Raw genomic sequence first — 70,152 nt, 5'->3', positions numbered from 1 at the left:
GGCAGCATGGCAGGCCCTGACGGGAGTGAGAAACCCTCCAGTTCCCTCAGCTCCCTTCAGATCCAGGAAACAAAAGGGGGTTTCTTCCTTTTATAGCTTCCCAGGGAAATGGGGTGCTCCACACCACGTGACCCAGCCTGTGTGCTGGAAGCCGGGCGGCTAGTGATAAAAGTCTAGCTATAAGTCAAGGCTGTCTTGGGTCTAAGGAGTGGGGAGGAGGAGTACTCGGAGAGCGGCAAGGTCACACTCACACAGCACCACACTTGCTTATCAACTCCGCAGAGGGAGGGGCTGCAGCGGGGTAGCGGCTAGAGGGTCTGTGACCTAACATGTCTGTCTATGTTTCTGAGAGTGCTTTCCTGACACGGAAGGTCCTAGCTCTGCCTGGGCATTACCAAGAACTCAGGTGTGTGGAACTGGCTGGACAGGCTGAAGGGACTCAAGGGTGTAAGTACAATAGCAAGAGAAATAGTATGGAGATCCAGGCAACCTGGAAAGAGATTGTAGGTTCAGCTCGAGGCCAAGGCCACCCAGGCTTCCAGGCTCCCAGGCTCCCAAGAAGCTGGGGAGAAATGGGGAGGTGGAGGCACAGAAACTTGGGAATCCCAGGGCAGCAAGCCAGCCAGTCTTACTCACAGCAAAGGAGCCTCTGGCTGGGAGGTCTGCAGACCACAGGCCCCAGGTGTCAGCAGGAGCCCTAAGAAGCCACATGGGGAAGCATTTCTGATAGCATCTCCCACCTCATTGTGGGGAGCAGGGGGTGGAGTGGGGACAGAAGGACGGACTACCCTGCCTTGTAGAAGAAGGAGCCCTTTGCCCTGGAGTGTGGGAGGGCAAACAGGATTAATAAGAACAATAGGGGGATGTCAACAGTTTGAGAAAGAGGTGAGAGGGGAACAGAGAAAGAGAACATAAAAGGACAAAATGATGTGTGTGTGTAACTTACATGCTAAGGTTAACTCTCCTGAGTGCTAACGAGCTCCCAGATGTCTAGGAGGGGAAGATAGTAAAAAAAAAAAAAAAAATCAGAAATCGCCAGGCGGTGTTGGCGTACGCCTTTAATCCCAGGACTCAGGAGGCAGAGGCAGGTGGATCTCTGTGAGTTCGAGGACAGCCTGGTCTACAGAGCAAAATTCAGGACAGGCACCAAAACTACACGGAGAAACCCTGTCCAGAAAAACAAAACAAAACAAAACAAAAATCAGAAATCCCGACTGGACAGTGTCCCGAAAGCACCATTTATGTATCTCCTGATTCCGCAAACTGAAGCTCAGGATCTTCTTATTCAGGAAAACACATCTCCCCGAGACTGACGGCTCTCGGTGATCAGCAGGTACACTTTGGGGTTCAGAGGACTCACAGCCGGCAGGGAGAGATTCCTGTCAGTGGCACAGATACTTGCAGGCGGAACACCTTTCTGCCCACTTCAGGAACCCATTCTAAAGGTTACACATGCACACGGAGTGGGGCACGCCACCCTCTCACTTGTGGTGAGAGTTGTACCAGCTAAGGTGGGGAACCTCCCAAGGGCCACTGCTACTCGGCTGTCTGGGTACACTGGTGCATGACCCCTCCCCCACCATCACGTGGCCCAAGAAAAGAGCCCACAGGTCCTTCTTCAGGCTGTGCTGATGCATAAAAATGTCGGTGTGCTGCTGGTGGCCGCATTTGGCCTAAGGAGGGGAATGCCAACACAAGCAACTGTTTCTAGTGTTGGCAAAAAAGAAATAAGACACATAACCCAGGTGAAGGGTAGACCCCAGAAGAGGAGACAAGGGGTGGAGGCACAGGGATGCGCATCTGCCAATGCACCTTGCCCTGGACCTCTGGCTTTGTAATAAGGTGGACATTCTTATACACACAGTAAAAATGGTAGGTTAAAAAAAAAATCCCTTGAGCTTGGCAGATGGAAAAGTGGTGCACACCTGTAATCTGGTTCTCAGGAGGTGATGACAGGGTTTCTCTATGTAGCTTTGTGCCTTTCCTGGATCTCGCTCTGTAGACCAGGCTGGCCTCGAACTCACAGAGATCCGCCTGCCTCTGCCTCCTGAGTGCTGGGACTAAAGGCGTGCGCCACCACCGCCTGGCTAGTTTAAAGTTTTAAAGGATTTCTGTGCCTGTCCATGGACCAGGTCTCTCTCTGTCTTCTCTCACACACACCTACCTCTCAAAACAGCCGCAGTAACAAAACCCTTAGAAATAGAAAACAAGATAAAAACACCCGGCTGTGTGTCCCGTTGGTAGGAGCCTCACAGAAAGGATACATAGACAAAGGTAGCCCCGCCTCCTCCTCCGAATGCTGTTCTCTGAAGGCCCAGCTTGTGTGATACCATCAGGACGAGATGACCTGCAAAGAGACAGACGCTGGAGTTCAGTCGCAGCTTTCTTGTTTGTGGTGACAAAATCTTGTGATTTTGAAGCATCACAAAGCAAGCAAACACGTGGATGTTAAGAATGATGTCTTCCTCCGCCCCAGCATTTTGTGGAAAGAGACACAGGTTAAAAAGATGATAAATAAAAACTTTGAAACCTTGAATTTGAAGTGACGAGCGAGTGAATGTTTCTGGGAACAATCTGTTCACGTTTTCTGGCCATTTCTCCTTTAGGAGAGGGTGCCTGTTTCCTTGTGCTACAGTTCTGGTAGGGGTTGTCCTCTAAAGGTTCGTATGCTCAGAGCTTTATCCAAATCTGGCGGTTTGAGGGGTGGGACCTTTAAGAGGTGGGGTCTCATGAAAGCTCTTGGGGCTCACCCTGGAGGGGAGTGGATTGATGCTATCTGGGGAGTGGGTGGATTCTCCTGGAATAGGATTAGTTCACAGCAGTGGGGGGTCTGAAAGAAAATTCAGCTTTCTTGGCTGACTGCCTCGTTTCCTCTCTTACCATGCAACCTCCATGGCGTGTGTGTGTGTGTGTGTGTGTGTGTGTGTGTGTGTGTGTGCACATGTGCCACAACACATAGAGGTCAAGTGCCTGTGGAGGTCAAGGGTCTGTCCCTGCCTTCCACCTTGTTTGGAATAGGGTCTCTTGTTCACCACCACACACTCCAGGGATTTCTCCATCTCCACTTCCCGGTTCCCATAAGAGCACTGAGAATACAGCGCTACTGTGAGCAGCTGTGTGTGGGCTCTGGGAATCCAAACTCAGGTCCTCACTCTTGTGTGACACTTTACCCGATGAGCGCTTTACCCTGTCTTTTCTTTGTATGTGACAAAGTGTCGGGGCATGTGGCACTGAGCATCCTCAGGGTGGGCTTCAGATATTCTTGTAAGAGGCAAGAACTGCAGGAAAAGGTAAGACTCTAGGGCAGGAAGCAGAGGGACCATGCGGGAGTTCCCAGAGCTGATCAGTATCACAGAAAGTGCTGGTGACCTGTGCAGCACTGCACACACCCATGTGGTTGCAGTACAGAGCACACGTGCGCGCTCGCGTGCGCGTGCACACACACACACACACACACACACACACACACACACACACACACACACTGCAAGCCCTGCAATTGCTTAGAATGTCACCTGACTTCAGATCTGACAATCCACACCCAGCTATTGTCTGGAGAGCCTGGGAAGTTCATGTCCACACCAAGGCCTGGGGTGTAAGAACCACTGTGGTGGTATTTGCTCTGCCCATGACCTTGGGCTATAGGGCCGGAAGGAGGCGGTGCTTCCTGCTCTTGTCTGTGACCTCTGTGAAGGGAAGGGAGAAGGGTCACATGCCCCTTCTTCCTGCTCCTGCCTGCGAGGTGGATTTGCTCCAGGTCACATCAGAGGACGACTTCTGATCTGTCTACTCTGTTCTGTATTCGTGAGTGTATTTCTTCAATTTATATCTTAATAAATCCCTGTTACCCGTTTAATAGACTCACATGGATTGATTGTCATAAACCACAGCCGGTGTCCAACACCTAACAGACAAGGCTACTCGTGGATATTCATCTGAGCAAGTGCTCCTCAGCGAGGCAAAGGATGAATTGCTAGGCCGTAGTGACACATGACAGGGAACGACACAAAAGTACATACCATGTGTGTTGGCTAGGCTTTTTTCTTGCTATTCTTTTCTTTTTTGTTAACTAAACAAACACATGCTAGGGCCATCTGGGAAGAAGAAATTTCAACCGAGAAAATGCCTCCATCAAATTGGCCCTTAGGCATGTCTGTGGGGATGTTTTGTCTTGGTTAATGATTGATTTGGGAGGGTCCGGTCCACTGGTGCTTTCCTTGAGACAGAGTGTCCTGGTTTATGTAAGAAAGCAGGCTGAGCAAGTGATGGGAGCAAGCCAGTTAGCAGCACCCCTCCCTCCATGGCCTCTGCTTCAGTTCCTGCCTCCAGGTTCCTGCCTTAAGCTCCGGCCCTGACTTCGCTCCATGTTGGACTGTGAACTAGAAGTTGTACACTGAAACAAATCCTTTCCTCCCCAAGTTGATTCTGGTCAGCAAAAGAAAGCAAACCAAGACAACGTGGATTTCCCCTCTGGCCAGGGCCAGGGCAGACAGCACTTAGCTACAACCTTTTTGGTTGTGAGCCTAGACTTTAATGGCTGAGGCATCTCTCTCCAGTCCAAATACAGACTTTTCAAATTTCCTATTGGTTGCCTTAGGAAAGGAGGAAAACTGTGAGTGAGCAGGAGGGAATTTGGTGTGTGTGTGTGTGTGTGTGTGTGTGTGTGTGTGTGTGTGTGTGATGGCAACATCCGATTTGCAGAGGGCCTTGGGTGTCATGTAGCTGATAGAGCTTGCTGTGGAATGTCTCACCCATTTTACTAAATGAGATTTTTACCTCTGATATCACAGAGCACTGCTGAATGGCCAATGGCACACATGCTGAGGTCTGGGGGGGGGGGGGGGGCGGAGACTATGCAGATGTCCACAGCTTCTTTTGAAGCCTTTCAAGAAGGCCAAATGGGAGGGAGGGTTGGAGGGACAGGGAGACACCTTGCAGGCTAACAGAGCATGTGCTGTTGAGCATGTGGGTGCTGGTTGTTCAATTCTTCCAACTTTGTTCTGGCCACAAAGTTTTCCATGATGAAACACCTATGTTGGAGGATGGACCGTTCAACCTGAAGAGGCACCACTGGTCATGGGCACACTTCTAATCCCAGCACAGGGGAGGTGGAGACAGGAGGATCCCCGAAGCCTGCTGGCTACCAGGCCAGCCTATTTGGCGAGCTGAAGAGGCAGCATGGCAACTTGGAGTAACCATTGTGAGAGAGCATCACATGTTAGATGCTTAATCCAGGAGAGGTTTACTCTCATTATCTCATGAAGTTCAAAACTAAAGGTAGGTTTTGCTGTCCTGTACTGAAGCCAGGGTCTTGTGAATAGCAAGCAAGAATGATGCCCCCAAGCCACGTGCTGAGGCTAGAAGGTTTCTGGGTTTGTTTGTTTTTGAGCTAAGCTCTCTGTAACCCAGGCTGGCCTAGAACTCATGATGTAGCCCAGGCTGGTCTTAACCTTATGGCAATCCTCCTGCTTTAGCCTTCCAAGTGCTGGAATTACAGATGTGTGACACCATACTCAACCAAGGTTAGAAGTTTTTAAGTCAAGGTGTCAGCAGGGCCACACACTCTCTGAGGGTCTAGAGAGTCTTCCTCACCCTTCCAAGCCTAGCTGCAGGCTTGGCTCATGGCCACAAGACATCCTCACCGTGTATCTCTTCTTCGGGCTCCTGGTGGGGCATGTCACTAGGAAGGTTTAGGAAACAACGGTTTCTTTATGCTGTGGGTGTTAGCCGCTGCAATAGGGCCGTCTTCTGTGACTCCTCCAAGCTCGGTCTCTAACTGGTCGAAGGGATCCTGGCAGCACTTACCAAAGCAGCAAGCCTCAGCTGGCCCTTCACCCCTCACCCCAGCCATCTGCTCTCCTCTGTCTAGCTCTGGGGTTCCTGGGCTCTGTGCAGCTAATGGCACCCAGAATGGGACCCTGGCGCTGTCCCTGGTTCTGACATGAGTGTTGGGAGGCCACTCCAATTTGCTAGTCCTTTGCATAAAAAAAAGAGGCATGGGGAGCTGGAGAGTTGGTTCAACAGTTGAAAGCACTTGCTGATTTTGTAGGGAACCGGGGTTTGATTCCCTCACCCGCATGGTGGCTCACAATCATCTGTAACTCCAATCTCAGGGAATCTGATGTCCTCTTCTAACCTCCGTGGTAAACTTGTAATCCCAGCATGGGGGAGATGGATACAAGGCCCACTGGCTGCCAGACCAGGCTATTTGGTGAGCTGAAGCGAGTGAGAGACCTTGCCTCAAAAATCAGTGTACTCTCTCTCCCTCCCTCTCTCTCTTTCCTTGACTGGCTTAGAACTCGATATGCAGACCCAGCTGGCCTGGAGCTCACAGAGATCTGCCTGCCTCTTCCTTCTGAGTGCTGGGACTAAAGGTGTGTCCCACCATGCCCAGTCCAAGATGGACAGTTTCTGATGAACCACATCCACGTTGACTGCTGACCTCCACAAACATGTACACACGTGTGTACCCCCTCCACACGAACATACACACACAGCTGCAGATACACACCAAAAATAAATAAGTAAATAAACAAACACACAGTCCTTTGCATGGTATTCAGCAGATTGTCTCAGGTAGGGTCAAGTCCCACTGTCCTTGCTAACCCATGGCCTTAGGAACAGCAGTATGGGCCAGGGTAGGTTGGAAGAGGGTAGTCAAAGCCCACTTCCTGAGGGGGGCTGCCCAGGCTACAGGGGCCAGGTCACACCTTGGCCATTCATTTTCCATTTTTTTTTTTTTCAAAAGCCCTTTCTTCTGCTCATCATGGCTACCATTGTTCTTGCCTGCAAAAATCCTGATAGGGAAAACCAACAGACCGCAAGCATCAGGAGGAAGTCAGAGTAGCCTGGAAACCAGGTTGGGAATCTCGTCTCCCTGGCAACCAAGTCCAGCCTGGGGAGAGCAGGTCTCAGGCTCTCCATTTTCCGTGCTCCCGAGGGGCCAGCCCTCCCCTCCTCACACATTATTTTCTCTCCAGTCTAGCTTCCTCCTCTACCCTGCCCCCACCCCCAGCTCATGCATAAGCTAGGTCTTACGCACCTGTGCTTTTCAGTGTGGCGGGCAGAATCGCTTTCAAATGTAGGGGCTTAAAACAGCACATTCATTTTTCTCTTGGTGCCTCTGGCAGGAATTCGGTGCTTTGCTGGGGGCTCTGGACTGTGATCTCACATGAGGCTGGGGCTTCTGGCCCATCTGAAAGGTTGACCGGGTGGAGTCCACTCCCAGACTCATTCATGGGGCATTGGCAGGCTCAACCCTTGTCACCTGGGCTACTTCATGATATACCAGGATTGGAACCATGGACCTGCTGAGGGGAACCAAGACAGGAGCCATAGTCTTTGTGGTTTAGTCTTGCAGGTGCTGTCTTTGTAAAAAGCAAGTTCATTTAGCTTGGGCTGAGGGAGGGGCGGGGGAGCGAGATCACAGGTTTAGGATGCCTTGGGGGTGGTGTCTCAGGGAGCTACCCCGAAAGCTCATTTCACCACCTCCCCTTCAAACTGAGATTTGGGACCACAGGGACCTCCTACATCTCTGAACAGAAGTTTGTCAGAGGTTTTCATCTTGGGAATGGGCTGGCTGTGCTCCGGAGAGTCTCCCATGCCACCATGGGCCCCTCACAGCCACCCCATGCCTGTATGGAACCCCAGAGTCAACTGAAAAGGGGGGCAGAAGCCAGCTTTATGTTAGGACACCCAGAAATACTGTCCTGTCCCCTGCCTCATGAGGGGTAGCATGGAATAAGAAATGGATGAGCCAAATATGGTTAAAGATGGCCAGACCAGGATGCTATGCCCTGCCTCAACTTATCCTATGGCCCCTGTGGCTTTCTACAGTACACAGCCTGAGCTACCTTCTGATTCTCCCCATCTCGTTGTTTACTCTCAGGGAAATCTGCATCCTAGGTACCATGCACACCACAGCCCAGGGCTGCCTTCCTCTTGGCCTGGCTACCCCAGTCTGCCTTTTTTCCCCAGCACAGGAGCCCCGCAGACATGACATCAGTCTTCTCTTGCTGTCACAGGGCAGCATCGTGCTGGCATAGAGGTCCTGAGTGAGGACCAGTTGATGGAAGGTGGTGAGGGCAAGGCTATACTTGCTGGGTGCTCCCATGCCTTAAAACAGCCCTTAGCAATCCCATCCCTGCCAGTTGTTTTTTGCGAGCAGGGCAAGGCCAGAATGGACTACAGGGAGCTCTGATCACCATCCATCACCAGTGTCCTACACTACTCAGGGTTCTCCAGAGATCGAATGGATGTGTAATTATGCAGGGTTATTTTAAGGAGGGGTGCCCATGATAGTGGGGATTGACAGTTCTAACCCCTGCAGGTAGGCCAACAGGCAAGAGCCTACACATAACCATGCCCAAAGCTAGGACTGGCCGGATTCCCTCTTGTTTACTTAATCAAGACTTACCCATTTTAATGTTAATCTGTGCTCTAGCGAGATGGGCCAGTGAGTAAAGGTTCTTGCTGCTAAGCCTTAGTTCAATCTCTAAGACCCACATGATGGAAGGGGAGAATTGACTCCAATATGCTCTCCTTGACCTCTGACCCCTGCCCTGCTGAGTAGCAATTTTCTCCTAGATAAGCCTCCATCATGGATGAAAGCTGGTTAAGACACAAGACTCAGGATGCTGTAAAGGGAGAGGAAACCATCTATCCTGTAGGGAAGCTCTTTAAATTCAGGAAATAAACAACACAAAGGCTTCAGTAAGTCCCTGAAACCAACTAAACTCACTAGGACCCTTGCCTAGCAAATGTATATAAGCAGTGAGGACTATGGAGACCTACTCTCAGACCAACCAAGCCACCTGAAAGAGACAGAGCAGCTGAGCTGCCTGGAAGAGACATTCTCCAACCTGTGGATCTGCATGCAGGCTGTGCAGTGTGCTCTCGGTTCCCAGCTTTCCTGAGCTTATTGTCTATGTTAGGATGGGCTTTTGGTGATCCAGCTGTCCTTGAGTCATTTCTGTCCTGTAAGGGATGCCCATATTTCTCTAAGAAACCCTGAAATGAGTAAAACTCATTTGCTCAACAGGTTGGACTTTGGTGGTATCTTTCCTTTGCTCTGTTGTGGTTCCCTATCTGGGGTGAGTTGATATTTGTTTATGTCTCTCCTGTAATAATGTACACAACACACCCACAGCCACGGCACACCCCCAAACAAACAAAGAAACAAATAAATAAATGTAATAAATGTTAATCTGTCTGGGTCAGGTGGCACTCATCTAGGCTATATAGTGACTTGAGACTAGCCTGGGCTGCATAGTGAGACCCTAAGGAATAAATGAAAGAAGAGAAAAGAAAAATGCTGGCTAAATGTTAATCTCATCCGAAAACATCCTCACAGACACACCTAGAATAATGTTTGACTCACCATCTGAGTACCATGGGCCAGCCAGATGTCACATAAGATTAGTTACATACTCTCCAACAGGAATTTTCTCACTTACATACTAAGGTAACACACTGCCGTTCTCAGGGCACAATCCATGCCCCCTATACTCTGGACCCAAAACCATGAAGGTTCTGGTATCTGGTCTTCCACCTCACCTCCCTGTAGATTCCCAGGCTCTCTGTCTGCCTACCCAACCCCACCCCATCCTGCCTTCCTTCCAGCCCTGCATCCTTGGTGTCTTTCCACTTCCAGCCTTTGCACGTGTTGCCTGCCCCACGTGTGGTCCCTTCATTGAGAGCTGCCTGTGGTTGCCCTGGAAACCTTCCTCTGCATCCTTAGCATCTAAAGGAGTCTAAAGTTCATTGCTCACTTAGCTGCTTCTTAACAATGCAGGGTCTTGGATACCCCACTCCAGAGCTCCCTTCTACCTGGCACATACTGATGCCCAGGTCTCCAGCTCTCTAGAAGGCACATGGCAGATGTCTTTGTTTTTATAAGATGACTTAGATTTCTTTTCTTTCTTTCTTTTTTTTTTTTTTAAAGATTTACTTATTTATTTATTATGTACAGTTATCCTGCCTGTATGTCTGCCTGCAGGCCAGAAGAGAGCACAGGATCTCATTACAGATGGTTGTAAACCACCCTATGGTTGCTGGGAATTGAACCTGGGTCCTCTGGAAGAGCAGCCAGTGCTCTTAACCGCTGAGCCATCTCTCCAGTCCCAGATTTCTCTTCTTATAAGTCAGTTCTCTGCTCACTCTTATATCTGTGCTTCCCTCTATCATCATGTTCCTTCTTGAAGTAGCTTCTTTACATGCTTATTTAATGAAGGGTGGTTAGTGGTAAAATTCTCTGAATTTTATCTGAAAAATATATTTATTTCAACTACAACATAGTATTCTAATTGTGGGGGAGCATGATTATAATTCCAGCCCTTGGAAAAGACAGAGGTAGAGGGGTCAGAAGTTCAAGGCCAGTCAGGGCTATATAGTAAGTTCAAAGTCAAACTGAATTACATGAGAGCCTATCTTTAAAAATAACACCCCAAATCACCCCAAACAAATACAGAATAATCAACCAAAAATTTGAAGTCCGTGTACTAGCTTTCTTGTTGATGTGACAGAAAGATCTACACAAGCAACTCAAAGGAGGGAAGATATACTATGGCTCCCTGTCTCAGAGGTATCTGCCTACATTGCTTGGCACCATGGCTTTGGGCAGGAAGGACATCATGGCAGGAACATTTGCTAGAGAGGCTGTTCTAACTTCTTGGCAGACAAGAAGCAAAAAGACAGGAAGGGCCAGAGGCAACTCCACAGGACCTGCCACCGGTCCTCATTTCTCCATCCCCACCCCCTCAAAGTTTCCAGAAAGGCTCCCTATAGTTCCACCAGCTGGGGACTGGCACGTGGAGGGAGGTAACCTTTATAACCAAACAACAGTATAGTGGTACCCACCTGGAACCTCAGAACTCCAGAGGCTGAGGTAGGAGATACTGAGTTAGAGGTCAGTTTGAGCTACTGAGCATGAAAGAAAGCAAAACCAAAAGAAGTATTACATTTGATTAATAATAGTTGTGTTTATTTTATGGGAGCCAGGGAACCTTTAGACACACAGTACACTGTAGAATAATTAAACGAAGCCAATCAACTTTTCGTTCTCTCAAGTTTTCAGTGAAGACATGTGAAACACTTTGTCTTACTAATAAAAAACCACATTGCGTTAACTATGGCCCTGGACTGTGTAACAGATCTTAATGGCCTACCCTCCTGTCTAAGGGAAACTGTGTCTCTTGGTGCCCAGCTTCTGGTCTTCCCATTCTATCTCTGCTCCTCCAATGAGATCATGCACACATTCCCTTCCCCAACATCCTGCCCAGCACTTCAGTCTTGTAATCATCATCCTAATTAATGTCAGGTCACATTTCATGGCCTAAATTAGCGTTTCCCTGGTAACCAGTGATACTCAGTGTTTTTCTACAAACCTGTATGCCTTCTTGAGAAGTGTCTAGTTAGAGTCTTTGTTGATTTTAAGTCAGGTTATTTGTTTTCTTGATACTAAACTGTTTTCTAAACTTTTGGTTATCTCAAAAATTTGTTTTGCACTTAATTTTCAAAAACTGTGCATAAAATTCTGAGTTAGGCCGGGCAGTGGTGGCACACGCCTTTAATCCCAGCACTCAGGAGGCAGAGGCAGAAGATCTCTGTGAGTTGGAGGCCAGTCTGATCTACAAAGCAAGTTCCAGGACAGACTCCAAAGCTACACAGAGAAACCCTGTCTCAAAAAAACACATCTGATACTATTTCACTTTCTTTGGTTCTGATTGCTCTGCCATCAGATTCATTAGGATTATCTCCTTCATGTTTTAGATTTTCCTGTCTTTGGTGGTCTGCAATTTTGCTAAACTGTCATCTGTTATTTTACTTATTATACATTAGAATCTTTACCAACACTTACCTTCCACCAGTTCTGACTTATTTTAAGTAGACTGTCTCCAAACACCGACCTAGAGATTTCACTTAGACTCTTCTTGGCTCTCTGCACACATCCTTTTGTAGTTCTTTCTGCTTCTCAACGTCTTATGTCTTGTGTTACATTCCTGATCACTTCTGGGCAGGAGCTCTACCACTGAGCTATAGCCTCAGCCTCTCCTGATGATTTCTTCAGATTTGTCTTCCAGTTCATAAATTCCCTCTTCATCTGTGTCTAATTTGCTGGCTAACTCTGTTGAGTTTTTTTTTTTTTTTTTTTTTTTTAAACAACAGCTTTATTGAGATATAACATAAAATTCACCTTTTGTTTTGTTTTGTTTTGTTTTGTTTTTTTCGAGACAAGGTTTCTCTGTGTAGCTTTGTGCCTTTCCTGGAACTCGCTTTGGAAACCAGGCTGGCCTCAAACTCACAGAGATCCGCCTGGCTCTGCCTCCTGAGTGCTAGGATTAAAGGCATGCACTACCACCGCCCGGCTAAAATTCACTTTTTATTGGATACATTTCAGTGACTTTTAGTTTATTAACAAAGTTGTGTATCCATCACCATGATCTAGTTGTAGGGCATTTCATCACTACAAAATGAAATTTAATCACTTATTAATAGTGTCCTAAACTGGTCACCCTCCCTCCCTCCCTCCCTCCCTCCCTCCCTCATACTGAGCTAATCTTTCTGTCTTTGTTGGATTTTTAAATTTGGGGCATGTAATGTAAATAAAACGGTCTTTGTTTTTAATTTTTTGTTTGTTTGTTTGCTTGGTTTGTTGTTATTGTTCCTTCTTTCTTGGTGATTGGCTTCTTTTACTGAGAATTCTTCCAAGGTTTCCATTGATCTTTTGTCATTGAAGTGAAGTTTCAAGTTTTTCTGTCTTTCAGATAAACTTGCTGTTCAGCTTGTGGTTACATGTTCCTTCTTTTAGTATGTCTTAATAAGTACATCATCTTTGTGTTCTAGCATATGTTTGCTGTTGGTGCTTATCTCTGTGTGACTCTTTGGTTTACTAGTAAATCTAGGCAGGCCATCAGTTTTTGCAAGCAGTGGTCATGATGCGCAGGGTTCATGGACCATTCACTCGCCTGCTGGCAGCCTGCTCCCTGCATTTCCATAGAAAACACTTACCTAGAAGGCTCACCTGGCCTCTACTCTGCAAGAATCCATAAGAAGGCTCATCCTCCGAGCCTGCGTGCAGGCTCAGGCTCCGCCCACTCCTGTCTCTGTCCAGCAAGTTGGCTCTGGGCTCCTTTATGGTATTGACTGGTTTGAAGGGAAGAGAACTGTGTATGAACTAATTCTTACCCTCTGCACTCTCTTCATCTAGATCCTGTCTTCAAAGTGTCTAGTCCCTCTCTTCCTTTGTGAACCACTCAAGTGCTCAGGCTGTTTGATCCCACTATTGGCCGAGTCACCTCGTGATTGGTGTGGCACTGGGCAGGAGGCTCTATCGTTGTGTGTTCTCCTCACCTGTAACTCAACACTCAGGCAGCGAGGAGATGTGCACCTATACTGAAGTAATGCATGTGCCATTTAGAATAAGGAGAACAGACACTATGCTCTCAAATTGACAGCCAGGTTGCCATATCTAGTAAGGATTTGATATTAATGACAGTCGTTTGTCTGGTGTGAGGTTCATGGGCAGAGGGGGCAGAAACCAAGGTCTGCCTAGGGCTTTGAACTCGAAACACCTTTACTCCTGGATGAAAAGGAGCGATGGTAGCTGTGGCTTACTCAGAGCCCAGGAGAGATGGAAGGACAGGTGGAAGCGAGTGCAAGGTGTGAATCTGGCCAACCCTCCCTGTACTCAGATCAGGACCGTCACCTTCTGGGTGTGGGTGTGGTTGGTGACAAAAGTCCCTGGGGCTGGTTTGCCGGTGGGCATCATGGGCGCTCTTAGGAGTAGACCTGGCTGGAACAATCGGAAGCGAGGTGGAGGTTGGGGAGGGAGGAGCCCCAAGGCTGGGCGTCTGAACCCCACGACCGCTACCTCCCTCCTTCGCTGCGTCTTTGTGCATTTCGCTTCCTTTAGCAGCCAAAGCTCTTCCGAGAATCTGCAAAGGGACCACGGCCAAGTGGAGGGGGAGGATCCTCCCACGCCGGGTAGGGAGGTGGATAGGGGTGGGGGGCAGCTGCGGCGGGAGCGGGAGGCCTAGAGGGGGCGTTGCGCGCACGAGCGAAGGGCGCAGAGGCCGGGTAGGGCGACCTGCTGCGTGGCCTCCAGCCCCGGGCGCCCCCCGCCCCGCGCGTCTCCCAGGCGCGCGAGCCCCGCCCCAGCTCCGCCCCGCCCCTCGCGCGGGGTCCGCGTCTGCGGCTGCGTTCCCCGAAAGACGAAGCTGCGCCCCGGTTCCGGTCCGCAGGGAGACCGAAGGGCATCGCTCCCCGCGCCGCGCCCGCTGCTGAGCCCGGAGTGCGGACACCCCAGGGATGTGAGTGCGCCCCCGACCCTGAGGCCCGCACTTCACGCCCCGATTCGCGGTGAGCGCCGAGGCGCGCGCGCGGGGACCAGGGGAGGGGACTCGGCGCGGGGTTCCCGGCCCCCCAGCCCAGGGGTGGGGACGAGGACGGGGACGCGGCGTGCACCCCTCCCCCGCCGGCAGGTAAGGTGCGCTCCCTCCTCCCGCCTTTCCTGTCCGGACGCACCTACAGCTCCCTGGGGAGAGAAGACACCCTCCTCACGCAGGTGCAGGGTGAAGGCTGCGGGGACCTCGGGCGGCCACCTCATTGGAGAGGGCAGATTTCTCTTCCCTGGAGGGGAGGCGGTGATGGTGGATGCTCCGGGTGATGGGTTGGGGGTGGGGCATCTCAGGCTCCTGGAAGGACCCCCCCCCACCCCCGCGCGCGCTTTTGATTTCTGGGGAATGGTCGCGTCCTCAGGCCGGAAAAGGGAAGGGTCCTTGGCGTTGGGTCCTTTGACCGAGGCTATTCCCCTCCAGGCCTGCGCCCCAGAGGACCCCTGCCTGCAGCCCCCGCGCCTCTCTCAGGCCCTCTCAGAGCATGCTGCCTGCAGCCATGAAGAGCCTCGGCCTGGCGCTGCTGGCACTGCTGCTGTGCCCCTCGCCGGGTGAGTCGGGGGCCCGCGGGGAGGGGTCATGTCGCGGGGACCACCACTCTTATATCTCAGCTCCAGCCACCGGGGCTCTCCCCGCACCCGAGGGCATCAAGCGCCTTTTCAACGGGCTTCTGGTACTGCATAGAGGTCCCTCGTTCTCAGAGGTCCACCGGGCTTCCTATTAAGTAGGGTGGGCCTTTCCTATCTTGGAAACCACCCATCTTTGGGGGTGCTGTGTGCAGAAGGAAGAGGATGAGGGAGGGAGGATGTGCAGGTACAGCCACAGGGTCAGGCTGGAGGCCCACTCGGGGCTTGTAGGAGTGGAACTCATCTATGGGCATGGTTCTGCCATGGTAGCTGCAGCAGGTTGGGGAAGAGGGGGTGCAGGGTCTGGCTGCCCTGGCCTGGGTTCCTCTGGTCATCCCCCTCTCCGTGCCCTGCCTAGCCCATGGCCTGTGGTGCCAGGACTGCACCCTGGCCAATTCCAGCCATTGCGCCCCGAAGCAGTGCCAGCCGACCGACACCGTTTGTGCCAGCGTGCGGATCACCGACCCCAGCAGCAGTAAGTCTGGACCTGGTAAGGGCACTACTCTACTGAAAGGTAGCTCTGGAGAGAGGTCAGAGATATCCTCTGAGTTCCTCTTGTCTGGAACAAGAGCATGAGTCTGAGACAAGACAACACTGGCATGTTCCTCCCTGGCTCCAAGTCAGAAACTGATCTGGAGGATCCTGGGTTCCGGGGGGTGGGGTGGGTGAGTGGGAGGAACAGAGCTCAGGTGGAGATGGACCTTAGCCTCATGCCTTCTTTTTTCCCCCCAGGCAGGAAGGATCATTCTGTGAACAAGATGTGTGCTTCCTCCTGCGACTTCGTTAAGCGGCACTTTTTCTCAGACTATCTGATGGGGTTCATTAACTCTGGGATCTTAAAAGTCGACGTGGACTGCTGCGAGAAAGATCTGTGCAACGGGGCAGCAGCAGCGGGGCGCAGCCCCTGGGCCCTGGCTGGGGGGCTCCTGCTGAGCCTGGGGCCCGCTCTCCTCTGGGCTGGGCCCTGAGGCCCCTCCCTCACCCCTCCCTCCCTCCTGCAGGGCTTTGGAGCTTGTCCCCTGAGGCTCCTGCTGCCCCTCCCCAGCCTGGCCTGGCTAGGGCTGAGACAGCAAGGTCTTGGTATCAAGGTCTGTGGCTCTCCACCTCCCTAGATGTGAGCCTTCTCCATTTCTCCAGCAGCTCCATATCCCAGGCAGCTGGACATCTCCAGGAGACCAGACATCCTGGCAGGAAGCTGGGGTGGGGGGGGGAGGGGGAGGGCAGGGGACTGGGACCCTCCAGGTCCCCAAGGGGAGGGAGGCTAAGCCCGGGGCAGCCCAACAGCCTGGCCTGAGGGGCATTAACTACAGAGAAATAAAGTCACTTCTGAGTCTTGTGCCCGGGTCTGAGCCTGGGTGTTGGATGTGGGGCAGGGTCTTGGTAGGGGGCAAGGGCCAGCCCAGGCCCTGAGACACCTGATAGGTGGGGATATGGTCAGGGGTTCAGGGTGGGACACCTGGAGATGCCCTGAGTAGGGCTACTGGGGGAGGGGACACTTAAGGAAGGTGAGGTGAGAGCTGAAATGGACAGGATCACAATGTGGGGCTGCGGGGGAGGTGTGAGAATTTTGCGAACTCACCATGGGTGTGAGAGGTGCTTTTAGATGCATTCCACAGTGCACATGGCCAGCCTGCGTGTGTGCCTCGCTGCCCGTGCCAACAGACCACGGTCAGTGTCTGTTCCGCTTACAGTCACATGCTCGCACCCACAGGTGCCTGCACACACAGGCACTGAAATACCCCCACCAGCGTCCCCATCCCCTCGTGTGTGTCCAGATGCACGGTCACACCCTGCCTGAGATTTGCCCACATTTGCCCAGTTGCAGACATGTGTGCCTGTTCAGCTCTCTTTTGCTTCTAACCTGCTCTGAATCCCCAGGTGTTCGGATTTGGGTGACTGAAAGCCCCGGGGTAGTTGAGGGCTCTGGGGTTGCTTCAGATGAAAGTGGAACCCTCACTTCCTGGGCTCTGCCCCTTCACTGGACATCTGCATCCCCTGCCCCACTCTGAGCTGGGGACCCACATGGATGGAGTCCTGAGGCCCGGGAATGCTTTATCCCCATGCAAAGTGGTAAAGACGGGAGAGATGGGGGAGACTTGTACAGGTGGATGAGCGGTCCTGGTCCTTCTATCCCAGCAACTGGTCTTCAGTGTCCCCCCCCCCCCCCCGTGAGTCCAGCCCTGCTTTCTGATACCTGCCAGATGTTCCACAGATAGTTTGTGTGGCCAGCTCACCCTGGGACACTTAGTGGACACCCCAGGCATTCTCTGGGGCCCGAATTTTGGCCAGTGCTCCCCCCTCCCATGCCACCTGTAGCTGACCCAAACCCATGGTCATGGCGGGTCCTGGACCCGCCCAGAAAGGGAGCCTAGTTCCTGTAGGATCTAGCCTTGACATTGCTTCTGGTTACTGTGGAGGCGTGACAGAAGTAGGGGTTCAGGTGGGTAACTGGGGGGGGGAGCTTCCCGTCGCCACTCGTTGCTGATGTCTGAAATCTGTGGAAATGGTCAAGGCCTTGTCCCCGGAAGAAGGTTGGTTCCTTTTGCATTTGAACTTGGCAGCAACGGGGCCGTTCTGCCTCTCACCTCCTTCGAAAGTGCTGCCCCTGCTTATGCCCGGTGCCTGGGTTGCCCGGACCGCTGGTGCAGGGGAAGGATGATATGGAGGGAGCGGGAAGCCTGCAAGTGGTGGGTGCTTGGGAGAAGTCCTTGGAGCTTCTGGAAGGCCAAGCTGCCAGCTGGAGACGAGCTTGGAGCCCACATTCGTTCAGGCAAATCTTCATGTGCCAAATGCGTCATCTGAACGGTCGTTAAGAACAACCAAGAGCAAGATTTTGGTCTCGTCGAAGAAATCCATGGAATTAGAAGGGGAACTTTCTTGTTGTACCCCGAGGGGCTTCTGAGGGAGGGGCAGCAGGCACAGAGGTTTGGGCCCCTTCAGCAACCTTACCTGAGCTGGCCATGCCCTCATCTCAAGGAGAGTTCCAGTGGCCAGCTTTGGTGTGGTATGGGGGTGCCTTCCACAGTGGTAAGAGGTCCAGGCTCTCAGGGCAGGGCTGAGTGTTGCCTGTATCCCTGGCCTTTATTTATTTATTTTTTAATTGCATTTAGCTGTGTTGTAGTGTGAGTGCGTGCCATGGTGCACACGTGAAGGGTAGAGAACAACCCGGAGTTGGTTCTCTCTCTATCATGTAGGTTCCGGGGATGAAACGCAGCATCAGGCTTGATTGCAAAGCACCTTTACGGGCTGAGCCATCTCATCCCCCTTCCTGGCCCTTTTTGCTAAGAAGCTCTCAGCAAACGCCTTCCAAGGAGTTATAGGTGACATGTGGTTTTCAGGCTCTCATGTGTCCTGGTAATGGACAGCTCTGGTTTAGTTAGCCACCCCTTAGTAGGGAAAAGCGATTGTTTTCAGAGTTCTGTCGCTGGCTTCGGAGGGTCTGTCCTTGTCCTCGTGCACAGTGGTTCTCAACCTGTGGGTCATGACCCCTTTGGGGTCGAATGAGCCTTTCACAAGGGTTGCATATCCTTCATGCCAGATATTTATATTATGATTCACAACAGTAGCAAAATTAAGGTCATGAGGTAGCAACAAAGTAATTTTACAGTTGGGGGCCGCCACAACATGAGGAACTGTATTAAAGGGCCACAGTATTAGGAAGATTGAGAACCACTGTGTTTTGGGCTGAGGTGATCAGATGTGAAGGGTTGATTTTGAGGAAGGGAGAGGCAGGCAGAGAAGAAATCTTAGGCAGAAATAGGTCCTCTGACAAGGCGATATCTCTGTCCTGCCAAGCTGTTACGTCCTTTCTGGATGTGTTTTCTGTCCATCCAGTGGATGCCTTGCTGACATTCCATCTGACAGCCTGTCGGCCATAGCTGAATGTCCTCGAGGTTCAATAGCCACAGTGTCCCTTGAGGAGCTCCCGGCGCCTTCCTGCTGACCCCCCATGCTGGCCTTGTCCTCTTTCTGGCATACATGACTCTTTGTAGGTCTGGCAGTTTGGTGGCTACTTCCTTCTGTCTTGCTACTATGTGTGCGCTCGGGCTGGACTCATTGAGGTCTATCTGATTCTTATACAGTCTGGGGCTTCCTGACTCAGAACCGCCCCCTGTCCTCCTGTGAACCCCCACTATGTGTTCTTGGAGGTTGACAGATTTGGTAGCTACACTCAGGCATCCATCCACCTGAGCTTCGTTGTGGCAGGAGGGAGTTCTTCCAAGTGGCCACTGTCTTTCAGCATCACTTACAAAGCAGCCTGATTTCCACACTGAATTAAAACATGACCTTTGCTGGGCGGTGGCGGCGCACGACTATAATCCCAGCACTCGGGAGGCAGAGCCAGGTGGATCTCTGTGAGTTGGAGGCCAGCCTGGGCTACAGAACGAGATCCAGGACAGGCACCAAAACTACACGGAGAAACTGTGTCTCGAAAAACAAAAACAAAAAATGACCTTCACGACATGATGCATTCTCACCTAGACAGGATGCTCAAGATTTGCCACCCTGTGGGTTCTGCCACTGGCCTTTGCTGTGGCTTTTCGATTTGGGGAAGCGTTTCAATAGCTACTGAGGCAAGTGACTCTCAGGACTCCCCTGGGAACACTGCCACTTCTTCCCTTGATCCAGACATAGGTGAAGTCTCCCAGAGTCTCCTCTATTAGAATCTGTTTAGAGTTCACTCTCTGGGGTCTGAAACTGGGGTGCAGGTGCGGTCCTTCTCACTCAGATACTTTAGGGCCTCCAGAATGGCATCACTCTGTAGGACTGTGGGGCTCTCTTCCCATGGCCTGCTTATCTCCTTAGGTGTATATTGCTGGGAAATCTATAGTATAAAGGGGCTTTGCTTTTCTTCTAAATCTAATTAGTCATATTTGTTTGGGAAGCTGATGTTTTTGGCTTTCTGGGTGATGTTTTTTTCGTAAGTGGCCCACACTATAAGAGCAAGCAAATGATGGCTACTGGCAGGTCAGTGGTGAGGGCCTGAGTCCCCTAGCCCTGGTGCTTCCAGAAACTTAACCCCTCTTTGCCTCTGAGAGGTGAAAAGACAACCCTAGGAGGAGTTTCTCAGACATTTCAATAGGGAGCATATAGTCAAGTGGAGGGGGGGTCCACTCAGGACATCCCTGTCATGGAGGCATTCTCAAGGTCCCAGATCTGAGGGGTGATGATGGTGTGATGGTGGACCACAGGCAGCCCCAGAAAGGATGGGTTGGGGGAGTCGACGCATACAAGCATGAAGATCCTCTTGGCTGATGACCATTGGGCTGACCCAAGTTTCCACAGATACTTAAGTGACAGATGTGACAGTCTGCCCTCCTCCCACTCCATTAGGCACCACGCTGGGAAGACAATATGAATGGCTGCATTGAATAAGACAAGTGTAGGCTGCCTTGGTGAATAGCCAGGTCTCGAAGCAAAACAACAGGAATATTACCGCCACACTCCTCAGCTAGCTGAGTGGTGGTCCCTGAACACACAATGTCTGCTCTAGTGCAGACCCCAGAGTCTGCCTCACGGCTTGGGCAGAGGGTTTGACAGGGCTTTGCTGGTGAGTTGAAGGTGGAGTCCAGCAGAGACAGATGCTGTACCAGCTCCATGGGCCCTCACCCTGGGGTGGCAGCTCTGAGTCACTTCTCCGGAGGTCAACCCTGCTCACAGCCTCTGAGCAGCGGCGAGCTGTGCTTGGAGCTGCGGGGCTGGGAGGTGTCATTTCTAAATCCTGCGGTGGGAAGGTGGGGTCCAGGTATGCAGAAGGGTCTTTACGTTGAGAGGATACAGACCACACCACAACTGAAGGGGAGGGAAGGAAACACCCCACTTCTAAAGTCACCACCGACCTCATCAAGGTACAGAACCACAGTGGTCTGCAAATGAAGACATCCAGCCTCCATTCCAGCCTTTGTTTCCTGTTCAGTTTCTGTGTCCGCGGCACAGACACTTTGTGGTGGGGCTGAATGGTGACAGCAGCCCAGAGGTCTTTTCCCAGAAGGCCTTTCCACTAGCTAAGGACTACGCTCCCAGAAGCAGTCGTTACTCACCTTAGACTATTTATTCACATTTTGATTAGATTTTTAAAGTCAAGAATGGCTGATGTATTTCACAGAAAAGCTCTTCCCTATCTGTTGGCACAGCCACACGTGTCCCTGGCTTAACGAGCAGATAATTCAGCGAGTTCCATTGCCAGGTTTCCTGACGGCAAGCCACCATAGCCGTGGTGTCATATTTTAAAGCACTGCCACATTTAAACAGGCAATGTTTGGTCAGGATGTTTGTGTCACAGATTTGCCCATGGTTCGCTGACATCTTCATCACAAATGTCCCCTGCCTCTCACACTCTGGAGCAGTCTGGCTTCTTGGAAGACAGTGGAGTCCTCCGACCCTATGGGCAACTGTCTGTCAGCATCAGTGGGTATCCTGTGCCCTCCCTGCTCTCTGTGTCCCTGTGGGTACAGGGACCCCCTCCCATGGCACCCAGCACACAGCCATCTACTTTTGCGTCTGATGTGCCCAGTTCATCTTATTGCTCCCGCTTCACGCATGAGAAGTGGTTTTGAGAGAGATAGGATACCAAGGGTAAGATGGGATCAATGGCAGAGCATTTGCCCAGCATATATAGTCCTTGGGTTCAATTTTCAGCTTCGCTTAAAAACAGAAGTGTGAGCTGGACAGATGGCTCAGCCGGTAAGAGCTGCTATTGTGGAGAACTTGGGTTCAGTTCCCAGCACCCACATGGTGGCTCACAACCATCCATAACTCCAGTTCCAGGGGACCGATCTCCCTCCTCTGACTTCTGTGGGCACCAGGCACATGCATGATGCATGTACATACATGCAGGCAAAACATGAACACACATAATATAAATCTTAGGAAAAAAGGAAGGAAGGAAGGAAGGAAGGAAGGAAGGAAGGAAGGAAGGAAGGAAGGCTTTTTTTCGAGACAGAGTTTCTCTGTGTAGCTTTGTGCCTTCCTGGATCTCGCTCTGTAGACCAAGCTGGCCTCGAACTCACAGAGATCCACCTGCCTCTGCCTCCCGAGAGCTGGGATCAAAGGCGTGCGCCACCACCGCCTGGCTTCTTCACTCATTTTCATGCCAGACTGCCTCCATTCAGATTTTTCCTCCCTACTCCTTGCTCTCTGACCCTCTCTGAGTGTTGCACCCTCACAGCCTGATCCTGAGGTGTGAAGTGGAACATCCTGGTTAAGGGCTGTTGTGCATGTGGAATTGGGGCTGGGTCTAGTCTCTGGCTCCGCTCCTTCTGTTCCAGGCTGGCAGAATGCTGGTCCAGGATCAGGGGCTGGAAAGTAGTTAGAAACTATGGGCTCAAAGGAGGTTTTCACCCTTCTCCCACTCAATTCCCTCCAGGATTCTGCACCACCCATACTCCATAATCAGCAGGGTGGGGAGGCATCAGAAGAGATGGAAAGAGCAGGCCAAGTGTGCTGTTTAAGAACTGTTTTATTATTTGCTGAGTACTGAGCGCTAGGCGATAGGGTCTGGGATGGAGCCGGAGACAAGAGATGGTGGATGCTCCCATGAGTTCTTGTGTGCATGAGTGTGTACACTCAGTATACAGGTAGCCAGGGTGTATAGGTTTCGTTTTCAGCAGAAGTTAACCTAAGTGGGAGGCACACCTATGTTTTATATTCTACAAGGCTCAAAGACTGAACTCAGTGATTATTGAGTGTTAACATGTGGCAATCCAGAGCTAAATCATCTTGGGCTATTCTTAGTCCCTTTGAAAGTCATTCATTGCTCATCCCTACGTCTAACGTAACAGCTTTGTGACTATGCTAAAAAACAAAAACACAGCCTTTAAAGTGTATTCTTAGCAAGCCAGCCACTAGCTTTTACCAATCCCCAAACTAAGACTGTCGCCAGAGAATCTGGAACTTCAACAGAGACCTCCCAACTTTGCTCTGCTATGGTATGCCTACCCATTGTTTCCAACTGTGATTTTTTTTTCCTTTTCATGTTTCTGTGATGTGTATATGTGCATGTAAGTATGCATGTTCACATGTATGTGGGCACAGATGTGTGTGGGTCTGCATGTGCATATTTGTGCATGTCTGTGGAGGCCCAAGGCTGATGATAATTTTTTTTTTTTTTTTAGTTTTTTGAGACAGGATTTTTCTGGAACTCACTTTGTAGACCAGGCTGGCCTTGAACTCATAGAGATCTGTCTGCCCCTTCCTCCCAAGTGCTAGAATTAAAGGCATGCACCACTACACTTGGCTAGTCAAAGTACTTCTTGATGACCTTCCACCTTATTCACTGAGGTAAGATCTCTCACTGAAACCAAAGCTCACCTATATGGCTAATCCATCTAGGCAGCTTGCTCTGGGGATCTATCTCTGCCTTCACAGGACTGGAATTGCCGGTGGGTCAATGCTTTCCATGTTCCATGGATTCTGAGGATCCAAACTGTAATCCTCATAACTGTGGCTTGAGTGGCAAGCATTCTAACTACTGACCCATTACCCCAACCCCTTAGCCAATGCGTTTAAAAGCATTTTGATGTGTAGCTTTCTTTGTTCTGTTACTTTGAAAATTCCATGAGACAGTTACCACTTTGGAACATAGAGCTTGAGGAAACCTGGATCTGTGTTCCTGAACCATGGCCATTCATGGTTTTGGCTCCAGAATAAAACTATCACTTATCCCCTTTAAGGTGAGAGCTGGGTTTTTGCATTGACTGTTACGGTACTCGAACTTGGGACCTCAAGGACAATCTACTTTCAATCAAGGATTCGCCCAGATCTGCACCAGGTCACAGCAGGAGCCTTGTGTCCACCACCCAGCATGGCCTCTTCAGACGCATGGTGTGAGTTCTTTCTGGGGCTCCGACCTCCCTTGGTTTGGTGGAAGGTCAATGTGTTGTTTATCAGAATCTGACTGTTAGGATCCTGTTGAATATTTTTTGGGAGGTAGCTCTCAAAGCATTTGTCTTAAGGTGTCCATTTTGTCTACTTTCTCTAGGCACATTTTGGCTTCCCGTTATTTGGTTTGTTTTTGTTGGTTTCAGACCACTGAGGACACTTTGGTTTGCTAATTTGTTATCAGTCAGTCTCATCTCTGACTCCTCCTCCAACATCTAATTTAAGGGAGAGGGAACCTTTGGAGAAAAAATCCCCAAACATTATTTGGTACTCCAGCTGGGTCTTCTGCTTGATAACTGCTAATTCAGATTGCACGGGTTTGGGAAGGAAAAGAGGGGCGTCTGTCTAAAGAGAACTTGACTTTGTGTTCCCTCCACGGGGAACATTTAATACCTCTGAATTGTTGTGGGTGCGTGCTAAGCTAAATGAGATGTCCTAGGTAATAGGATTACAGATCACAAACAGGCAGCCTGCTCTGGCTGGATTTTAAACACATCTAAAGAAAGAAAAAGAAAAAAAAACAAAAACAAAAAAACAAAAAAACTGAGACAACTGGTAATTCACAAATTAATAGTAAGAGTCCTAAGTTAGAAAGATGTTAAAGATAAAGAGAACATTAGCGAGCACATTTTAGAGATTATGTCAGAACTAAAGGTAAATGCTGAAGACTGTTCTCAGCCCTGGTGCTCGGCCACCCTCTCTGACCTCCCCTCCCCTTTGTCTCTGAGCAGAACATTCGGTATCAGAAGAAGTGACTGCTGTGCTTTTTTTTTTTTTTTTTTTTTTTTTTTTTGGATAAAACCCAGAAGTTTCAAAAGGAGATCCGACACCAGACGAAACATTCCCGTTTGTGAAGATGACCATCTCTGCTGGTTAACTGGTAAACAGAGAATAGTGGTCATTCAATCCTGTGTGACACACTTCATCACCTTTGACCTTTTTCCTCTTGCTAGGCCTTCCGCACAGCTTAGGAACACGAAGCTGAAAGCTTCGTCACACTAAGAAGCACACTCTGTGCTGTATGTGTTTATGGCAGTTGTTTTCATTCATTCATTTATTTAGTTTGAAAAATGGTCATTAAGTTAATTAAATTAATTATTTAACAAGACTTAAACAATGATCCACTATGTAGCCCTAGCTGTCCTGGAACTCGCTCTGTAGAACAGGCTAGTCTCAAATTCACAGAGATCCACCAGCCTCTGCCTCCCTGGTGCTGGGATTAAAAGCGTGTGCCATCGTGCCCAGCTACAGTGGAAAGTTTTTTGTTTGCTTGTTCTTTTGTTTTTGTTTTTTTTTTTCTTTTTTCCCCCCTTTTATTTTATTTTACAATACCATTCAGTTCTACATATCAGCCACAGATTCCCTTGTTCTCCCCCTTCCTGCCCCCTCCCCTTCCCTCCAGCCCATCCCCCATTCCCACCTCCTTCAGGGCAAAGCCTCCCCCGAGTAAGTCCCAGATTTCAAACAGCTAACTCATGCAATGAGCACAGGACCTGGTACCACTGCCTAGTTGCCTCCCAAACAGACCAATCCAATCAACTGTCTCACCTATTCAGAGGGCCTGATCCAGTTGGGGGCCCCTCAGCCTTTGGTTCATAGTTCATGTGTTTCTATTCGTTTGGCTATTTGTCCTGTGCTTTATCCAACCTTGGCTTCAACAATTCTCATTCATATAAACCCCCCTCTTTCTCACTAATTAGACTCCTGGCGCTCCATCCGGGGCCTAGCCGTGGATCTCTGCATCCAGATTCCTCAGTCCTTGGATGGGGTTTCTGGCACAACTATTAGGGTGTTTCGCCTTCCCATCACCAGAGTAGGTCAGTCCCGGCTGTCTCTCGACCATTGCCAGCAGTCTTTTGAGGGGGTATCTTTGTGGATTTCTGTGGGCCTCTCTAGTACTTTGTTTCTTCCTTTTCTCATGTGGTCTTCATTTACCATGGTCTCCTATTCCTTCTTCTCCCTCTCTGTTCTTGATCCAGCTGTGATCTCCTGCTCCCACAGACTCTCTTTTCCTTGACCCCTGCCCTTCATTACTCCCACTCATGTCCAGGTTGTTCATGTAGATCTCAGCCATTTCTCCGTCATTGGGCCATTCTTGTGTCTTTCTTGGGGTCCTGTTTTGCAGGTAGCCTCCCTGGTGATGTGAGTAGCAGTCCAGTCATCCTTGTTCCACCTCTAGTATCCTCCTTCCTCCAGCATGGACTTCCTGTTTCTCTTCTTGTGATATGGCCTTCTTATTGATTGGTGTTGTCATGATCCTTCCTGCAGCTGCCGTCCTTCCCCTCAGAAAAGAGCTTGTTCTTTTGTTTGTTTGCTGTTGTTGTTTTGAGAGGCCCAGAGTAGCAGCAGTTTTTCATACAAATGGAAGCCAGATGGGTTAATTTTAATCCATAGTATTGGTCCAGGTATACTGATGATGGATGTGTCAAAGAGGTGAGAATTTGAACTTTATATTAAAGTCAGTGGCATCGTCGATAGTTGTTGCCTGGATGGGGAAGGTGGAATCGGTGGCAATCAGATCCAAAAGATTAACTAGGGAAGGGATGCATCCTTTGGTCAGGGATGTCGGGACTCAGATGGAACAATCTGTGAAGCTAGAATTCTTTCATTTATTTAATGCTTGGATGGCTTTTTGAGTGGTTTTATAAGAGGGGTGGAGCAGGTTAGGGTGACAAAGGCAGGGGAATTCCAGGAGATTCTGTGAAAAGAGAAGGGTCAAGCCAGAGGGTGGACATGGTGGAAGAGTCTGAGCGGATAAAATGATTCCACCAGGCTGCAGATACACACCAGTCCTATGGAGCCGAGGAAGAAAAGCCCAGACAAAAGATGTTTGAGAATACTGGAGTCATATTTAGGAAAGCAATTTCTAAATATGAGTGAGTCTCCAGAGCTGTAACCTTGGAACCCTCCCTAGATGAGGCAAGAGCAAGAGCAGGGGGCTTTTATTTGTTTGTTTTGAGCATTTCTAATCTAAACTCCCAGGTTTGGGCAATGGCGAAGGGGAGGCAGAAGCCTTTGTGGAGGCTTAGAGTCTATATATGAGGAATTCTGCAATCTGGTGGGGATTTTCCTGTCTTGACTAGCAGGAAGGACAGGTCTCCCTGGTAAGGAAAACCAGGGTCCCCCTGTATCACTCCATCTTCTGTTATGTCTTCTTGTTCCTTCAAGCCATGCTTGGGATTGACTGAGGGAATAGCCAGGGCCTCTGGGGCTGGAGGGCGAAGGGCAGCCTTTTTTATCGGTTCCATTGGTCTCCAGTGCCTCTAATACTTGGGCCTTTGGTGGCTATTTCAATAGATAACTGCAATTTGGGTCAGGAGTTTTGGTAGTTGTGATTTGAATGTGAAGTATCCCTCATAGGCCCCTATATCTGAACACTTGGTCCCCAACTGGTGGCACTGTTGTGGAAGCTTGTGGGACCTTTAGGAGATGGAGCCTTGCTGGAGGAAGTGGATCACTGGAGACAGGACTTGAGGTTTTATAGCTTAGCTCTCCCCTGCCCCCGTCTTCCGGCTCACTCTCTTGTTTGAGACCCTCAGCCTCACACCCAAGCTGGGATGCATTCCCTGCCATGATGGACTGTATCCCCTTAAGCTGCAGGCCAAAATGAACACGGGTCTCTGAAGCCTCATCTTGTCAGGTATTTGGTCGGAACAAGAGGAGCAACCGACACAGGAGATGAAGAGAAGTGTCAAGTTGAGTGGGTGAGCCCCGGGGTGATAAGTGTCCTCTACGTGTCCAGTTTGCTGCCCGTGAGTGTAGGGCGGGTGACCAAGGCAACTTATAGAAGAAAGCGTTTTCTTGGGCTTGCAGTTCCACTGGGAGAGTTCACAGTACCAGGGAAAGCATGAGAGCAGGCCGCCAGAGCAGGAAGTGGAGAGACCACACCTTTCATTGCAGATGCGAAGCAGAGAGAGCCAACTGGAGGCTGGGCAGGACTGTGAGCTCTCAAAGCCCGCCCCCCAGTGACGCACTTCCTCCAGCAAGGCTGTGCTACCTCCTCTACCAGCACCGCCAACTGAGGGACCCAAAGTTCATTCCTGAGCCCACAGAGGACATTTCTCATTGCAGTCACCACAGTGGGAAGGGCATACTGGAGCCTGTGTAGGTGTGAAGTCTCTGACGTCTTCCCAGGGTGAGAGAGCTTTGGGAAAAGCGGGTGTGTTTGGCAGTTGGGGTGAGTTCTTTGTACTCTGGGCTGTGGTTATCACTGTCCCAAATTTGGGAGTGGGGAGTCTGTTGTATCTACATGAACTGCCTGAGTGTACCCTAAAACTTATGGGCACTGATATGTAACGGGTCCTGTTAAAGGGAGGAGGGTTGTGACATTTAGGAGATTTTTGTTTGTGGATAGAAATGTTTAGATTTCCTAATAAGAGTTGGGTGAGGCAGGGGCTGGCAAGGTATTAATAGGCCTTATGAGTGTCATCTGTCATCCATATGCAAGCGTGCTAGGCTCCTGGTCAGCGGCAGGCAGCCACTGCCCGATGGCACAGAGGCCAGCATTTAGCAGTGCTATCAAGTTGTTGAGAAAGGAAAGCTAGCACTCCTAAGTGCCACCATGCTTTTGTCCCAGGCGTCTTAGAGCCGTTCATTCCTCCCTTCTCTGCTCTATAGAGGGGGAATTCTTTTGGAAGGTTGGGAAGGGCTGTGATTGGGGCCTTGGCGAGGGCCATCCGTGTCTGGAAGGCTGGGATGAAGGAAAGAGTTATTCAGTGGGTTACATTCTGGGTCCGTAAGGCCCTATCTAGAGGTTTGACGATGGGTCCATGGTTAGGTATATAGACTCTAAAGTAGCCAAGAAGGAAGTGGAGTTCTTATTGGTCTGTGGGGTTGTAAGGAGGCGATAAAGTCTTTTCTCTGAGTTGTAAAAGCTCTTTGTCCTGAGTTGGGGGAGAATCCCTGGGAGACAACTGTCAGGGACAAGGGCAGAATCTCTAGTTAATGGACAAATACAGACCCCTGATAAGAGAGGGAACTAGAACATCTTACGGTCAGGTTGCCTAGCAACAGGACATTGAGTCAGAGCCCTTGACCTTTCACCCTGTAAACATCCTACATAAACATCCTGTTAGCTTGCCCCACCCTATGCAGATAACAGCTTCCTGCTCCCCCTACCCTGCAGGAACTATATAAACCCTCCTGGAGAAAAATAAAGTTGCACCTTGATCAGAATCTTGACTTGGTGTATTTCCTTTGTGTCTCCTGTCCCTATCATTCTGTCCTGAGGGTGGTCGAGAACCCATTGAAGCCCTGCTGGCCGGAGCAGACAACAGATCATTGACTGAGCTGGGCATTTGCCAGGGAGACCCCGTGTCCTTTTGGTCTCGTAAATTTAGGAGGGTGGTAGTATCTGGGAGTGAGATTTGAAGGGAAAGACCTCAAAGATGAAGGTAGAGAAAGATTTGTGAGGCTGGAACAGAGAGAAAATTTCTGTAAGGGATTATCCCAACAGATGTGGACTGCCTCAGTATCACTGAGGAAGGTCTGTCCAAGTGAGCTCTTGACTGAGGCAGAGTTTGGTCCTGGCCATGCTTAACCAGCACTGTGAGGCCTTGGGGACCATCCTGGAGGAAGGGAGTGTGCCAGGGAGGCTAAGAGAGAGGCCCTTGGTGGGGCCAGGAGGGCTGGTAAGTTCCTCTCCTGGATGAAGTTCCCGAATTTCCAGGCTACATAAAATCACAATCTTCGGCCACCGGTTTCCCACATTCCCAGAACTTCATGAGGCGCCTTCTCTTAGCACTGTGGTATGCTGGCCGAGAGAATGAATACCAAAGGTGCTGGGGAACCTTCTGGAGTGTCTGGCACATACTGACTGCGGCTTTGGGGCTTTTAGAGGCAGCATTAAGGTGTTAGGCAGGCCAGGGGCAAGGGCTGGTCCTCAGGCTTTCTTTGCCTACTTTCATTAGGCATTGGGTGGCCTGGCTGTGTGTGACCAGCTCAGGCCTGCACTGCTCTCCTCAGGCTACTGAGCCACCCCTTCCCATCCCACATGGCTGGGCGTGGGCAGGTGGGCCTGTCAGGACAGCCTCTCTGAAGACCATTGGTGTTAGACTTTTATTGAATGAATGAGGAAAAGGATAAATCAATAAATTAGAAAGGAATGAAGTGGGGAAATGATGGTGAATTAGCCGTTAGCTAATTAATTAGCCATAAACCAGGAATCAAGTGTCCAGGTGACATCTGGGCTGGGCGGGGCTGTGAAGGAGAAGGTGTACGCTGTGAGAAGCTGTGAATGGCAGACAGCCTGGAGGAAGGAGCCTTGCTTGGATGAGTGCCTCAGAGTCAACTGTCTCTTTTTGACCTTATCTCCACTGTCTCTAAGCCTTCCACTCTGGGGAAGTTTGAGGGTTCCTGTTCAAGCCCTCCTCAAGCTGGCCCTTTCTAGGCTTGCAGGGCCTGAACCACACATGGCCACAGCTGGGTAGTATGCGCTCATGGTGGCACCTATTGTGGTCCTGACCCAGAGGATCTAGGGCACTCAGTCTGTCTGTGGAACATGTCTGAGACCGGTGTTCCATCTGGTAGTCACCATGGTTACCATGACTTTCCTACAGAGCCTTCCTGGGAAGTGGGGCTGTTTAAATTTTCTACCCATGCAGGCTGCATGTGGCTCCTGCTGTGAACCCCTTTGCCCTGTGGGTGACTGAGGGTTCTGGGGCAAGGCATGTCTTCCCTAGAGGGACTCAGAGGTGTGTGACTGGGGCTTAGTCCCCGCCTATCTCCCCAGGCCCACTGACTAGCTCTGCCGATTCCTGTCACTCATCCCTCGGAGAGGTGGGCAGACACATTCATAGATGCTTGACACTGGATCAGTCTTGATAGCCTTCCCGCCAACTCTGCCGGTCACTCCTTGTCGGAGGACAGACGAGGTCTACCTTTTGAGGTCTCCAGGGAGTTGAGGCCCAGACTTAGTGTACAACCTAACCGGTCAAAGCTCCAGAGAGGAAGTACTGCTTTCGGGGTCAAGAACACTAGCTGCATGCTTGGGTCCTACTCTCCATGTTTTCCAAGCCCCAGCTTGGAAGGCCACTGTTGTCCCCATTTACAGTGGAGGAACCGTGGAGGGATGGGCCTCCAGTCATGGACAGGGCACCTGCTGTGGGCATTAAGAATCCTCATGAAGGCCGGTAGCTGGGTTTGTTGAAGGACCTCATCTGCGTAGTTTGTGATTTGGCGAAGAAGTCATGGCTGGTCCAGAAGTGATGGCCAATTCCAGTTCATTGGTATTAAAAAGTATTTCAACTCTTACACTCTCACAGGTAGAATGAATTGTCTACTGGCCACATATGGAAGCATTGCTTTGTTGGTCTTATACTTCAAGTTAAGGCCTAGAAAAATCCCAGCTGTGAAGGCAACATAAATGGATTTTGAAATGTCTGACCTCATCTGTTAGTCCATGCCTGAAGAAGCTGGTGTCAATTCATCATGTAATACTCAATTTGTACAATAAATTATGAACCTGGAAAAAAAAATCCTCATGAAGCCATGGTGGCAAAGAGAGGTAGTCATGGTTACGGGAGACAAAATTGTCTTGGAAACAGGACCAGGCACCCAGAGGCCGACCTAGCAGAGCCCAAGTGACAGGAGGGGAAATTGAGAGTCCCTTTGAGAGTGAGCTAGAGAGGGGACTAGATATTGCATCTCTACTTGGCACTACCCACCACAGTGAACTCCGGGATCAAGGAGGATATGTCAGGAGGAAGTCGGAAGAGCTCTGATAGACACAGAAGGGCATTCCTATGACCTGGGGAACAGGGAGCATTTCCAAAATAAGATACAAATAGAGCAAATTGTAACAAAAGACCAGTAAGTGACAATCACAAGCCAAAGGCTTTCACTTGTCAAAATAGTTCTCAGAGAAAGCAAGTGGGTAGTTTACAGCCTGGGAAAGGACACTGGCAACAGAGTAACGTATGGAGACGACATTGATAAATAACATGCAGCCTCTGGACGATGAGGACCAGAGATCTGGTGGAACGGCAGAGGCTTGTACGCACCTCACCGGGAAGTCACAGAACAGGCCCCCAGGACAGAGGTCTCCAGTTTCACTGGTTGCCAGGGAAACAGCTGCAGACGTGAGCTGTCCCCGCTGGATTAACAAACCTCAGAGAGCTGACAGTTCCAGGTGCTGAAAGATGCTCTTTGCAGCCCCGCCTGGACTTTTTCAGGTCAGAGACAAATTGTGCGATTGTATGACCCCCTGGGAACACACAGTACCTTCTGGAAAGCTGAGTGATTATGTCCCCTAGGACCAAGCAATCCTTTGCCAGCCTATCACCCAATAAAAATGCCCCGTGTGTGTGTGTGTGTGTGTACTCAGAGGCGTGTGTTTGATGCTTATAATTGCACCGTTCATAAGAGCAAAACTCCAGAAACAGCCGCTCGATTGCAGAAAGTGTTAGGAATTATGATGTAGCCGCCCCGTGGAATATTACACAGGACAATGCTCACAGACAACTGGCAGCAAAATGAAATCCAGACACAAGACACAGAAGGTCCACAAACTGTACCTCTGACAAAAATTACTCCATAATGCTTTACAGACATGTGGTAGAGAAATAAAATGATATGTGTAAACCCCCCCCCCCCATGCCACAAGAGTGGACAGGCCCTTCCGCTGAGGACCTCGCCTGAGAGCTGCTGGGTTCCACCCACAGAACACTCTTAACTGCTGGACCCTGTCCCCACCCTACAGAGTAAAAAGCCGAATCTCTGGAAGTAAAATCCCACCAATCTCTACCCCCTTCCAAGAAACTCTATATAAACCTTGTATCCTGTTCAGTTTGCTGCTGTCTCTCGCCCAAGCAGAGTTTTTTTTCCTAAGTAATTGATTTATTCTTATTTTGTGTGCATTGGTGTTTTGCCTGTGTGTGTGTCTGTGTGAGGGTCCCCTGGAACTAGAGTTGTGAGCTGCCATGTGGTGCTGGGGATTTGAACCCGGGTCCTCTGGAAGAGCAGTCAATGCTCTTAACCACTAAACCATCTCTCCAGCCCCTGCTCTCCTGGTTTTTGCCCTCCCAATAAATCTCTTGTGTGAGCTTTGTTGTGTGGGTGACTTTGTGGTAATCCTTGGCTCCTGGCTGCCAGGAAACCTTTCCATCCAAGCTATAATGCTTACATGTGATGCATGACTGAGATAGACTCTCCTGGTGCCTGCGTTTCCCCTCATGGTCTAAGCTGCACTGAGACTCTATCCTTCAGCTCCAGTCCACCTGCAACAGACTCAGCTTCTGGTTCATCGATGGCTCAGCACCCCACCCACCAGCAGCAATTAGGTAAGTTTCCTCTTTGGTTGGTGAAAACATTTCCCCGAGTCTGAGGAAGTGACCATGGAGTGTCCGGCCCCCCTCTGGTACTCTGGAGGCAGAGGTACCCCCTGCCATGATCTTTAAGGCTATAGCTGGCTCTCTTCATCTGACCCCATCCCTCCACCCTTCACCTGACCCCAACCCTGCAGCTTCCTTAGGCCAACCAGGCTATTGTACCCCTTCCTGCTGTCTTCTTCTCCCCCCCCCCAGCTGCCCATAATCCCACAGCTCCTTTAGGCCCTTGTGGCCTCACTCCTAGACCCTTTCCTGTGGATGAGACCCTCCTCCTAGAGCTTGGTTTGCCTTCTTGCCTTCTTACCTCGGTGAAAGCGCTGGTACCAGGCACCAAGTCTCTCCACTGGCTTAGCCAGGCTAAGCTCCTGATTCCCGCTGAGTGTGTGATGACCCACTGAACAGTTTTGTTCTCATTCAGTCCTCTGAGTCTGTGACTACAGGCTACAGCGACATTTTCCTTTTCTCTCATCCATGGAACGTGTCTTCTATACCCCCTCATTCTCCTCTGGGATGCCTCTTAGAAAACCTCCAGCACCGGGCGGTGGTGGCGCACGCCTTTAATCCCAGCACTTGGGAGGCAGAGGCAGGCGGATCTCTGTGAGTTCGAGGCCAGCCTGGTCTACAGAGCGAGATCCAGGACAGGTATCAAAACTACACAGAGAAAACCTGTCTCGAAAAAACCAAAAAAAAAAAAAAAAAAAAAAAAAAAAAAAAAAAAAGAAAGAAAGAAAGAAAAAGAAAAGAAAAGAAAGAAAACCTCCAGCCTCTCCATCTGACCTAAAGGGACCTAAATTTATTCACTTTTGCAATCAAATTTGGCCTTAATAGCCCTTAGATAATCAATCCAAAGGCCATCTAATGGCACCTTAGATCCTATTATTTGGGACCTTTACAAATACTGTGAGTGATTGGGACACGCAGAGAGATCCCTCGCTCCCTATTTCTCGCTCCAAGCCCTGTTTGGTGTTGTCTGGTCTCCCTCCCACACACACTGTGTAAATGTCCTGTCTTTTAAGTTACCATAGATGATCTGTAAGTTTGTTGCAAAGCGGGAGCTAGGAGCGAGCCCTAGCAGGAACCAGAGACAGCCAAGGAGTAGGCCAGCAGCAACAGGCCAGCAGCAGCATGCACACACCCTGCACACACTCTTCACTGGCTGGTGCTTCTCGGCTTCCCTCCTGCAGCATCCTTTGTCGATAGCCAGGACTCAAACATTTCCTCTCTCTAAGCCTTGCTCTCAGCTTACTAGATTCAGTTTTACAGGGACTCAGGTGTCTTTTAGGACGAGTGGCATTAGACTGTTGTTTCATGCCGTCCCATGTGAACTAAAATCTGGCTCCAGAGTTAGGTGTGGCTCCCCCTCCTTCAGACCCAAGTGTGCTTGTTTAAAAATTTCTTCCAATATCTTTGTCCTGTATCAAGTGAGCCACCTGCCGTGTGGCAGAGAAAGGAGACCAAGACAGAATAAAGGACGACTATTCCTGATAGGGACGATTACTATTCATCTCATCCTCTTTTGTCTTTGGTTGGTTTAACTCTCTAAAACTTTTGCTAGGGTAGAAATCTTATCTCAAGGTTTGTAAAACTATTGTGTAAACTTCCTGTACCTCAGATGTGTAAGCGTATTGGGTCTGATTAAAAGCCTGTAAAATCTGTAATTAAAGGGTTAATTTAAAACTCATTAACACCAGGGTGAAAGTTATAAATCTACACATAGGTAATCTTAAAGGAAACATGGGGCTTCCTGCCGCCTCAGCTGCTGTCCCCACACTGGGGTGGAGGTAGCCACGGGGCTGACAGCATCTCTGTTAGGGTTGAAAGGATGGACTTTGCCATGTGACCTCACTCCCACCTTGACGAAAGTGACCACACGACGTAAGTCGTTTAAGGAAAAACAATAACTCCTCGTTGTGAGCCCGGAACCAGATGATTCTTCCACTATTTTTGGCCACACTAACAAGCCTCACTCTACAGTCCCTTCTCTTCCTCTTCAGCCTCTCTGGTTTTCCTTTCTCTCTTCTCAGTGACAGGCTGCTCACCCAGTCAGGCCTGAAACAGTCCCTGACCAGGACCCTGAAAGAAATTACAGGGACCGCTAGGAATCAGTTTGTAACCTGCTTCCTGGCTGGCCACCCTTAAAGAGAGAAATTATGAAAAAATCCAAGAGGTCGTCCAGGATGAACATGAGAAACCCATCTCAATTCCTGGACTGCCTCACAAAGCCCCTCTTACAATATACCAATCTGGATCCTGAGACCCCAGATGGAAAACAACTCTTTATGGCCTACTTCTTTCAGAGTTTCCCTGATATTAGGCCAAACTTAAACACCTTGAAAAGGACCCCTGACTCCACAGGCAAAAGTCTTAGCAATGGCCTTTAAGGTGTACTATGGAGAGATAAAAAGCCCCCAAACAAAATTTTTTTTTCGACCCACCATAGCAACTGCCCAGGCTCCCTGGTCTCCCAAGCCTGAAAACCGCTGGGTTCTTGTTTCAAATGCAGTCAGGAGGGTCACTAAGCCCAAGCCTGTCTGATCCCTCCTAAACTACCACATCATGTCCAAGGTTCCATCAAGAAGGTCACTGAGGTGCTGACTGCCCCATATCCCTCACGGCATGGAAACATCATGCCCAGGTGGCCCTTCAGCTGATCTTCTAGACATGGCCATGGACAACTGAACGAGTCCAGGCTCCCTTGGCCTGACTGCGGCCATCTCTCACTGGGAGCCTCAGGGCGACCTGTCTCTCTCCTTCTGGACTCTGGGGCCACCTATGTAGTCCTGACAGTTTTAGGGACCCCCATCTTCTTGTTCCCCTATTTCAGGATAGGGTTACAGCTTTACCGGCCTCATCAAACCCCACAAAATATATCACCCAGAATCCATACCCACTCTCTCTGAATAGCCTCAGGGACTTAAGCATCTTATCTCCGATCTTTTTTTTTTTTTTTTTTTTTTTTTTTTTTTTTTTTTTTTTTTTTTAGAGTTGAGGATCGAACCCAGGGCCTTGAGCTTGCTAGGCAAGCACTCTACCACTGAGCTAAATCCCCAACCCCTCTTGGACCTTTTAAGAAAGATCTTCTGTGCCTTTGAGCTGCCTACCACGTGGGCATGCTCCCTGCAACGCCCTTTCATGTGTGCGACTCTACTCACTAAGACACGACTTACCCAGCTATTTTCTGCTCCACCCACTCTACCCACTTGTCTCTCCTCTGCCACTGGGTAAGTGGCACCACGGATGCCCCCCTGCTTTGTTTACTTTTGCTATGAAAGCCACACAGGTGTGCCAGGATACCTTTTCTTTCCAAGCTGTAGTTATTTCTTGGCTTCCAACTCCCGGATACCTTTCTATCAGAGCTGTAACACTTACATTTTTGGTGCAGAAACCTGGGACTGACTACTTCCCTAGCTATTTACCACCCGGTTCCTCTCAGTTCAACTGGGATCTCCAATGGGTGGCTCAGACCATCCTCACCCTCCAGAGCCAAATAGACTCACTGGGACACCATAAGTGCTACACAATCAGTGAGAATCAGATTCACCAACTGCAGAAAGAAGTGCCCTTTTCTAGTCCTCAGGGAGGAATGTTACTTCTGTGTCAACCAGTCAGGTAAAGTAAAAGACAAGATCTGACAGCTCCAGATGAATCTCCAAAAATGTAAGAAACAGCTCGATGCCTCTGGCCAGTGGTTTCTTGACAGTCCAATGTGGAATTGGATACTACCCTTCTCAACCCCCTTCTTCTGCTCTTCCTAATCCTACTACTTGCACCCTGCCTTATAAACTTCTTGTCTAGATTTCTTCAACAACAAATTCAAAAGATCTCTAACCAGACTTTTAATCAGTTGCTATTACAGGATTACCAGCCCCTAGCTACAGAGCTAGAGGTCAGTGACTCCTGATTATACTCTGTGATGGTAATCTAATTGTACTGAATTATTATTTTGATTGAATGTTAATAAATAAAGTTGTCCGGGGTCAGAGCTATTAGAGCCATAGCAAGAGTGTGGCGGTGTGGCACACGCCTTTAATCCCATAGATATCTGTGTGTTCAGGGTCAGAGCTATTAGAGCCATAGCAAGAGTGTGGCGGTGGTGGCACACGCCTTTAATCCCATAAGATCTCTGTGTGTTCAGGGATATAGTCAGCATTGGAGACATATGCCTTTAAGACCTAGGGGGCTGTACATTCAGACAGTGATGAGGCAGTCATGTGTTTGGGTTTACAACCAATGAGAAGGCAGAACAACATACTATAAAAAAACGAACCGACAGGAAGTAGGTCTCTTTTTCAGGAAGCTGGGACAGCAGGAGGAAGGGTGAGATTTTAGCTCTGAGCTCTGACCTCTCGGCTTTCTCTTTTACATTGTTTCTGTGTTTCTTATTTAATAAGACGGTTGGATACATCAATAATACTCTGATGGTGAATGAAGATCAAATTCACCCAAAGGACTTTGATGCCCTGATTCAGCAGGAAGTAGTCTAATGATAACATTGCCTACTTTCCCGTGACCTTATTGTTTATTAATAATAAACAAAAAATGGGGAATGTAAGCCCCTCGAACCACATGAGTGGCCAGGCTCCTCCCCTGAGGACTCCCTCCACCCCCCAGAACTGCCAAGTTCCACCCACAGAACACTCTTAACTGCTGGACCCTACCCCCACACTACAGAGTAGAAAGCCCAATCTCTGGATGTGAATCCCCACCAATCTCTACCCTGGAAAGCTCTACCCTGAAAAGTTCTACCCCCTTCCCAAGAAACTCTATATAAGCCCTATATCCTGTTCAGTTTGCTGCTGTTGCTTGCCTGAGCAGAAGCAGCCACCCTCTGGTCCCTCCCCCTCCCAATAAATCTCTTGTATGGGCTTTGTTGTGTGGTGTGACTTTGTGGTGTTCCTTGGCTCCTGGCTGCCAGGATACCTTTCCATTCGAGCTGTAACGCTTACAGTATTGACCTGTAAAATGAGCATTTTGTTTTGTTTTATACTTGCAGTATTTTTGAAACAATGTATCATGTATTGTAGACTGTTCTCTAAGTTGCTAGATCCGTGAGGGTTGACTTTGCACTCTTGATCTTTCACCTCCCAAGTTCTGGGGTCACAAGCCTGCACCACCACATCAGGTTGTGTGGTGCTGGAGGTTAAACCCAGGGCTTCGTGCATGACAAGCAAGTAAAGACTCTACCAACTGAGTCACACCCCCAGTGTTAGTATTATTTTTGAGATGAGACCTTGTCCTGCTGTTCAGCTGGTTTCCTACTCCAGCCTCCAGAGTAGCTGAGACGAAAGGTTCAGCTTATTGTGCCTGGCTAGACATAATAAAACTTCTTTCTTCCATGTAGCATCTATCCAATATCAATCAATCGATACAGCCATCTGTCATTTAATCTTTATCATCTACCTATTTGCCAATTATCTATCATTATTTATGTTATCTACCATCTATCAATTATCTGTCATCTATTCTATCTATCATCTATCTATCCCTATCTATCTATCTATCTATCTATCTATCTATCTATCTATCTATCTATTATCTATCTATCTATCTATCTATCTATCCATCTACTATTTATCATCTATCTATCCATCCATCCATCCATCCATCCATCTATCTTCTGTCATCTATCTGTCTATTATCTATCTGTGGTGGTTTGAACGAGAACTGTCCCCTTAGGCACAGGAATCAGAATGTTTGATGAGGTACCGGGGAGGTGCGGCCTCGTTGGGGGAAGCACGTCATTGGGGTGGTCTTGGAGAGTTTGTGGTCCCGCCTCACTTCCAGTTGCTTCCTCTGCTTTCCACATATGGTTAGAGCTGCAACGCTTCCTGCTTCTGTCACTGCCTGCTGCTCGCTGCTGTGCCTTTTGGACTCTTACCTCTCTGGATCGCAAATCCAAAATAAACTCTTCCCTGAGTTTCTTTGGGCTGTGGTGTTTTTCACAACAACAGAAAAACCTTTCTCGCCTAAGTTGTTTTGTCAGCTTAAAAAAAAAAAAATCATAACAACAGGAACATAAGTAGGTCAGGGACGGGGGTGGTGGGGTCACTTGGACCCTTGTGTTCAAGGCCACTAAGTATCTGGAGTGGAGAGGGACATGAGAGCAGCGGAGGATACTTGGATGCAGATGCCAGCTTCCTAGGAGGGTGGGCTCTGAGGAAGCTTGGCAGGTGCCCTGGATATGGGTGAAAACTGGACATGCTTGGCTAGTATCTCGGCCCAGGGAACCTCAGTTAGCACTGGCATGGCTGAGTGATAATGTTAGAGAGAGGGCTGCTGGTTAAAGTTCCAACAAGGTAAGGCTTTAAATTTGGGGACTTTCCTGTCTTCCTAGACATCCATTTCTGTTGCAGATGTTTGTTTCGGTCGCTGCTTGGCACCGAGACCCACACTGGTTTCCTTGGAGACACTTTTAGAGACACCAGGATGCTACCGTATTCTGGCAGGGATGGCCTTCCCTAGGCACCCTCTTCTCTAGGAACAGTGTGCTAAGGGGTTTCTGTTCATCTGGGTTGCTTCTGGCCTGTGCAGATGATTTTCGGGTGGCACTATATAGATACCTCCCATCTGTCGTTATGGAACCCAGGACACTCACACCAACCAGCCCATCTCCTGGGATAGCATGCTCAGCACAGCTTGCTGAATGATATCGAAGTCAACTTTCCCTTTTTGATTTTGAAACTTGCCTCATGAGAAAGCAGGTAGGGGTCACTTTGACCAGCGATGCCCTGCTGAGACACACACTTATCGCCAGACCCATTAATAATTTCTTTATCCCAGCCTGGCCACTGGTCTTTAAGAATACCAGAATGTCCAATAATCCTGGGGGGTGGGGGAAGGGAAGACATCAGCCCTTTTCTGGAGGTGTTGAAGGTGACCTATTTCCACTGATGGTGTGTGTGTGGGGGGGGGTAGAAGGGGGAGAGGCGGGGCTAAGTCTGCTGAGCCATCTCCTGGAGGAGCACACCCTCTGGTGTCCATACAAGGGATGGCACGTCACCTTCTTTGGGACCAGTTTGATGGAAGGTGATTTCTACCCAACTCAAATCCTGAAAATAAAATTGAATCGAGCACCTATATATGTCTTTGCATGGCTGTGAACGGTGCCTGCTCCATTTGGAAAGACAAGACCAATGTCCCAGGAGGAGGGGCTCCACCCTTGACTCTAGCCCCCAGGTGTGTCTGAAGGCTGCTGTGGATGTACTAAGCGTACCCCAGGTGGCTCAACAAGGCTACCAGGCCACTAAGTTGTGTCCATTCGTGTGAGGCTGCTCATGAGTTCCTTCCATACATGTTGCCCACATTGCATTTGGCATATTTGCTGGATTACATCTGACTTGGAGCAGGCAGCCAGTTGCCCATCATGCGAGCATTAGCCCAGACAGTTCTTGAGCCAGAGTTAGACTGTGGTGTTCCCGCTGTGGGCTCTTCTGTATGGAGCCAGCACTCCTCTTGAGAAACACCGTCATACAGAAGGCTGTACAGCATCCCCTGAGCAGTGGCTCTGGGTGGTCAGTGAAGGGAGTTGCTGAGGTCCCATTCACTTGCATCCTGGTCCCTCTTGACAGGGTCTGAAGTTTCTCCACTATTGGCCTTTGGTCAGCCTGGCATCAGAGAGGATGCCCTGAAGTGTTAGGTCCTGGCCCTGGGGCTTTCAGGGGAAGCGCTCATGGCCCCGTAGCATCCCCTCTGCCAGCACTGTTCCCCCCAGTTCCTGTCTGACTCGGATCTCCAATAGGGCCCAGAGCATCCCTGCCAGCTCTTCACCGTTACTCCACCACTGTCGCGGGACTCACCACTAAAGAGACACCAGGAGTCTTGCTGCTAGTGACAGCTGGACTTCAAGTGGCCCTGCCTCAGCCACAGGAGCCATCTTTAATAATGAATATGGGGCTCTGGCACCACCAACTGGCCGTGAAAGCCGTGGTGGCTAGTGGGACAAGTGTAAAGGCATAGGTGCCCACCTCCGGGAAGCCCTTCGACAGAACTCGCCTGTCTTCCTCTGTAATGTCAGGATTCTGTTTTAACAGCTTGGTTGGCTGTGCGTGATGGTGGGCATCTACACTCTCTGCACTTGGAAGGCTGAGGCAGGAAGCTTGGGGGTTTGAGGCCAGCTTGGCTGCATGGCAAGGCCCTGTCTCAAAAACAAAATGAAACAAAGGAACCAAGGGCTGGGGCTGGGGAGGTGGCTCAGTGGTTAAGAGCACCGTCTGCTCTTCTGGAGGCTTAGGTTCTAGTTCCAGCATCCACATGGCAGCTCACCACCATCTATAACTCCAGTCCCAGGGTATCCAGTGCCTTCTCCTGACCTCCACAGGTACTGCATCCATGTGGTGCACAGACATACATGCAGGTAAAATATCCACATACATTAAAAGTAAATAAAGCCGGGCGTTGGTGGCGCACGCCTTTAATCCCAGCACTCGGGAGGCAGAGTCAGGCGGATCTCTGTGAGTTCGAGGCCAGCCTGGGCTACCAAGTGAGCTCCAGGAAAGGCGCAAAGCTACACAGAGAAACCCTGTCTCGAAAAACCAAAAAAAAAAAAAAAGTAAATAAAAGTTAAAAATAAAAATCTCTCTCCCTCCCTCCCCCCCCTCTCTCTCTCTCTCTCACACACACACACACCTTAGTTACCTTTCTTCACATGTCTCTCTCTCTCACATACGTGCATGCACACACACACACACACACACACACACACACTTGCACAGACAAACACCTCAGTTACTCTTCTTCACAGGTCCATCTCTCTCTCTTTTACACACAGGCTTGTGCGCGCATGCGCACACATACCCTTCAGTTACCTTTCTTGGCGGGTCTGTTCTTTCCTGCCATACTAAACTTGAGCCACTTCTTCTGGTTTGGAATCTTGCAGGTTATTTTTTCTTGTTGTTGCTGTTGTTACCGGTTCTGATGGCGTATGTCTGTGGGATATGCTGGAGAGGTGAAGGCAGTCGGGTTGTGAGTTTAAGGACAGCCTGGATGACACGTTTGGGACTGGAGAGATGCTCAGAGGTTAAGATCATCTGGGGCTCTTGCACAGGACCTGAGTTCAACTCCCAGCACCTACATCAGGCAGCTTGTAGCCACCTGTCACCCAATTTCAGGGAATCTGATGGCCTCTTCTGGTCCCTGAGGGCACCTGCACACACAGTGTATATATAGATAACCAGGTACACATAAACACACATAAATAAAATAAATAAAATTTGCTTAAAGATTAGGTGACTTTCAGTATGTTTATTTATTTGTGGGGGGTGGGGGATGGGGGGCATTCAGAGGTCAGAAGACAACCGTGGGAGCCAGCTCTCTCTCCCTTCATCATGTGGGTCCCAGGGATCGAACTCCAGTTGTCAGGCTTGGCAGCAAGCACCTTTATCCACTGAGCTATTTTGTTGGCTTGAGTAGTTAATTTTTTCTATTGTTAGGAGAAGATGGGCTGTCTGTGTAGATATATAATAAGCAGATGTTTATTTCATATTGTAAAAGCTGCTCTCCTTGTCCCCCCCCCCGTCCCCCCTCCCACCTAGAAAGGGTTTCTTTGTGTAACTTTGGTGCCTGTTCTGTATCTCGCTGTGTAGACCAGGCTGGCTTCGAACTCACAGACATCCGCCTGGCCCTGCCTCCCGAGTGCTGGGATTAAAGGGTGCGCCACCGCCGCCCGACCTCACTCTACTTGTTTTATATCATTTGTATACATTTGGTGGCATTAACTCTGAACTAAGCTAAAATGTGACTCAGAAAGAAAATGGCCCTAGGATGGTAATAAAGCAATTCTCATTGTAGTGTGGACCTGGGAACTCCCAAAGCCACCTGAGATGGGATGTAGAAAGACCCAGCTCTGCTCTGCTCGGCCCCTCCTTCCATGGCACACCCTGACACACAGGGATCATTTCCCCTTTAATTGCCCTTAATTATGTAGGAGGTCCTGACGTGATGGGCCATGCCCGACAAAGGCAGCTTTGTTTGCTGTCCCCCTGGACAGGCCAGGGTAAGGACTCACTGGTGTCTGCCCACCAGTGTGCCCCGCCAGGAGCTGCAGCAGGCAGGTTGCAAGGATTTCTCTCTCATTTTTAGTCTCTCTCCAAGAGCACCACAGGGGAGAGAGGGTAGCAACCAGCTAGTAACTTTTGTCTTTCCATGTGAGTTAGTGTGTCCACATGATGGTTATATATATTTGTACTCATGTGTGTGAAGGTGTATGAGAGAGTGTGTGTACACTCATGCATTTTATTTCTTTTTTTCCCCTTTACTTTTTTTTTCTGAGACAAACTTTCTCTATGGAACAGTCCCGGAACTCGCTCTGTAGACCAGGCTGGCCTCGAACTCACAGAGATCCGCCTGCTTCTGCCTCCCAAGTGCTGGGAGTAAAGATGTGCACCACCACCGCCTGGCCAATTGTATTTCTTGATATGAGATGTGGTCATGATGGTTCAAAAGACTGAGCTCACTACTAGGGGATCTGACTCGGTGGTAGACCACTTTACTAGTGTGAGGTCCTAGATCCAATCCCCGTAGTGGGGACCAAAAAGGACTGAAGTCAGTCCATTTCCCAAAGTCGAGTCCGGCTTTGATGTCACCTGTCACCAGTGAGGTGTATGCTAGGACCCACTGCTGCCGGCTTTTGGCTGGAAATAGAAACTCAGACATTGAGACCGGTGAGTGATGTTGGGGGACTTTTCTGGGTAGAATTGTTTGAATTTCTGCATCCTAATACTGTCTCCTCTGTGTAGCTCTTGATGGACTTTGATTCCCAGGACACTCGCCCTGCTCTGGCTCATGGGCATGAGACAGGCTGCTTTCACTCTCAAAAATACAAGAACAGCTACAGACAAACCAGCTTTTAAGATGATGTATAAAAAGTAGCAGGTGACCAAGACACGGCCTAATTCAGAAGCATGAGAGAATTATGAATGAAAAGGGGAATGAGAAGTGAGTGAATGACATGCTGGCCATAGATAAGGATAGACAAGTCCCTGGGGCCACGTTAGTGAACGAGCTTATGAAACAAAGCTAAGAGGGAGCTGAGTTTGGTACACATATCTGTAATCTCAGCATTTGGGAGGCTGAGGCAGGAGGATCACCATGAGTTTGAGGCCAGCCTGGGCCATATAGGGAATGCCAGGCCAGTGTAGTGAAACCTTATCTAGAAAAGCAAAGAGTAAACGAAAGGGCCAGGGAAATAGCCCAGTGGCTAGGGCGTCTGCTGCCAAACCTGATGACCTGAGTTTAGTCCTTGGATCCACACAGTACAAGGAGAGAACTGACTCCATGAAGTCGTCCTCCTACCTCCCCATGTGAGCCATGCACACGGCTCACAACCATCATAATGAGATCTGGTGCCCTCTTCTGGCCTGCAGGGATATGTGCAGGCAGAACACTGTACACCTACATAATACAAATCTAAAAAAATAATTTTAAAAGTTAAGAAAAACGCTGTCATCTACATTAAAAACAAACAAGGAAGCTAACATTGGCTTATAAAAATACTTCTTTCGAATGAGGACTAATGTGGTAACTAACACTTTCCTGTGATCCAGGCACTTGGGAGATAGAGGCAGGAAGGTCAGGAGTTCAAGGTCCAGTGTTGGCTGCATCACAAGTTGAAGGCCAGCTTGGATTACATGAGATCCTGTCTCAAAAACACAAGCAAACAAACAAACCAACAATAATAAACAAGGACTAGCAAGACCTTCCCTTAAGTAGTCACAGACATCTGAAAAAATCCATATGAGAAGTTCTTTTAACACCAGGACCCCTGAAAAGACACGGACTCCATTTCATTCCGCAGTATAGTAATATGGTATCACCAAATAAGAACACAAAAGCAGGCCCGGCAAGATGGCTGAGCAAGCCAAAGGAGCTTGCGGCCAGGCTTGACGACCTGCGTTCCATCCCTGAGACCCACAAGGTGGAAGGAGAGAACCGACACCCACAGCTGTGTCTGAGCTTCACACACATGCTACGACACGTACGTGCACACGTAAATACATAATTAAAAACTTAAAGAGACCGGAACAGCAAAGAGCTAGAATTTGGAAAGGGAGAAATTAAAAAGTCACCACCATTTGTGGGGTGTAGCAGGGGGTGGTAAATTGCACCCGTAGCAAACATCTGGCCACTTCCTTCTTCTAGTGATGGGCAGAGTACTCTGGTTTCTTCAGAGCAAGATTGCTAACTCCCGAGTTACAGGCTCCTTTGCACTGAAAAGACAGGACCCTGCGGGAGCTCGCCCACCACCAACATTGCTCTGTGCGGCTGGGGCTGGGCAACCACTGTTGCTTGAGAATATTAATTGGGAAGGTCCAGAAGTGAGTAATTCAGACTTTCAGAATGTGAGCCGTTCTGAGGAGTGTGATGGGATCTGGCACATTAGCTCTGTCCTGAGCAGGCTTGGAATGACCTTCATGTCTAGTTCATGAAGTTTCCATGATTCTTAGCTTGGCTGCAGGACCACAAACCTGGCTCAGTGACCCTGCTCGGTTTTTAATGGCCCGAAGCGAGGTGGCATCAGTACATGACATTTGGATCTGACAAAGAGAAGCTGGAAATGCATCTGCCAGGAAAAAGGGAGTCTCTTCACTTAGTAAGGAAAAATCTTATGTTGACTTTAGTCAACTCTGCTGATCAATATGTTATTTTGAAAGTAGGAAAGAGGCTGAGTAGTGGTGTCGCACGCCTTTGATCCCAGTACTCAGGAGGCAGAAGTAGGGGGATCTCCATGAGTTCAAGGTCAGCCTGGTCTACAAAGAGAGTTCCAGGACAGTCAGAGCTACACAGAGAAACCCCGTTTCAAAAAACAAAACAAACAACAACAACAACAAAAATACCATAGCTAATTAAAAGGCATCTTAAAGAGATAACGTTCCCAGCTGTCTCCAGAATTTTTGCCCAAGGGTAGGGGGAATTAGGTAATATCTACCACCCACCTTCTAAGGTCTCCATTACAAACCAAAGTTTGAGTCCACCCAAGTTTCCCTGCGGAGCCAATGAGTGTCCTGGGCTTACTTACAGGGCATGGGTGAGGCTCAGATTATCACTGCAGAGTCTGCACCCATTGCGGCTGATGGCTTCCCTTCGCTTTCTGTGAGGGAACACGGACAGTCCACAAGCCCAGGGAGGTGATCTCCTGCAAGCCGATAGTGCAGACCGCCTGGAGACAGTGGTCACTTGGCTCAGAGGAGAGTCTTGGACAAGAGCAGCATTTTCCTTCCTCTGCTTACTGGCCCACTGTGATGGGATGGAGGAAATGTTTATAAATCATGTATCCGATAAGAGGTTGGTACTGAGACTATGTAAAGAGCAGCCTCCACTCAACAATAAAGAAACAATCAAAACTAAAGAGGATTCAAATAAACTTCTCTTCAGAGGCTATGCAGGGGCGGCCAAATGAGCCGGATAAGCAAGGAAAAGACACCAACATCGCTTGTGGTTGATGTGATGGTTCATCCCCATTGTCAGCTTGGCTGGATCTAGAATCACCTGGAAGGCACACCTCCAGCTCTGTCTGAGAGAGCTCCCCTGAATGTGGCAGATACCATCGGGCTAGAGACCCCAGTGGGATAATAGGGGGAAGCTAGCAGAGTGTCTTTCCATTTCTCTGCTTCCTGAACCGCCACAGAGGGAACTATCACATACCTTCCCCCACCATGACAGCTGAGCCCCTGACACTGAGTAACACAGGCCTTTCCTCTCTTACACTGCTTCTGTTGGGTATTTTGGCTCCCAGGGACGCAGAAGGTCGTATATTTGGGAAGTGTGGATTGCAAATTAACACCCATTAAAACAGCCTCTGTGAATACTGAAGGTGTAGGTGAGGAGGTGAAGAAATTGGAAGTTTTAGGCACTGTTGGTGGGAAAGGAAACTGTGGCGGCTCCTGTAGGGGAAAAATTAAAAACAGTGCCTATATCTCTCCAATCTGCTTCTATGCCCCCAAAGAATTAAAAGCAAGGCTGGGCCGCTGCCCATGGAGACAGGCAGCATACACCTGTGGATATAGCGGCCACGACAACCAAACGGTGGAGGTAAGTCAGGTGTCCGTCCCTGGAGGAATGTATATACAGGATGTGGTGCTTACGCTGTGGTTGGTGTAGCTTGTCCCTCAAAGGTCTGACTGCGTGCTGGGAGCTTGGTTTGTGATGCCGGCAGGTGGTGGGACCTAGAAGAGGTGGGGCCTTGTAGGAAGGCTGCGTTTTTCAGAAGACCGCTTCTTCCTCACCTCTCCTGAATCCCATCTGCCGGTGTTGAGCCATCTTGCTCCCGAACCTGAAGAGCTGTAAGCTGAATGAGCCTCTTTTCTTCTCAGAGCACCAGCCTCAGGTATTCTGTCAGAGCAACACAGAACGGATCAAGACAAAATACCAAGGGGACGCTATTCTGTCACAAGAAGGAAGGCAAATGGGACCCACGGAATGGGACGGACCCAGAGGACATTATGATGAGGCACAAAAAGACAGTCCTGTGTGATTCCACTCACAGGGAGGCCTTAGAGGAGTCACATTCACAGACTGTGGTTGCCAACGGCTGGCCGTGGTTTTGGTTTGGAAGGGTGAGAGAGCCCTGGAGGTAGTTAGGAGTACTGTGCTTGCACAGCAGTGCCAGTGAGTTCGCGCCACTGAACTAGACACTTGAAAATGGCTCAGGTGGTATGTTTTTATATGTGTGTCTGTGAGGGACATGGAGCTAGTTACACACTGGGAAGACGCTGTAGATGACCAGCATCATCAAGGACGGTAGGGTTTCAAGCCAAGACAGCGCAAAGCCACTGCGTGTCTGCCTACTCAGTAACACTGGGCAATGTTGGAGGAATCCAGATCCCCAGTCAGCCCCTCCTGTATGCTGCACGCTGACGTCGAACCTGGTGAGTCATTGCCGAGGAAGGGTCTCTTAGTGTAAAGGTGAGTATCGACACAGGGCATGCACACTGCTTTGGGGGCCCCTCTAGCCTCAGCGAAAGTGGGGCGCACGCAGTTAGGACCGACATCTCTGGTGCTATGGATTCAACTTAGGCACCTGGATCGTGGGCCTGCCTGGGGGTCCAGGAAGGGGAGGAGCTTGGTTTCTTCGGAGCCTGCCCAGAACATGGCAAGCTCACATAGGCAAGTTTATACGGTCTGGCCTGGGTGAGGGGAGTGACATTTCTCCCCATAAGACAGTGGGCTCCTCCTCACAACAGAAAAGGACTGATCCCCACCCACAACCACCTGAAGGGACTACCTGGGTTATCTATGGCCTCTCACATACCCTGCAGACGCTTGTCAGGACTACTGCCGACTTACTGTGTGAGGAGATGGCTCAGCACCCTCAGACCGTACAAGGAGGAGACTCTGTGCCCTCAGAGCATGTGCGAAGGTGGCACCAACAAGGAATAATTTCTTCAGGGTTGAAGCAGCAAGGGTGACCTGATGGGGCAGTGCTGGGTATAGTTGAATTTTTCTCTGGTCCTGCCTGGCCCTGAGGTCCAGATGAATCTCTCCCACCTGCAGTCCCAAAGCGGCTTATAAAAATAATTACTCAGAGGTTTATATTAATTACAAACTGTATGGCCTATGGCTCAAGCTCCTTGCTAGCTAGCTCTTATAACTCAGCCCGCTTCTACTAATCTAGGTCTTGCCATGTGACTTCGTGGCTTCGTGACTCACTGGTGCTTTCACATCTTGCTTCTCCTGGTGGCGGCTCACGGTGTCTCTCCCGACTCCACCCTTCTTGGTCTAGTCCTCAGTCTGAATGTACTGCCTAACCTCTTCTTGCCTTGCCATAGGCCGATGCAGCTTTGTTGATTATTCAATGGGAGCCACACATATTCACAGCACACAGAAGGACCTCCCACAGCAGCAGGGGCTCAGGGGGGAAAGGTTTCTCTCAGTGAGGTCAGCCATGCCCTCTTGGAGTCTTATTGAGAATGCCAAGCTGTTCCCTCATGTCCGCCACAGGGCTCTGGCACCCCAACCTTCCCAGGCCTCAGTGCCCGGCCCATCTCTGGCTTGTGTGTTCCCATGGGAGCCAACAGAAACCTCGGCCTGAGTCTGTTTACAGGGCCCTCCTGGCAAATCAGGAAGCATGACAGGGCAGGAAGGACGGAAGGGCACCTGAGCCTGTGGGCAGCAGAATTGTGAAACTACAGGATGCTTGTCCTGACCCAAACAAGCTCTGAGTCGGGGTGGGGGTGGGGGTGGCAGCCATTAGCTCCCCTGAGGACTGCAGGATGCTTCGGGTCCTTCACATGTGTCCCCATTTCACAAACTGGGGGATGGGTGCTGGGGCTTTAGTAGAGACCCCTGCGGGAGATTAACCCTTGCTTTTCCATTGCACCCAGACAGCCTCAGCTTTCTCTACAAGTGATGACATTGGGGAGGGCAAGCCAGAGAGGGGACAGGAAGGAGCCTGGCCCCAGGGGCTGCTCAGCTCCTGGCCATGCAGCTGTTCTCCGCAGGCATCCAGAGCAGGCTGTTTTGTCCGTGGAGGGGTGCATTCTATCTTTTCTCTGTATAGGGGTCAGTCTATTTCAGAACCAGTCCGGGTTTGATTTCTGTCCTCCATGATAGCCACGCCAAAGGGCAGCTCTCACCTCAAAGGAGGTAAGACAGTTTATTCTGAAACCAAATGTGTGTGACCATGGCCCCAGAGCACAGCTTCCAGTTACCCTAAATACCATGTTCAATATGGTAACAGTTTTAGGGAGGTTGTTGTTGTTGTTGTTGAAATAATAGCCAAGCAATAAAATCATAAATCAAGACTCTTCAGATACATTGGTGGACACATTAAGCAGGTAAAGTCAAAGCAAAGCTGGGAAAATCTCGGGTTTGGGCCTCAGCCAGGATCTGATGACATGTTTAGTCCCTTGGTTGATCTGTTTGTACATTCCAAAGAATTTTCCTAATAGTCATAAAGATGCCAGGTCACATACAGAGGTCAATAATAAATGGCTACCGAAGGGCCCAAAAAGCCCAAGAAAAATTGTAATTAGGCCCTGGACCTGCAACGTTCAAACTTCTCTGCCATCACTAAAGTTCTTACCAGTCTGTGGTCGAGCAGGTGTGCTGTATTTCCAGGAATTTTTGTCCACCGTGAGACAAGGGCCTTACTTGGCTGGTGGTAGAAGGAAAGGTTGGAGCTGCGGAAGAATCCCAACACCGGTGCAAGCTCCAGGAAGTCTTGCACATGAAAGGGGGCTGAGGCTCTGTAGGAACACCAGCAGCCGTGGGGAGACAGGAGCTCGGCGTGTCCAAGTCTCCAGAGCTGAGCAGCCTGGCAGAGACCATCTGAGGACTTTGCTGCTGCAGGTCCTGGGCACAGCAGGATGGACCGAATGAAGCTGGCCCTCACCAGCTTTCACACCCAGGCATCCTAATGCCCAGTGAGAGCAGCCTCCTTGCTGGAGAAAGGAGAAAACCGGTACCCAGAAAAAGCCAGGCAAAGCAAGGTGGTGGGGGTCACAGCAGAAGATGCCTACCGGAACCACGTGGCTCCTGGCCTCCAAACTTCCTTCAAAACCACAGGAAAACAGGGCCCCTGGCAGCAGCAGGACAGGTAGCTCTCAGTCAAGACGGCTACCGCTATCATTGTCCACACCCACCAGCACCCTCAAAGCGCCCACAAGGGTCAGGGGCAGAGGGCTCGGCATGATTTGTGTTGGGGATGTCTACGTGACCATTGGCACACCATTGGACTAGACAGGCACATTTCAAAGTCTCTTACCAAGACTAGCCACCAGGTCTGCAGAAATGTCCCCAGGCAGTGCCACAGGCTGTGGAGAACTCAGGAGGAGGGGAACGTCCTACCGGCCCTGGTTTAATGGACTGGGAGGCGCAGCCTAGCCTGACTAGCTGGGCTTGGAGTCTGTGGTAATGGGAAGCCAGCTCTGCCTCTGCTGGTCTTGAAAGTATCACAGAGCAAGAGAAGAGTGACAGCCGGGGAGGTTCTTGCCACCTGGACTCTTCCCAGAGAACCAAGACCACTAATACTAATTCTCTCCCCACCTGAGCCCACTGGGCCGCTGAGGGCTTCCTGGTGAAACCCTCCCCTCTGGGATGACCCATCCCGTAAAGCCTGTCAACAGCAGCCCTGACGCCTCTGTCCCAAGAATGGTTCTTGTAAGCTACAGTCTAAATAATTGGGGTCTGCTGATTGTGGTACAGGACTGTAATCCCAGCACTCGGGAGGCTGAGGCAGGAGAACCCCAATTTCAAGACTATCTTGGGCTGTAGAGTGTAGTGGGTAACTGTTCCACCTATGACCTTGAGGTACCAGCCCCTAGGGCGTGGCCTCAGGGCTAGCTTAAGACCTGAGGAGCACATAGGCCTCTCTGTATTCTCTCCCTCGTGGGCTTGGGATGGTGTGGAATGACTCAGGCAGCAGAAGCAGTCATCAGCCTTCCAGGATGCTGCGACGGATTTTCCTTATCCTGTTTAGTGAGTTGTTCTCCTCAATTTATATCCTAATAAACTCCCTAATACTCCTTAAGCAGACTCCCATGGATTTATTGCTATAATAAAGCGAGACCTTGTTGAAAAAAAAAAAAAGAAGTAAGAAAATAACCAGGCTTCAAATAGAGAGGTCGGAGAAAGTCCACTGTGGGTCCACAGCTGGGTTCATGAAGGAGAGAGGCTACCCAAGCTGGTGGTACCCTTGTAGCTAAAACCAACCAACCAACCAACCAACCAACCAACCAACCAACCAGCAACAACAACAATAACAAAAATAATCAGGATACCAGGAAGGAGCTTGGGGAACCTTTAGCTCAAAAGCCAGCCTACCCCTCCAGGGTTGCCTGGGCCAGGCACCCTGGCAGTTCACTAACGCTGGTGATGGCTCTTAGGTGTTCTATGCTCTGAAGATGGGGCTGCAGGCCATGGGTGTTAGTGTGGCAGACTCTGGCACTGCAGGCCGTTGTCTGGGGAGAGGAGGCTGCAGTCTGAGGATACCATCTGGCTCACGGCTCCCCCATGGACTCCCCACCCTGAGCCCTGAGCATCTTGGACCTGAAGCTGACTCTGCTGCCCCTGTGGGCTAAGGCTACATGCTCACACACACACACCCCGCATCAGACCATGCAACCAAATGTATCTGAATAGTGAACATCTGCCAAGACGGTCTTTAAAGGAACTCTTCCTCCACGGAATGGCTTAGCCTCACATCACAAAGATATCAACCCCCGCCCCCAACATGCCTTCCCCTTGCCCTGTACACTAGAGCTGACCACCAGGCCCTTTTATGATGTGTGTGGTGAGGCCATATCTCCAACCTCCTGCTCTCCTCCCATGAGCCCCCACCCCCAGGCCCTGCCTCATGCCATTTGCATGTGTTCTGTTGGGTCAATGTACCAGAAAACAACCCCTTTCCCAACCTGGCTGAACCCTGGTAGAGGACAAAGATGCCAGGAGGCTTCCTTAAACTGCACCCCGTGGGGCCTGGCAGGAGGAACAGCTGAGTCACACAGTACCTGGAAACAGCGCTGGGTCCTCCTTCCCATAACACACCCCATCGTGGCTCCATCCTGAGCGGTGGTTCCTAATTCTACCTGGGATGTGAGTGGCTGAGGTCAGCAGTGTACCCCACCCGCCCTGAAGGGGTGGGGCCGAGTATTGAGGACCTTGAGGACAGTTTATCTTATCAAGTTCATGTTTAGCAGAACAAACTGGTCAGGTGGGCCCCTCAGGCCCTCACTGTGCAGGTAACTGAATGCCCCTGGCACTCAGGTGTGTGAGAAGCAAGTTCGGCTGTGCCTCTCAGTTCATTGCTTTCGTTCAAAGTGTTCAGATCTTATCTCCCTTCACCAGTGTCCTGATCTCCTCCTCTATGACCCTTTTACCACCTCCCAGCTTTAAGCTGGAAATTAATAATGAAAAAGGCAGCTACAGTCTCGCACACAGATTCAAGCCATACAACATTTTCCATGAGAACCGTAAAGTAGTTTGAAGGGATGAGTGAGAAAAAACCGGCTTCTTTCTGGAAGGCTAGGGGTTGGGAGCAATGCTTATTGGGAAGAATATAAGTTAATATTCAGTTGAGGGGTTCACTTTCCATTTTGAAATAATTTTAGATTTATTTATTTTTTTTTAAGTTGCAAGGAAAAAAAAAAAAAGCTGGGCATGGTGACACACGTTTAATCCTGGCACTTGGGAGACAGAGGCAGGTAGATCTCTGTGAGTTCCAGGCCAGCCTGGTCTACAGAGAGAGTTCCAGGACAGCCAGAACTACACAGAGAAACCCTGTCTTAAAAACTAGCCTCCCCTGCCCCCAAAAAAAGTTGCAAAGAAAGAAAGCTGGGTGTCGAGTCCCACACCCATAACTCCAGCATGTGGGTGGAGGCAGGAGGATCAGAAATTCAAGACCAGCCTTGGTTACATGAGACCCTATCTCTAAAAACAAAACAAACAGAAGTTGAAAAAAAAATCAGTATAAGAATTATTCTGGGGCCGGGCCATGGTGGCGCACGCCTTTAATCCCAGCACTTGGGAGGCAGAGGCAGGCGGATCTCTGTGAGTTTGAGGCCAGCCTGGTCTCCAAAGTGAGTTCCAGGAAAGGTGCAAGGCTACACAGAGAAACCCTGTCTTGAAAAAACAAAACAAAACAAAAAAAAGAATTATTCTGTACTCTTTATGCTCAAACACTAATTTTTCACATAACTATGGTGTAATGATCAAAATCACACATTTGGCACCAACCTAGTTCTTACTTGGCTTCTCCCACATTCCCTGACATTCCCTCCCTCCTCCTGCCCTAGGTCTCACCTCACTAGCTTGTCCAGCCCATGTCTCTTGAGTCCAGAGCAGAACCTCACACAAATTCTCCTCTCTGGGTCTGCTCTCTGAATGCCATTCCATATTCCTACCACTGCTCTGTCCAGGGCCACCATGGCCACGACCACGTCCCCATATCACACCTTCTCGTCTCTCCAAAAGAACCGTAGCTCGTGATTATGATATGTGCAATATAATATATGAGCTTCTTTAGATTTAATCTGTTTGGGGTTTATTGATTCTGGAGCACACTTGACGCCTTTCTCTGAGATGAGAAATTTCCTTCTCGCCTGCCTGCCTTTCTTTCCGGTTTGGGGATCTTTCTCAGAATCTCACAGGCTGGACAAGCCCCTTCACCACCGAGGTAACCCCCCGACCCGTGTCTTTTCTTCCCATGTTTCTCCTCACTGCATTACGTCTCTACTGCCTCTGGGATACCTGCCACACACACACACACACACACACACACACACACACACACACACACAGACTTTCTGGTGCTGGCCTGCTCATGTCTTCCCTGTCTCTCCTGCCTGAGTTCGGCTGTCACCTTCGACGTCATCTTGGGTCCCCTTTCTCTTTACTTTGGCAATGATGTCTTTCTATTGCACGCCTCCATCAGCTGCTCTGCGAGGTCCTCCTTTCTTGCTGAGCAGATCTCGTCCTTTCCCGCTGACACCCAAACTGCTTGCCCTTACCATGCACATTTACATCAGAGCTGCTGTACTGTCCCAGTACCCCGTTTTCCATGTCATCTCAGCACTGGCATCTGTATGAGATACTTTTTTGTTGCTGTGAAAAAACACCGTGAGCAAAAGCAACTGACGGGTTTATTTGAGCTGACGATTCCAGAGGGGGAGTCTAGAATGGCAGCGGAGGCATGGCAGCAGGCAGCGGGAGCAGGAAGCTGAGTGGTCACATATTCAACAGTAAACACAGAGCAGAGAGAAAGGGGACGGGGAGGGAGGAAGGAGGGAGAGAATTGGAAGTGGAGTAGGCTATGAACTGTAAAAGCCCACCCCCAGTGACGTACTGACTCCCCCAAGGTTACACCCCTTAAATGCTCCATCTCAAACATCACCACTCAGCTGGGAACACTAAGTGTTCAATACCTGGGCTTATGGGGGACATTGCTCACTCACACCACCTCAACCTCTGTTGAGCATCCTCATCCTTGACACTGAGGTTTCCATGATCTTCAGTATAAGAAGTGATGGCGGTGCTCTGGTGTGAAGCTGCACCCTCTTTGACTCTGATGGAGCAGGTTGACCAGCCCCTTTGCCTCAGCAGTTGCTGCAGATGCAGATCCATGTGCTATGGATGGAGAATGGCTCTGGGCAGCTCCATTTTCCAAGTGTTTGGATTCACTGCTACCCTGAGGCCAGGGATGGGATTGCTTCCCAGAAACCTACCCCTGAGTGCTTTGGGCATTTTACTATTATCTGAAATCTCTCCTTTTGGCTGGAGACCTGGAGCTCCAGATTCCACAGAGGACACTCCCCACCCCCATGCACTCACATCAAGGTCACAAGGTTGATGGCAGCCTGGGTGGGTGGACCTCAGCCCATCCACTTGGAGGAGTGGGCTCCCTTCTCTCAGAGCTCAGGCATTTGCTGTTCGGTTTTGTGGCCACTGCTACCTGGAGCTGCTGAGAATTTTCTGGTACCCTCTCTGCCTATGCTCAGAGTTTATGTCTGGTTGGGGATCTCTGGCACCAATGCCAGGTAGGACTGCCATCTCCCGCATGCTGTTCCAATTTGCACCACATATACAAACATACTGAGTCCACTTAGCTTTACTTATATGTTCTTGTGTCCAGGACTGACCTCAGGGACAACCTATGTGGGAGATTATGCCTAGGGAAGACTGATTCTCCTTCTCTCAGCAGCCATTGATCACCTACAGCTGTTTATCAAGAGATAGGGCCTGGAGAAATTTCCCTTGTCTACATTAGTGTGACAACTGGTGTCATGATGTTGGTATTGTTCGGGCAACCCAATAGTTGAGGGTTCATGGTTGTGGTTCCCCTGACTAGAGGACACTTTTTTGCATCAGGCATGCATCCTAGTCCTCCAGCTCTTAGAATCTTTTCCCATGTCTTCTGTGATGTTTCCTGAGCCTTAGGTGTAGGGATTGTGTTCCAGATGTATCAGCTGGGGTTAGACACCTCATGGTCGCTTATTCTCTGCCTCTTGATCAATTTTGAATCTTGGTGGCAGTCTCCATACATTGCAAAAGGAAACTTTTTTTTTTAAGAGGTGTGTGTGTGTGTGTGTGTGTGTGAGTGATAATACTTCTTTTCCTTTCCTTTTCTTTCTCAAAGAAGCCCATGGCCTGCATTAGAAATCCTCCCTTTTCTGTCTCCATGAGGAACATCAGGACTTTATTTCCATGGCCAGGGTCAAGATGTCGGGTAGGAGCAGACTGCTGGGTCCTGAGCAAAGGGCATGGTGTCCCTTCCACCGTGCAAGTCCTGGAATGGATGGAGGTGGGATAGCCACTCGAGGGGGGAGACAAGAGGTGCTACACGGGTGGAGGGGGTGTCACAGGGCAATGGTCCTCACAATAGGGTGCCGAAGAGGCCCAGACCCATTGGCAGCAGGATCCTCCCTGGCAGGGCCCTGAACCTCTCCTGGGTGTCGGGTGCTCTGTTGCAGAGATGCTCTGAACAGCATCGTCTGATGATTTTGGCCTGGATTCCTTCGGTAAGTGTCCACTCAAACTGGCTGTTGGAGCTGGGACACTGGACAGCACATCGCTTGCTGATCTGGATTCTTCTCCTTGACTCTGCAGAAGAAAAGAGATGGCATGTGGTCCTAGAACCCTGAGGCTAGGCGGGAGAGGTGGGGGAGCAGCTTCCCGTGTGGATGGCTGGAAATGGCCCCGTGGGGCCACCTTCTGTTGTCCCTTTCTCAGGCACTGTCCACAGAGTGATGGGAGGTCTGCTACCCAGAGTCACCCCAACCTGGGATGTAGCAAAGAGCTGGGGCTTCTCTGCAGCAGTCCCAGCTAGACCAGGAGGTGGAGCAAAGGGTGCAAAGTGGAAAAGAACTGGTCACCAGAGAGTCGGTTGCTTGGTGGCACAGAACTTGGGATGACCAAGGACGCCCTAGCAGATGGCCCTTACAGTCTTCCCCAGTGAGTACATCAGATCTTCTGAGAACAGGTAGCACCCAAAAGGGAGTCCTCAGAGCCCAGTCCCAGCACAAGAGGCCCAGTTGTTACCTTTAGACTCAAAAGCCACTGAACAAAATCTGGGGGTGAGGCCCCAGGGTGAAGGATTCAAGACTGAAAGAAAAAGCTGGAGAAAGGCGTAAAGTAGTTCATCAGCTTCCAAATCTTCACTACACAAATCCCTTCACTGTAGTTTGAAAAAGACTGTCGGGGCAGGGTTGCCACTGAAGAGAAGAGGGGCCTGGCCCTGGGGAACCTGCTGACCTCCTTGGGGGAAAATCCCACTTGGGAAAAGGTGGCTTTAACCTGACTTAACTGTGAAGGAGGGAACACATTAGTAAGAGCGGCCCGAGGCAGCTTGCAGTGCCCGAGGATACTACTACAAAGGACAGCTTATCAGGCTGTTTCTGCCTGAGGTTCACACTGTACCACTCCTTCAGGGCTTGTCCTAGGTCTGCTCAAGCTGTTGTTCTCAGGAAGCTAGGAAACAGGAGATGCCTACACTTTATGAATTACTCTGCAGCCAGGCTCAGGATTTTTCCCTCAAGAGAGAAGGCAGCTCTGAGGCATCTGCAGGGTCTTGGGGAGCTAAGCCAGGCTGAAGCGACTACTACCACCATGGATGTGCTCCAAAGAGAGCTGTCTGACCACTCCTGGTTTCTGGACATTTTCCTATTTTCACCTTTCCACGGAGATGGGAAAAGTAACTTGTTGGCTTTTGTCCCATCATCCTCTCTAAGGCTGATCTTAACTAAGGTTCCACTGCTTTCACAACCCCATGATATCCCAAGGACAGTGCGTGGCCCTCCCAAACCTGTCGTAGCTGACTGGCCATGCCACACTTGTTCATTTGGGAATTCAATGTCACAGGAGAGCCTTTTTCCCCGGGGTGAGTTCCAGGAGTGACAGATATGGCAATTGGGAGAGCAAAAGGAACAGCCAAGATTTAGATCACACCTTCCCCTGTAGTCCAGTACTTAGAGGACTCATTGGGCCTGAGGGTGTAGGGCTGGGGCGCAGTGTTGCCTCTGGCCCGGGAGCCTTCCAGGCCGGAGGAAGGACTCACTCGTGTAAAGGAGCACCTCGTTGCTGTGGCAGACTTTTTCCTCCGGCCGGCACACCTTGGGCTGGCACCGGTTGAGTCGGTGGACCTTGAAACATTGGAAGCAGCTCAGGTTTCCGGCTGTGGTGAAAATGTGCGGCAGTGGGTGGGCAGCACAGGCCGGATCCCACCCCATCCCATCCCATGCCCCTCCAGCCCTGTCCATCCCTTACCTGGCGCCCTATTCGCCAAGCCTCGGGCGAGCTCCACAGACACCAGGGACGCCCAGAGCGCCAGGAGCAGCCTGGTCATGACTCTGTGCTTCCTGGCACCACCACTGGCCGGCTCAGTCCTGCTGGGATCCCTTGCAACACCTTCGGTACCCTGCCCTTGACTGAGGCACCTAGGGAGGAGCTGGAGTCTACTTTCCCTCCACCGTGGCTCCCAGGGGGGTGGCTGCTCTTTGCGCGGGAGGCACGGGGTGGGGGTGGGGGTGGGAGTGGGGAGGTTGGGGGTTGGGGGGTTGGGAGGTGGGGGACAGCCAGCCTTGCAAGCAGGGAGAGTTCCCCTGTGACCCTCCTGGAGTCGTCACCCTGGTCCTGGTGCTTCCTTTTTCTTTCCTGAACACACCAGGCAGAGCAGAATCCCCTCCATCACTGTGAGCGACAGGTCTGATCCCAGAATCAGGGCCCAGGAGGAAAGCCCCCAGTTCCTGAGCCCCAGTAGGACATAGACAGATCTGGACTGGTCTGGGAAGGTGGAGGCAGAGGGGAGATTAGAGTCTTCAAGTCGGGGGAGGGGGTGGGTGGGACTGAACTGATAGGATTATCCCAATCACCTGCATCCCCAATCACGTTTGGGGATGCAGGTGATCGGGATAATCTGAAATGGTGGGCAGGGCAGAGAAGTGACATCAGAACCCTGAAGCGGCAATGGTGAAGAAACAGAGCTGGGGCCCTTATGGGGGATGGGGGTGGGGCCGTGGGGAGGAGCCTGGTAAACAGACCCCAGGGGCACAGTCTTTTGTTCTTTTGCATTCCAAATGGTTTTCTCCTGAGTGAGGCTGGTCTAGGAGGCCAGAGGTGGGAGAGGATGGGAGGAAACTGGGAGGAAGCCTGGTCACCCGGGAAAACCAGCTTCCAAAGACTTCTGAAGCTGAAGGGCAGCAGGGCCATCTCCCAGCCTGGTGACTGGCTGGCTCCAAGGGTCCTGGGGCAGGCACCGCTTTGAGCAGGAGAGCCTAGGTCCCTGAACATCGCCTGCCTTTGGGGTTCCTCGGAGCACAGCACCTGCTCTGCTGCTTCCTAGACTCTCCTGCCAGTAGTTAAGTCTGTGATGTGACCCAGTCCTGTCTGCGGGGTTTGCAAATGTCCTGTGTATTCACGAGGGGTGTGCCATTCAAGACATTCCCCACTCCTGCCGTAGATAGAGGATATCAAGCAGCCTTTCCTATCAGTTCAGGAACTGGGGAATCCCGCTACCTCCAGCCTAAATCCAGTGGGCTTATCTCCCCCATTGTCATAATCTTTTTTTTCTTCTCAGAGTAAAACTAAGCGAACTGTGTCCTCTGAGTTATTGAAGCCAGATGGGATATCACAGGACTGCTAGCTGAGGAAGCAATCTGGAGCCTCCAAGTCAGTCGATGGGTGTGTGTGTGTGTGTGTGTGTGTGTGTGTGTGGTGGGGGTTTAGTTTCACCTCTGGAGACACCAGGACACCTTCTGGGTCCTTGCCTTGGGACCAGCCACATTTGCAGTCCATGTGGACCCTATTAGATTCCTTTGCCATCAGGAAATGCTGCCTTAGTCTGGAGATCCAACCCAGTTCTCCCTATGCCTTTTCCCCAGGCCTGTCTCTCAAGACTGTCCCCTTAAAGGCCTACTGGGACCAGGGGCCATGATCTTTCCTGTCAGTTCATTCTTTGCTCCCTGTCTCTTCCTTCCCTCACTCTTTCCTCTCTTCTTCTCTCTTTCTTTTCCCCATTTAACAAATGTAGTGCTTTGACCGAGAATGGCCCCATAAGATGATGTGTTTGGATGCTTGGTCCCCAGTTGGTGGAACTGTTTGGGAAGGATTGTGAAATGTGGTTTTTGTTGGGGGAGGTGTGTCACTGAGTGTGGGCTTTGAGGCTTCAAAAATCCCCATCATTCCCAGTTTTAACTCTCTCTGCCTCATGCTGGTGGATCAAGTACAAGCTCTCAGTGATTGCTCCAGCTCCACACCTGTCACCATGCTCCCTGCCATGCCGGTCATGGCCTCTAACCCTCTGAATCTGTAATCCCGAAATAAACTCTTCTATACATTGCCTTGGTCAAGGTCTTACCACAGCAATAGAAAAATCACGAAGACAAAAGATATTTATGAGACTGGCAAGATGGCTCAGCTGTTAATTCTGAGGGACAGAGCTGGGATTCCATCACAATGTAAGCTGGACATCTCACAGATACCTGTAACTTCAACTCTGAAGGATTCAACACCCTCTGCCGGCTTCTTCACACACAGCTGCACTTGCGTGAATACACACACAACAAGTCTTTAAAGTAAATTCTTGTAACGAGTTTATTAAATCTTGGAATCCATGTGAGTCCCTAGATGGTGATGACCAATAGCAAGGAAGACTTGGCTCCTCATTCTTCAGTTGTGGTTCTCATGGGTGCCCACAACAACACAAAGGACTCATCTAGGGGACATACAGGGAGAGGTACCTGTGGGTAGTGCTGCTATCTCACAAACACACATTCATGCCACATACTGAGAGGTACTTAGTTGAGTGAACAACATTCCATATTCCCATCTAACCCAGCTCCCTCGTGGTTACAGGTCAGCTGAGATCTTCTCCGCAGTGGACTCAGGGACTCAGGGGATGACCAGGAGCAGGTGTGGAACTTGAACTTTTACTTTTTGCCTCAGGATTCCTGATTGAAGAAATGATGAAGGTCGTCAAGTGCATCCCTACCCAACTCTTCTGGAAAACCAGGGCTTCCTGGGGACATAGGCATTCTTAATAAATTTGACACATTTCAGAAGGATAAGGCCTCAGTCTATACCCACAATGGACAGGGAAAGAAATTTCACTGAGCTGGTGCTGTGCAGGCCCAGCTGGTGTGTGTGTGTGTGTGTGTGTGTGTGTGTGTGTGCGCGCGCGCGCGCGTGCGCTTATGTGTGTACCCAGTAGAAGCAGGGATGGCACATGGTGGGTGTTTCCTGAGGTGGCCCATGGTGCTGCAACTGTGTTCTTGCTATGGGATCCTAGGTGGAATGTAGATGTAATGGTCTTATTAAATAAGAAACACAGAGCCAACTGCAGAATGAAAAGTCCAAGAGGTCAGAGCAGTAGCCTTCTTACCACCCGCTGCGGCTGCTGTCCTTCCCCTCCGAAAGAGACCTACTTCCTGTGTGTCTGTCTTTTTATTGACTTTCTGTTCTGCCTTCTCATTGGTTGTAAACCCAACCACATGACCTCCTCGTCACTGCCTGTCTATACAGACCTCTAGGTCTTCTATGGTTTGTATTGAGATTAAAGGCATGTGTCTCCATGCTGGCTATGTCCTTGAACACAAGGACTCTCCTACCATATAATAGGATTAAAGGCGTGCGGCACCACCACTGTCTTCTGCTATGGCTTGCTATTAGCTCTGACCCCCAGGCAACTTTATTTATCAACATACACATAAAATCACATTTCAGCACAAATAAAATATCACCGTAGTGGAATTTGGAACATCAGTGAACACTGCCTTCCCAGGATGAGCTTCTACTTGCAACTCTGCATTCTTTCCACCTTGGCTGCTAGGGAGCGCAGATCTGAACCATGTGCTTTGAGGGATGCATGTGTGGCTTCATGGTTGCTCTGCTCAGCTCTGCCCTCTTTACACCTCACTTGCCTTCTTCCTCTGTGGCCTTCTGGGATCCTATGAGAGTCTGGTTCTCACATTTTTAGGGTGACCGCTTTGTGCAGTATAAGCTGTGGTTCTTACAAATGCAGTACCAGGAATCCAGTGTTCCAGTGTTCCAGAATTGTTTCGCGTCCATTCCCAATGTTACAGCTTTATGAATTGTTTCCCATCCATTCTTCTATCCCTCCAGCCCCAACTCCCTCCAGGACTACATGTGGCATGTGGAACTTACTTCTGGTGCCCCAGTCTTCAGCCAGGTCTTCTCACTGTAGTCTGCCTGGCATCTGTGATTCCCATTTTCCAGTATCCATACTCCCTGTTGGTCTCTATCAGATTTTTTACTCACAAAGAAAACAAGTGTTCTTCCTTTTCCCACCAAATTGGATCAATACAGGATCTGTCTCTGGGTGAAAGAAAACACTGTCAGAATTCAGCCAGCCCTGTTTACTTATGTTGTAAAGTGAAAATCAATATGTTATTATCCAACGTGAATCCTTATTTCAGATGAGGTAGCTGGGTATGGTTGTAAACAGACTTTTCCTGTCCCAACCATCTGGTTCCAAATAACCAACTCAGAGGGTGCCTATAAATATAAATGATTATATTATGTTCAGCTGATAGCTCAGGCTTGTTACTAGCTAACTCTCACACTTAACCCATATTTCTATTTATGCTTTGCCATGTGGCTCATGGCTTGTTACCTCATTTTCTACATGTCCTATTTGTTTGGCGGCAGTCTGGATGGCTGGCGTCTCTCTGGACTCTATTCTTCTTCTGAGTCCTCAGTTTGATTGTCCCACCTAACTCTATCCTGCCTTGCTATAGGCCAATCAGCTTTATTATTAACCAATGAGAGTAATACATATTCACAGCATAGAGAAGGATTATTCCCCAGCATAAGGTGGTGCATCCCTGTGATCCCAGCACTCAGGAGGCTGAGCAAGATGATCATAAGTGGGCCACACAGCAAGTTCGAGTCAGCCTGGGCTACATTATCAGATCTTGTCTTGAAAAAAAAGTAGAAAAAAGAAGACATATAAAAAACATACACAAGGTGCCAGGCAGTGGTGGTGCATGTCTTTAATCCCATCATTTGGGAGGCAGAGGTAGGTGGATCTCTGAGTTCGAGGCCAGCCTGGTCTACAGAGCAAGTTCCAGGACAGGCTCCAAAGCTACATAGAGAAACCCTGTCTTGGAACCTCCCCCTCAAAAAAACCATACACAAGTCTGTAGCTGTGGCTCAGTGGTGGTATGCATAAGGGTGTAAGTTTCACCCCTAATACAGCTAGAGGGGTTAGGGTTACTTACAACAAAACAAGCACATGAAGAAAATTCAAAGTAGCTTGTTGTGGCTGTCAAATTTAGAAGCCCTAGTGTCTCAGAATCCACCTGCGTTTCAACAGGACTATTAATGAGGCTTAATTAAGACAAAACAAAGCCATTAAAGCCTTCTTACCCAATTGGAACGACATCCAATAAGAGGAGATCAGGGAACAGGTGTGCAGCAGGGATAACCACCTGAGGACTGGGGGAGAAGATGCCACCTGCTGGCCAAGGAGAGAGGCCTCGGGAGGAACCAGCCCTGTCCACACTGATCTCAGCCTCTTGCCTTGAGCCTCCTGAAGCAGTCTTGCCCTGTAACCTAGTCTGGCCTTGAACTTGAGATCCTTCCAAGCTGGGATCACAGGTGTGTTCTCCACGCCCTGCTCTCTGTACCCTCTCTGAAAGGACTTACCTGGAAATGCGGAGCCATCAGGTAATAAGCAGTAAGAGCTAAGGAGGAATATCAGTCACAATGCAGGATAAGAAGTCAATGAACAAAACCAGGGGTGTTTTTATAGACTACCAATCAAAATCAAGATGAAGTGAAGGGAATAGTTCTTTTTACAATACCTAAAAGAAAACCAGACACCTAGGAATAGGTTTAAACAAAGTGGTACAACCCTGGAACATGATAAACCGTGAAAGAAATGAAGGCAGGCCTAAAGAGATGGAAGGACACCCTAAGTTTAGCGACAGGAAGAGTTTTTGAGAATGGATGTTTATTTGTTAATTGTATACGCTTATGTAATATGCGTGCGCGCGCGCGCGCGTGTGTGTGTGTGTGTGTGTGTGTGTGTGTGTGTGTGTGTGTGACGTGGTGTGCATGTGTGCAGGTCAGAAGGCAACTTATGGGAGTTCTCCTTCTACTGTGTGGATTCCAGGGATCAATCAAACTCAGGTTGTCAGGTGGGGGGGACAGGGAGACTGAAAGAGAGAAGGGAGGGAGGGAGGGAGGGAGGGAGGGAGGGAGGACAGGGAGGGAGGGAGGGAGGACAGGGAGCAGATGAAAAGGCAAGCCTAGGGCTCCTACTGAAATTCACACATTACTGGAAGAGTCACAAAATTTGGTGGTGCAAGCCTGTATCCCCAGCACTCAGAAGGCAGGGACAGGAGGATCAGAAGTTCAAGGTCATCCTCAAATGCATAGCAAGTCCCTGGCCAGCCTGGGCTACATGAGATCCTGTCTCAACAAAACAAGAGAAAACAAAAACTAGTGTAACACTGGCAAACAGATGGACAGGGGAGAGCAGAGTCCAGAAGCACACGCTTGTGTTCACACTCTAGTGATTTTTAATACGAGTGCCATGTCTGTCTGTGGCGAGGAAGACCAGGGTGTCCACGGGTGGTGCTGGGACAGCTGGATCACACTGGATCAGGTGACCCTTACCTCGCCCACCACGGGGGGTGGGGGGGGGGGGGGGGGGGGGGGGGGGGGGGTGGGGGGGGCGGGGAGTGGGTTGAGCGGTGATCACCCCAAACGGATCCTCGGTGGTACCTCAGGAGCTAAACAGCAACTTCAGACACATTCTTCGGCTTTTAAGTAGGGAAACTGATCCTCTCCCTCAGCTTTTGTATTTGCTTGTTTCAGATAAAGCCCTTCAAAGAAAGCCACACAGAACCAGCCCAAAGCACCTGTCCTCACTCAACTACGACCTAAGCTTTGCTGGTTGTCATGCTCCTTTATGCCTCCAGAGGATGCCCCTGTCCACAGCTGAATCTGAGATCGAAGCAGGGCCCAGTCTACCCCTGAACAGGCACTCAGGCCTCACGTGAAGATGACCTTTTGAAAGTGTGAGTCCCCTGGACCTGGACTCCATAGGCTCCTGCTTCATTCAAAGAGACGAGCTTTGGGACTCTAAGTTTTCCTTTTCCTGGCATACCCCAGCCTTCTTCAGTCCCCTGTGTCTCACAGGCAGATGGTTCTCACGGGGCAAACCCACTGGGTTCAGTTCCAACACTACGGTTGTTGGAAAACAGGACAACTCCGTAGACTTAGATTTGGTGGCAGTGTCTTACACCAGAGCATAACCGACCTAAGACCAGGTGAGGGGGTGCTGGCCTTCAGTCTCAGCACTGGGGTCACTGAGGCAGGAAGAACATGAGTTTGAGGCCAGCCTGGGATGGAGAAGGGGCTCAGTGAGGAAGAGCACTTGGACAAACAGGGGTACACGTATTCATAATCCCTGTGCCCACGTAAAAAGCCCAGCCTGCCTGGGTTTCCGGTAACCCCACCTTTCTATCCCTCATTCTATAGGAAATGTCAAGCCTGTTATGCGGCCAGTCCTCATTCCTCCCCCAACCAACCCCTGACCATCTTCTCTCCATTTCCACAGATTCGTCTGTTCTGGATACTTTGCATAAACAGAGTGGAGCAGGGCACACCTTCCATGGCTGGCTTCTTTCAATTGTTCTAGGGTGCATCCAGAGTTCCCTCCGGTTAGTGCTTTGTTCCTCTTTATAACAACACCACAATGCACTGCAGCGGGACTTCAGGTGAATTAGCCTTCCCGAAGAGTGTTCTCTTGGCCAGGCGGTGGACAAGCCTAGCTGGACTAACTCCCGAGGAAGGAAGGGAGGACACAACAGTACAAACTGTTCTAGTCTCCGGAGCAACCCAGCATGTCCTGTCTCTCCCCAAGGCCAGGGGTATTCAAGTCTTTCTCCTAGGCCTTGAGGAGTGGCATCCCGGATGTCTACCAGGAAACAGAGATGGGGACTCTGAAGGAAGGTTCCAGGGAAGTAGCTGCACCTGTGCACCAGGCCATCTACAAAGCTGGTACCTGAACAGGACTCCCTCAATTAGACAGAGGTTGGAATATGTTGCATGTTCAGCGCCCAATCATAATTAAACTTAGGATATCTTTATCACCCCAAATAACTATTCCTTGACCACTTCTCTGTCTGATCTAATATGCTGTGACTAGCAGATAGAATTTTTTGGAATGTATTAACAAAACCCTACCTTCCTCCAACCAGAAGGCTATGAACCATCAAATAGTACTTGAAGCCTATAGCTGGAATTTCCTGAATTTACTATAAGCTGGTATTATCTCTAGTGTGTTTGAAAGGTGCCTTGATTTGGGATATTCTTGGTTCTGTTACTCTTGTATAATATTAGAGGGACCAGCTTTAACAGGGGCTCAGGAGAGTAACTACTAATGGTGAGGACTACTTTTGGGAAATAGAATCTCAGCACACCGAGCTCTATAGTCCACTTGCTTTAATTCCTCTGGCATAACATCCTATCTACACAGCTTCAGTTCTGTTCTGGTGCCTAGCTCCTTTCTTGCCTGATTTCTCTCTATATTCATCTACTGCTCCCTCTCAGTTCTATCTTAATTTTCTTGTCTTAATTCTGCCTCATCTAGGTCCTTTTCATCTTGTTCTTACCCAGCTAGCACTTCCCCATCTGACTCTTCTTCATCACCCATCTCGTCCACACGTACTCTCTGGTCAAAATCCTCCTTATCCCTCTCCGTTCTCTGTGTCTCCATTCTCCACATTCCTCCTAAGTCTCCCAGGAATCCAGTTATAAATCCAAGCAATAGCAAGCCCCTGGTCGAGCAAGGTCACCAGGCTTGAATTCTACAGGGTCATAAAGGCAGGTAAGAATTTTCCTTAGGCAGTGACCATCAGACTTTCTTTCTTTTATTTTTCCTTTCTTTCTTTCTTTCTTTCTTTCTTTCTTTCTTTCTTTCTTTCTTTCTTTCTTTCTTTTTTTTTTTTGTTTGTTTTTTGAGACAGGGTTTCTCTGTATAGCTTTGCGCCTTTCCTGGAACTCACTTGGTAGCCCAGGCTGTCATCGAACTCACAGAGATCCACCTGGCTCTGCCTCCCAAGTGCTGGGATTAAAAGTGTGTGCCACCACCGCCTGGCCAGGCTTTCTTTTACAATCCAAAATGGGAGTGGTAAAAGAGGAGGTCACCTGAGTGCTAATGACCCGTTTGCATATTAAAAAGTGAATCTATGTGCTCAGTCTACATTCCTAGAAGTTAGGGGGTCTATTAGTAAGGTTGTGTAAGAAAGGAGGGTCTCACCCTAAGTGGCAAAAGAAATAAAGCTATCCGTCTGACCTAGGAGACAGGTGTTGTTTCCTATGGCCTTGGATGCTTGATAGGCATTTTAGATAAAGACACTGTTAGGAGTTCTTGGAAGCACACAAGAAAATCATTGTAGGAACCAGTATATATATATATATATATATATATATATATATATATATATATATATAAGCTAAAATATCACCAACACTCCTTAAGCCATGGCTTGACCTTTGGAGAAGTCCTTGACTTTTCCAAGTCATAGCTTTTGTGATAGTAGCCAAATTCCATTAAGTTTTCCTGTGGCTTGCAGCATATTACTGTAAAAACTACATGGAATATTGGCACATGGGACTTGGGGTAATCCAAAGCATTATTCCCAGGTCTTCATCATTCATATTTGGCTTTAGAATAAACTATCTTTTACCTTCTTTCAGGTGAGAGCTGAATTTTTAGGTCAAAGGGTCCAAACCTTGCATAGTCTCTAAGGTCACTGTAACAGATGTTCCCGGGGTGGGAGTGAGGGGAAGGACAAGAGATGACCATGCAGACACAATGTATAGTTAATTCAAAATCTTGATTCCATATGTCTGGACCACACCCAAGTGTTTGGGGGACCTAGATGTGGCCCCAAGTGTCTAGAACATAGAGGTTTTTTTTTTTTTTTTAAAGATTTATTTATTTATCATGTATACAGAAGAGGGCGCCAGATCTGATTACAGATGGTTGTGAGCCACCATGTGGTTGCTGGGAATTGAACTCAGGACCTCTGGAAGCGCAGTCGGTGCTCTTAACCTCTGAGCCATCTCTCCAGCCCACATAGAGGTTTTTTAAAGGCAGAAACCACATCCTGGCATCTCAGCCATAGGGGGCTTCACAGAGTAAGTAGTTTGAAGCAAGCAGTTTTAACAGAAGTTAAAATAAGCGGTCAGCTGGAGAGTGGGTTCTGCACAAGCATTCAGTTTTAACAAAAGCTAAGATAAATTAGCTAGAACATCCTGGCCTTTGGTTCCTAAAATAGAGTTGGATTTTTCCATGGGATTTTCCACCAAGGAGATTGTGGGTTCTTGGGTTCCTCATGGCTTTACCCAGCAGGTCCGAATAGAGGATGATCAGGACCACGGGCCTGAGTGCAGGTGTCTGAGATGGTCTGCACTTGGCTGTGCTGGGGGAGGAGGTCTTTTGCTCCACCCCTTGGCATCTCTATAAAAACCCTGGGGCAGAGACAGTCCGGGCCCGTTGGAATAGGTTCCAGGCCCTCTTGAGGTTATCCTTTATTTTCTATCTGTTTATCTCCACAAGATTCTCTGCTATAAATCCTTCTATCTAATATTTCCTGCTGCTCGCACTCAAGAAAACTCTGGGGAACTGTGGGGGTGGTGGGTAAACGCCCCACAGGAGATCAGATTCTAGTTAAACCTGGAATGGCCTCAGCAAGAATACAAGATGGAGGAACCTCTGCCCTGTCTTGCTCCATCACACAGCTGGATAGAGATACTGAGCCAGTGTCAGAATCAACTGGACTGACTTTTGTAAATCTCTAACCTACATAAATAAAAACAAAAGGAGTATATGAATATGGCCATGTGGCTGTAAAGAGAGGGAATCTGGTGCTTATGTCTGGTAATGAACGCCACATACACTGGCCCATTATTTACAGGAAAGACTCCTGCAAAGATGTTTTCTCCACAACTGCTGAACCTCGGACTGGCTGCACACTCCACCCACAAGAAACCCTATGTAAGCCTGCTTGGTTCTTTGCTGCTTCTTGTCCTAGCAAAGGCAGCCGCCCTCCTGTGTTTTTTTTCCAGTAAATCTCTTGGGTGAGGTCTGTTGTGCGGTGTGACTTTGTGGTATTCCCTGGCTCGTGACTGCCAGGGGATGGATACCTTTCCCTTCAGATCTCTAACACTTGCACTGCGGATACTTTCCCCCTCAGAGCTTACACTCACAAGGTCTGGCTTTAGAATTTGGGTCGATTGCCTGATCTCGATGGGGCTTCCAAGAAAATGTGCATCTTGGCCCAGATCCGACACACGTAGAGTTAGTTAGTCCACCCCAACATCTACTCCATCTGTGAGCTGGTAGAGCCTGTGGAGGAGCCGGTACTGCAGAACCAGAGGTCATTATCATATAGGGCCAGTCCTAGGCAGACTACTAACACAAAGGTTGAGCCCAACCAGCCTCAGGGCAGCCAGCATTGAGGGTGGGGAGGTGCATGGCAGCTTGGAGTTCGAATGGAACCTGCATTGCCCTGACTCTGGGCAACAGCAGAATATCCAAGATGAGTCTCAACAATGGTGTTTTGGAATCAGAAAATTTGAATCAGACCAATGACTGGTTGGAAGTAATGAATATTTACGTAGAAAGCTGTTTGGGCAAAAGAATATGCTGTGTAGCACTGCAGTTTCCAGTGCCACTATGATAAGAATGGAGCTGAGAGCGCACCGTAGAGAGACAGAACTAATGATGTGACTATGGCAGTGGGAGGTGTGAGAGAAGGCTGTGGTGTAGCTGAAAGTTTTCCTGTGTCCTGCCATGTCCACAGCCCCTTAGACCTGAGTAAACACACGGAGGCTTATATTAATTAAAACTGCTTGGCCATTAGCTCAGGCCTACCACTGACTAGCTCTTACACTTAAGCTCAGCCCGTTTCTGTTAATCTATATGTCGCCACGTGTTCCGTGGCTCTACTTGTATGCCGTTACATG

General features: G+C 49.6%; 2 protein-coding genes and 1 long non-coding RNA gene across 5 annotated transcripts; 1 reads left to right on the top strand and 2 right to left on the bottom strand.

The window, feature by feature from the left end:
• Positions 1-13,141: 13,141 nt before the first annotated feature.
• On the top strand, positions 13,142-16,357 carry LOC114684755 (lymphocyte antigen 6H). 3 transcript variants are annotated; one of them, XM_028859326.2, is made up of 5 exons: positions 13,142-13,983; positions 14,241-14,358; positions 14,817-14,944; positions 15,378-15,494; positions 15,752-16,357. In XM_028859326.2, the coding sequence occupies exons 1-5, from the start codon at positions 13,518-13,520 to the stop codon at positions 15,985-15,987; spliced, it is 1,065 nt and encodes a 354-aa protein (XP_028715159.2). In that variant the 5' UTR covers positions 13,142-13,517; the 3' UTR covers positions 15,988-16,357. The 3 variants fall into 3 exon arrangements, with proteins under 3 accessions (XP_028715159.2, XP_028715158.2, XP_028715161.1); XM_028859325.2 differs by having other exon boundaries at positions 13,170-13,983; positions 15,378-15,509; XM_028859328.1 differs by having other exon boundaries at positions 13,895-14,309.
• Positions 16,358-42,543: 26,186 nt separating this feature from the next.
• On the bottom strand, positions 42,544-48,729 carry LOC119086367. The gene is made up of 4 exons (XR_005089640.1): positions 48,505-48,729; positions 47,304-47,550; positions 46,238-46,455; positions 42,544-42,668 (listed from the first exon to the last, which is right to left on the bottom strand). It is a non-coding gene; the product is annotated as an uncharacterized LOC119086367 (long non-coding RNA).
• Positions 48,730-56,348: 7,619 nt separating this feature from the next.
• Ly6l (lymphocyte antigen 6 family member L) lies at positions 56,349-58,495 on the bottom strand. The gene is made up of 3 exons (XM_028859321.2): positions 58,417-58,495; positions 58,208-58,324; positions 56,349-56,754 (listed from the first exon to the last, which is right to left on the bottom strand). Exons 1-3 carry the CDS (start codon positions 58,493-58,495, stop codon positions 56,528-56,530), a joined length of 423 nt encoding a protein of 140 aa, XP_028715154.1. The 3' UTR covers positions 56,349-56,527.
• Positions 58,496-70,152: the final 11,657 nt, after the last annotated feature.

This window comes from Peromyscus leucopus, chromosome 20 (genome assembly GCF_004664715.2).
Source record: "Peromyscus leucopus breed LL Stock chromosome 20, UCI_PerLeu_2.1, whole genome shotgun sequence".
Taxonomy (NCBI): Eukaryota; Metazoa; Chordata; class Mammalia; order Rodentia; family Cricetidae; genus Peromyscus; species Peromyscus leucopus.
Note: the sequence above shows the minus strand (reverse complement) of the source record. Positions and strands in the feature narration are given on the sequence as shown.

Bases quoted from the DNA above. Each gene is read 5' to 3' on its own strand.
- LOC114684755 (XM_028859325.2), top strand. From the start codon at position 13,518: ATGGGCAGAGGGGGCAGAAACCAAGGTCTGCCTAGGGCTTTGAACTCG. The intron at 14,359-14,816 runs GTGAGCGCCGAG...ATTCCCCTCCAG, and splicing joins ACTTCACGCCCCGATTCGCG to GCCTGCGCCCCAGAGGACCC. The intron at 15,510-15,751 runs GTAAGGGCACTA...TTTTCCCCCCAG, and splicing joins CAGCAGTAAGTCTGGACCTG to GCAGGAAGGATCATTCTGTG.
- Ly6l (XM_028859321.2), bottom strand. From the start codon at position 58,495: ATGACCAGGCTGCTCCTGGCGCTCTGGGCGTCCCTGGTGTCTGTGGAG. The intron at 58,325-58,416 runs GTAAGGGATGGA...TTTTCACCACAG, and splicing joins CTTGGCGAATAGGGCGCCAG to CCGGAAACCTGAGCTGCTTC. The intron at 56,755-58,207 runs GTGAGTCCTTCC...TTTCTTCTGCAG, and splicing joins CGAGGTGCTCCTTTACACGA to AGTCAAGGAGAAGAATCCAG.